The 60948-nt window shown below is 35.5% G+C and overlaps 1 long non-coding RNA gene across 1 annotated transcript; it reads left to right on the forward strand.

Moving 5' to 3' along the window:
- The first annotated feature begins 31022 nt into the window (after positions 1–31022).
- LOC138709082 (uncharacterized) lies at positions 31023–60717 on the forward strand. The gene is made up of 3 exons (XR_011334822.1): positions 31023–31096; positions 51385–51480; positions 59269–60717. It is a non-coding gene; the product is annotated as an uncharacterized lncRNA (long non-coding RNA).
- The last annotated feature ends 231 nt before the right edge of the window (positions 60718–60948 follow it).

The raw sequence follows: 60948 nt of genomic DNA on the forward strand, positions 1-60948 counted from the left end.
GCTTTAGCACAGTTTATTGTTCCTAGCACCCTCACTACTCAAGCTTCGTGACTGTATATATTAGACTGTGACAACACAGTCTCGTCCTTGTGTTCGTAACTTCATGCGTTTCAGTACCCTGGACCGAGGCCTGATAAGATGAACAAAAATACACATACAAAGATGTAAGACACGCGGAGAATCGAATGTTTCATCTAGCAGCGATTTTTTTCCCTTGCTGCCGAACAACGGGACAAGCGCCAACTTGAACAAAGATAGAATTTTCTGTGGAAGATCCAAATTGAGGCCTCTTCTATCGTGACTCATGGTCTGTTTCATAGAAAATCCTCTGGAGCAGAGTTGGGTATCGTGCCTCACTTGAGAATTAGTGTCTCAGTGACCTTCACAGAGCTTATCGCTCTGAGTGACATCATCTTCACAGTCCCCCTTCTTCCCTCACGCAGCTCCTAGGCGTGGGCAGGTTCTATATCAGTTTCATAAGCAATATCAGTGGTGGCATAATGGCATTATCAAAGCAGTGTGTACGCGTTATAAAACGATTATTTCATGAGAAATGGGAGGAAGAGTTTTTTTGCTGTTTAGAAGGGGAGAACATACGATGTATGTAATGCTCGAAAATCCTATTAGGCATTAATAAATTTAATATACAACGACATTACTCCTTATGTCATAAAGAACATGCTGAATTAGAAGGTAAGACCAATTAAATGTTATTTTTCGTACTATTCCGAAGAAAATTTATGATCTTAACATTTGTATAGTATACTAAATACGACATTATACCTTAAACACGCTGCATTAAAAGGTAGCCTACGAGGAATTAAATGTTGTTTGTACGTATTATTTCCAAAAGAAATTTATAAAAAAATATATCAAATGTGCGTAGAAAACGAAATATGATTTTCTGAAATTATTTTAGGTCGAGAACGTGCAAATCTATTAAGTAATATTGAGAAACGCCAGAATATTCAAGAGAAAATAAACGTGGACAACGTGATGGAATATTATTGGCTAGTTACGCAATTTCTCGTCTGTGATTTAAATAAATTCAGCGACGGAGAAACAGTAAAGAGGTTTATTATTAAAGCTGCCGAATTAATTTTCCAAATTGAATAAAAGTTTTAGAGTCTCTCGCGTTAACCAAGCGCTTTCCTAATAATTCGTCACTGACCGCCTTAGCGATTACGATAAGGTGACGCAGGTCACAGCAGTTTATATTTCCCATCCTACTCTGCAGTCTCCTCTCCTTGTAAACAAACTATTTGAAATCGAGTGCCTCACGTAACCGAAAATTGTGCTCATGTATGGTCAACACGAACAGGTCAGTGTTTACGACTTACTTCAGGTAAGGTGCGTGCTGAATCGTTTTTCCTCCAAGCAAGAACGCGCCAGATAGAGGCTAGTTAAGGTACCTTTGGCAATATGTTTGTGGAAATACTTGGTGGCAACATACCTGCTGAGTGTAGATATCAGTATGGAGTGACATTCAGCAATATGTCTGGAATACGGAAAATATTACTTCACACTGCCGATACTGTTTCCGGCTATTCCAAGTGAGATGGGAAACTCTACAAGTATTGGCAAGATATTGTAATATGAAAGCTAGTATTTCGTTCTGACAGGGACAGCATGTCCCATATTAGTTCACTTGCTTCGAATTTTCGGGCTGAAAATGCTACATAACCATTCAAAATTACTTTTTAGCATTCTATTGAAATTATGAAATGGGTAATAGTAAATTACCATAAACTATTCAAGCACAAATTCCATTCCAAAGTCTTCTACCCAAGTACGATCTTATCCATAAACACTTCTTCCTTTACGACGGAGTTAATATTCTGTGGATAGCTTTCTACGCGGCTGCTCCAATTGCAATGTCCATCGTCTGGCATTGTACTGACAACTCCTTGTTTCCCATTTATCTTTTTTGCGACGGTTAGTTATTATTTTTTCTGGGTATAGTTATTATTTTTTGCAAATAGTGAGCAATATATTGCTTAATTTTGTTGCTTGTCAAAAGGACACCTTTAGCTATAGTAAGGGTCACATAAGATCAGTTTCCAAACAGCAAATATTGCCGTCTTGTCAGTGTTGCCAACTGTTACCAGATATCATACGATCCTTCGTACTAAATGATTTATTTACTTACCGTACTTTATGTTGGAAGGTTATTCTAAATAATTCAATAATTTGTAGCGTGTTTTCGTAGGCAAACTATACGAGAAAGGGATCAACATGTCAAGTATTTTGTCTGTCAATACGAAATCCATTGGTTTGACTAAACAATTGACTCATGAGACCTAACCTAAAAATGTATTTTGTTTGACCACATGAAATTATTAGTACTAACTCCGAAAACTTACCTGACTATAGTCTTGAATTATAACCACAATGCAACGCATAAAATAACTATTATGTATTAATGTTAATACTGATATTAATTAATTTAGTATGTTCAGATTTCACTAGCTTCCAGTAAAAGGCTCAGAAATCTAGTACAATTTTAATTTCATGGAACTCCAGTACAGACAAATATTGTCGATATTTGTCTCAGCTGCCAACATACCAGTTACGAAATCACTACTATTTGTAGTATTTGTCAGTATCGAAATTCGAAACGAAGTTGGCAAAATAAAATTCAACCTGCAAACTAGAAAATCACCACAATCCACTAGCATATGTAGTAATGGGGGAAAAATGGTTAGGTTTCACCCTTAGTGTATGAAGTAAGCTGACCCGGACTATATATAAGTACAAAAAATGTAAGAACGAGTGCGATATTCACGTTGTAAAGCAAGATATGTAAAAGTAACGCACACAGATGTTGACTTCTGAACGGAATAAATATTTATAGGAGGTGAGCCAGAGACGGACGAGTTTGAAAGATCAGGAAGCCACGACGTGATTGGTGAGAAGGTTCATTGTATGTATTTAAAATATAGAACCTACACAGGTACCTTATTGGTAGAGTCCTACCTAAACCTTCCAAGCGATCCACAACAGCATAGGTATGTCAGGAGTATAGATCGGCCTTCAGTTCTGCTGTTATCGAACATGTCAAAACAAAACAATGCTGGGCGCTTGGAGATCAGTGCCATAAAAGAAGGATTTGGTAGCCAGCACTTCATTAGGAAAGAAGGACATGTATTTTATCAGAAAGAAGGAGAAAATTTTCATTTTAAACACTTAAAATGTTTACAGTCATTTATCTTAATGTGTAAAAACTCTTAAAACACGAAACCATAATCAGTTTTATTTTAAGTATATTCTGATATTTCTTTTTCATTTGTTAATTCCAACCTTTAATCAAATCTAAAGTATTTTAATGCGTGTTACTTATTGTAAAAATCAGAGATATACAAATTTCGGGCAGCATGCAGCTATGGCGACTAAGAAATATTAAGTCTGCCTGAATTATTTATTAAGCTCAAAATTGTTTAAGACTTCGATTTCCTTTATGTCACTACGACTGATACATAATGTTAACAAATCGGTTGTAGGAAGAAATTCGAATGTGTTTCTTAGATTAATATTTTTACATTTGTTGCGCATCTCAATGTATTGTCACTGCATAGCTTCAGTGGAGAGCATAGAGCGTCTCTGAGGGCGTGTGTTTGCACTGCATAGATATTTAATATTGTTTAATATATTTCAGTAAATGTAACATCTTCACTCAAATAGTTTCCTCATTGCATGTGTGGGCAAAATGTGGTGGTTTCCGAAAATAAAGGGGATGACTTTTGAAAATTGTTAGTTTTTGTCTAACAGTGGTAAAAATGATCTTTTATTGCATATAAGCTGCCTTTAAATACATACTTTGTTATTATTGTTATTAAAGTCAAGTGGCATTTTGTACATGAGTACTATTCCTGTTGTATACCGACTTATAGACAGATACACGAATAGATGTAAACGCACAGTTCCGCAGCTTCAAGCTAGTATGCTCGAGGTGCACCTAACTTGTATTCAAAGTAACCAAACGCAGGACTCTACCTATTACGATCCTTCTTCATAAACCGATCAATTCTGTCACAACTTGTTCACAACAACTACTAGAAGAAACTAGAGAAAGATTTGCATTTATTTCTGAACTATCAATATATTCATTTCATTATGTAAATAAATACATCTCGCAACACAAAAGAAAAAAATAACAGAAACACCCGCAAACAAGATAGGAAAAAACCTATAACATGAAATAAAACTTTCACTTAGAGAAAGAAACTAAAAATAGGCTAAAAGAACACATTGCGCGATTTTCTAAAACCAAGAAGAAAAAGATCCACCGCTGTGGAGTAACGGTTAGCCTGCCTGACCGTGGAACGAGCGGGCCCGAATTCAAATCCTGGTAGGGCTAATTTACCTGGTTGAGGTTTTTCCGAGTTTTTCTCTCAGTCCATTAATAGCAAATGTTGGGTAACTTTCGGCACTGGACTCTGGACTCATTTCGCCGGCATTATCACCTTCATATCATTCAGAAGCTAGATAGGTTAGGTTAAGTTACGTTAGGTTAGGTTAGGTCACGGTGGCTATGGGCGGATTAGGACGACCCTTTGCACGTCGGCCATACTGAGGCCTATTGTGCACTCCGAATTTATGAGATGAATGAAGATAAGGGCGTAGCCTACCAGTCCACCGGGCGCATGTGACCCCTCACCTGCTCACCCTATGGGGGCTTCCTACTCCCTTGGTCCAAGTTCATACCGCCAAGGTGACTAAGCCGCACAGAATCCATTACAAAGGCCCTTCCAAGGCGTCGAAGCGCCCTTGGAAGTACTGTTAAGTAATGAATCCTGGCAGAAATATTGCGGAAGCTCGGAACCCAGGAACGGTTGCGGAGAGCACGCTCCCTCTCGTAAGCGGATGAAGACATGCGCCTTGATCTGAATATATCTATTGAATGAGATGAAGAGATGAATGATATGAAATCTAAATGTCTTTTCTACACGGGAGGGGAAGGGAAATGGACCGTGGCAATGAAAATTCCAACCCGGCATTGGCCTAAGTAACTGTAGAAAACCACGGAAGAACCACAGTCAGATTGGTCGGTCAGGGAATCGAACCACGGACCTCCCGAATGCGAGTCCCATGCGAGCCAACTCGCTCGGTCAAAAGCTGGATAACCACAGCAGTTGATAAAGCGTCGTAAAATAACCCAGTAAAGAAAAAGAAGAAAGAGAGAGAGAGAGAGAGAGAGAGCGCTTGCCAATACAGCCGAACATAGCCAGACTAGCACTACAAGTCTGGTCAGCAACTAGCTCCCTAGAGTAACTTTTCTTCAAATTCGTCCCATATCGCAGGTTCCGTTTAATTTTAAACATTCCTCTAATCAGCTGACTTATTGGTTGAACTGCTGTTCTCATGGTTACCAGAAAACGCGTTATTTTATTGCCTACCCGCTCTTTCGTAGATTATACTGCCTTCTGGACTGGTGGATGTCGATGCAGTCACTGACATCGTGAAGAGCAGCAACGCTCCTGTCGTCTGCACTCCTGGAGCATCAAGAACGCTGTGTGCTTCTGTCCTCCACGCCGCGAATCTGAAGAATGGCAGTGACGATCTTTTAAAATTACAGTAACAAATATTTATAATTAAAGAACTAGAAATACATTGTTCCAAAGTTCTCAACATAAATGTCAAAAGTTTATGAAATTGAAAACATCGTTACAGTTTCGGTTATTTGTTACGTGGGATACACTTTTTCATTTTTATTTTATTTTATAAGTACTATGGGCAATTGTAACTAACTCATAACTTACAGAAAAGTATACCTTAAATAGCAACAAATGTGTGCATAAATTATATTGTTTTTTAATTTATCTTCTGTATTTAATAAATGCATTATGAAACAACGAAACATGTTGAAATGAATTATTTTTTTATAATATTACAGTAACAAATATTTATGACCAAATAATTATTAATACAATGTTCCAAAGTTCTCAACAAAACCAATGTCGAAATTTAAAATTGAAAACATAATTACAGTTGGAGTTATTTTTATGCAAGATAATTAGTAAGTTAACTCTTAAGAGATAAATAAACACTACAACACAAGTTTGATGTATGTGTTTCATGAAACTGCGTAGCTAGTTATTTTCAAATTTACTTTTGTAGAAATTGTAATTGCATATTATATAGTTAATTTAACTTTTTTTCTTTGGACTTCTGACATCTTTATTTTTTATGATATTTTTCTTCAAGGATATTACCAAGAGCCGTATTTAAGATATTTGTCGCCTAAAATGACGCCCCAATACTTAAAGTTTGCTTACCTTAAATATTCTTGGATATAATTACTACTACTGGTATATACTCAGCATCATTTTCAACTTCTAGGCCATAAAAATCTGCCTTGTAATAATAATAGTAATGTATTAACATTTGCATCTTTCATTTTATTAGAGAAGAGAAAGTAGCGCGGCGAGGATTGTAATCTGGGGTGCTGATATAGGAAGTGCTTGAGAGAACATGGCGCGGCTTAGATCACGGAGGCTGTGATCGGACTGATGCATTTGAAATGTTTACTGGATTTCTATTACGACCAGAAATTATTAATACAAATCACAATTTTATTAATTCTTCAATAACTATTTTCAGACATTTTATATGAATTACTTTTAAAAACTAAAAAAAAAGAAAAAACAAAAACAACAAATAAATAGCACCTAGGTACTTTCCACCATAGTAGGCCCATTAGCCCCCCCCCCGACGGTCCCCTGCGATGGCTGATTGGTCAGACTTTCAGCCTGTAACGCAAGCGGTCCTGGTTCGAGTCCCGGGTGGACCCGGGATTTTTCGATACTGGACGGACAAGATCGCAGTTGGAGTTTTTCTCAGGGTCCTCCCGTTTCCACATATTAAAGTGTTTAAAATACCATTGAGAATATGGCCCCGAATTATAAGCAGATTTTGTGCTACGCAGAATCACAACGCAGTTATTTTTCCTTCATCATACGATAATTTTTAATCATTTCGATTATTCGATTGAAACATATTTGATCGATTAATTGGATTTTAAAATTAATCTGTTAATCGCTTCGATTAATTCATTAAATCGACAGCTCTAAATTAATCGCGTTGTTGGAGCTGAGACACAATGCTATGATTGTCATTGCCTTCTAGGTTTCGTTTCCATGGTAACAACAAAATTAAAAACGAACATGAATATTGAAATAAATTATTTTCACACGGCGAGATGAAGGATAGTTCCTTTGTCACTCGTTTATGAGCATTACATATCGTGGAGATGTAGCGGTAAGAAATTCCGAAAACTGTAAAATGGTTACTTGGCTAAAATCAGTGGTTGAAGAAGGGAACGCTTTAAAGAAGACAGGGAAGTATACTGAGAAACATATTGTGGTATATGATTTATCATCGTAATCATCACAATTATATTATTAAACAATAATTAAAATAGAAATTATTTAGTTCTTAAGCTCTGCTCCTTCTAGACCCACATGTTGGTCAGCAGCTGTGTCCAGGCTGTCCACAGACTCAACTACCTCTAAAATAACAATTTTGTAAAATAATTTAGTGTCCGTTTTTGTGAGTGTGTGTCAACGTATCAAGTTCTTTCAGGAATCTTTCTTTAGCTACTTACTTTTTTTTGTATGATGTTTAATTTTTGGCTGAATGCTGAGCCATAACCTTATCTGTTCTGTTTCCTTATTTTCAACTTTCCATTTTTATAATCCAAACTTCCCTCTAATAATTGAGTACTAAGTATGTACACATTTTGTGACCAGACTTTTCAAATTTAATTATTTTTGTTACTATTTCGCTAGTTTTTAGTATATGATTGTCGTAGTTGGTAGAATTCGACATTTCTTATTTTGATAATAATTTTTAGGAACTTTTAAAGGATTCGCCTTAATTCTGGCCTACAAGTCCAGGATTCTGACTTTATAACATAAAATAATGTGTGTGCTATAACACGTTTTGTTAAATTTAACAAACAAAATTGATCACTGCACACTTCCAGCGTTCATAATCGATATGTTGTTATCATTTTCCAACAGGCCGGTGATGGTAAAATGTGTAAGTGTCGCTGCAAAAGAATTAATTTTAAACCGTAGGGGGAGCCTAAGAGGATCCAAAATTTGGCTGGAAAATGATTTTAGCGTGGAAAGAGGAAGAAGAGAAGGCTGCTTATTTCTTATTTGAAAGAAACCAGGAAAAGAGGGCAGTTTGCAGATAAACTGATAATTAATGGAAATAGCTGTGATCTAGATTATTGCCAGAGAAACTGTAAGTGAAATAATAACTGGATATTAAAGACAAGAAGATCAGAAGAGACGCAGGGCAATTACTTAAGTACAGAGCAGAGAAACAACACGGGGGGAAGAATGCGAGGAAATCAGCAGAGTACGAGGAGAGACACCAACGTCAGCAACCCAGAGGATGTGCGAATAGTTCAACAAGTAAACAGCTGTTATCTGAGATCGATGCCCAAGGTACGTTACATACTGATTCTACAGACGGCAGAGGAAAACGGATCTACCAAGAATATTCAAGGAGGGAGTCAATTGCGTCAACAGAGGGAAGCTGCCAGAAGCCGGGACCTCTGACAACAGAACAGGTACCTATTGTTTAGGAAAAACGATTTAATAAGGAAATTAAACAAGACGAAAAAAACGGGAAAGATAGATGATCTTTTTATTAAGATTAAAAAGTAATTTAATTGTGATGAAGGGAATAACAATTATTGGTGAAAGTGTGATAAATTGTAATTGGCTAAAAAGTGTATTGAAATAATTATATTACTAGGAAATAGGGACAAATTAAATACTGGAAAGAGTTGTAGAAGGTGCGAGCACTGGGAAAGGATGTAATCTGGTCGAGAGAATCAAAAGTTTGGAAATGTTATTAGAAATATGTGAAGGAACTGTGATAAAGATTAGGGTGTAATATTATACGATCGACTTGCAAAACGAATAGTGGTTAGGGCTAATGTGTGTCAACAGGATGGCGCAGATGCTGATTGAAGATCGGAGAAAATTCGTCTGTTATTACGCGGTTACCAATGAAGGGACAAAACTGTAATTTTAATGCCAATAGTAACGACGTTCCTGTTCTAATAGCTAAGCTATAATTACGGTGAGTACCTAAAGGGTTAATGCGTCAGGACGTCAATAACATGTATAATATGCTTTGGCAAAAGTATGTAGACCTACGTGTAAGTACAGTCATAGTGAGTATCTGTATGCAGCAATGTGAAGGTACACCATTGCTTGTATGTTTTTTGATCATATCAAATACATTTATACAGGGACATAATTTTATTTTTACTTCAATTTTTATTGTACCTGAGTTTTTTAATGTACTTCACTCTACTAGTGAACTTCCAACTGTTCTCCTCACAGAACCAAGCGTATACAGTCAAAGTCACCTTAAGGTCGTAGTAAACACAAACACTATTGAGTTAGAGAGTATAGTACGTTCCAGAAATATGTTCGCGTTTTCCAGTGACGAAAGAGCTTTCAATATTGAATCATATTTTCGCACAGGCACTGTCGTCCGTTTGCCTACGTCCCATCCCGATTTCCCTCACCCGCATCCATTTAAAATAACAAATAAAAGTAATTAACTGTCACGTGATTTCCCCCCTTTCTACGATCCTGCGACATAACCACTTGGACGGACAGTAGATAGCATGTTTGAGTAATGTTATCTGTGCAGGTCGGGCAGAAGTGAAGATTGAATTTACAGTACATAAGGTACTCTTTTATATAATAGGTATAGAATTATTGCAACATGAGTTACTAGTACGAAGGAAGAAAGTGGTAATTGGAATTAGATGCAATAGTCTATAGTGCGATAATATGCACAAAAGAACTGAAGCCTGTATCTAAATGAACGGCCACCATTTTCAAAAATGTGTTTAAATGTCCATATTATGATTATTTTTCAATTTAATTTAATTCTCTATATTGTACTCTAATGTGCTATAGACATCATAATAGACACTGAATAATGAATACATTCGCATGGATAACTCAATTCGTGAGTAAAAACACTTATTGTTAATACTGTACTGTATTTTGATTAAACAAAAACCTAATGAAAATTATCAAATTCAAAATTACGATATCTCCTATACCTAGTAAAGTGATTTGTTTGTACTTTACGCCAGAATCATCGAACTTCAATCGTGGAAGGGGGTAGCAAACGGTGTTTCCGGCTCTGAACCATTAATCCAAAGGTATAGCCCGGTTAATATTAAAAATGTTAGTAAAAATAAAATGATGACCCTGTATAACATACTTATCATTTTACAAAACATCGCTCATAGGCTGCAACTAAAAATACGAATACTACAGATCCCAATATTGTAAAATAGTTTTCTTTCCGGTAGCAACAGTACCACATTCAATATTAATTCAATATTGGAACAACTGATGGCAGTAATGGCTATTGGATTTTCTGGTTTCTTGTTTATAGTGGCTGCAATATTAACACTTGTTAAGTTCAGCCAGTGTTTCAAAAGTGTTCAATTTAGTTTTTGCTCTCCATCTAAAACTGTAGCATTATGTAAAACGCAAATACTCCCAATTTGTCCGCACAAGCTCCTCTGCCCACTTCAAGTGGAGACAATCATTTTATCACAAGTCAAAATTTGTCTACCTAGAACTTCACACAATGTGACAGGAAAAGTGAACTGAAAGATGTATCCCTATGACATGAAGGCTATGGGATTTATTTATTTACATTTATTTATTTATCTAAAATACTGACATATTACTGTTAATTACTTACTTAGGGTTTTTAAGGAACCCGAAGGTTCATTGCCGCCCTCACATAAGCCCGCCATTGGTCCCTATCCTGTTCAAAAATTAATCCAGTCTCTATCATCGTATCCCACCTCCCTCAAATCCATTTCAATATTATCCTCCCATCTATGTCTCGGCCTCCCCAACGGTCTTTTTCCCTCCTGCCTCCCAACTAACACTCAATCTGCATATTTTCTGGATTCACCCAAACGTGCTACATGCCCTGCCCATCTCAAAATGTATGGATTTAATATTCCTAATTATGTCAGATGAAGAATTAAATGCGTGCAGTTCTGCGTTGTGTAACTTCTTTCATTCTTCTGAAACTTCATCCCTTCTGGTCCCAAATATTTTCGTAAGAACCTTATCCTCAAACACCCTTAATCTCTGTTCCTCTCTCAAAGTGGGAGTCCAAGTTTCACAACCATACAGAACAACGGGTAATATAACTGTTTTATAAATTCAAATTTTCAGATTTTTTGACTGCATACTAGATGACAAAAGCTTTTCAACCGAATAATAACAGATATTTCACATATGTATTCTGCGTTTAATTTCCTCCCGAGTGTCATTTATATTTGTTACTGTTGCTCCAAAATATTTGAACTTTTCCACCTCTTATATTATTATTATTATTATTATTATTATTATTATTATTATTATTATTCGAAAAGACATTGTTATATAACTTTTATGGAGCAGTTTAATAATAACTCTTACTTTAAATTCCATTTTATTATCATACGATTTTTGGATTTGAATGCTAAGGAAACTTTAAACTCATTTATCTCAAAACTTTTTTTTTGTGTTGTGCCACTATTGCAAACCATGAGCGATATATTACAGTTAAGATATATGCTATCGAGTGCAAAGTATAGTGTACTCGTGGGCATTGATGCATTATTTTATACTTCTTCCTTTTCTGCTTTCTTTTAAAAGTTATGACCAGAGAAAGTGTTTTTCTTCATTAACCGCTTTGGAAACTCAATTGTGATTGTTTTGATGTCCCAAAAGACATTATCCTTAGCAGTTTTGAAACCGTATACTCCAATCTTATTGCAAGTACAGTAGCCACGGATTTATTTGAAATCATTACTACTACCCTCGCTTCTTGTTTTATTCAGATTTGTACAGCTTTTAATTTCAGTGGCTCATATTTACCATATAAACGTTATTGACTCACATTATTATACCTGATTTAGTAGATCATCGACTGGAGATGGAGATCCACGTCCAGATTCTGGCGGACTTAAGTGGAAATTGAGGTGAATAAAACAGTGTTCGAGGTATGTGTTATTTTTAGCATGCTTCTTTGGCACTCATTTCTACTGCCGTTATTTCAGTAGACCTATTAATATAATTCATAAATAAATAAACAAACAACTAAATAGATAACAATAATTTGTACGCAATATTTCATGGAGAGCCTATTGATGGTATCACGCCCACATGTCTTAGCAGAGGTGAACGATCATGCAGCCAGTACGGGGTAACGTATGATGGCACGATGATCCCACCAGCCATTTTAATGGCTCTGACACCACTCATATTTTAGCTGCCCAAATTCATAATGGTTCTGGATGGCGACCGATCCAATACGCTGGCCGAAAATCCATGAGAAAATTTCTTCCCACATGAAGACTTCCGCTCTCATCCCATAACTTTAGTCCGCGGTGTGACGCCTCAAACCACGCCGTTACGACGGGGGATGAATAGTGTGATAGGTTATGTAATATCATATCACAGAAGTGTGTTCATGTGTCCATTAGATATTAATTAGCATTTAAAAACGTTTTAAGACTAAGCATTCAAGAATATGATTCCTTATCACACTCAACGTTAAAGAAATGACAAGATCTTTGGGGTAATGCGTACGCATGAACTGTTTTCCTTAACTGCTCAGTATCTATTTTGTACATTAATTTTTTAGATATGTTTCCGTCACATTAACATATCAATGCTTTAATGCTGTTCTTAAAATTTAGACGAACGTTTTTGCTCATATAAGGAGCATCATCAGGTCTTCACTTTAGATATCACTTACATTGGTGACAATTAGGCTACATGAACACATATAAACAATTTAAAATATAAAATGTAAACCACTAATGAAAAGTTAAAAAAAATAGAATAGTATTAAACTTACATATGTCCTGAATTCACACAAGTTACATAGTTGTAACCAATATGGGTGTTTACAACGCTTAGAATTATCACCCGGTAGATGTGTACGTCACAGCTGGGAACCTCTTTTGTACCGTAGAGTGTCTACTATGTAAGGGCAATTCATTGCATGTGTAGAAATAATAACTTCGTTTCAAAAAAGTAGTTTATATTAAAATTATATTGATAAAGGCCCGTAATGTATTTATTATTGAGTTTTACTTCTGAAAGATGTCAAACTTACATGTCAGTATTTATTATTTTATTATATGTGACTTTCAACTTGTAACATTAACCACTATTTTAATAATTCATAATTATATTTCAGATTAGGCCTATATGTGTAATAATTTTATTATTTTAGACAGTTATAGCCTGGCATGACGCAACTAACATCGTCCTTATTATAGATATGTTTTATTACATTTACTTGAATTGAATAATCAAATCTTTCTTCCTAACTTTGAATTCAAGATTCATATAATTTCTCTTCTTTAACTAGAGGCTTGAATTTATGTATTTTTATATATTTTTAAATTTAAATTAATTTCTAGTTCTTTAAGAATCGAAGTAAACAGGGAGTCAAAATTTTGTTTTTATTTTTCTCACCGATTTAAATTAAAGTAAACTTCTGTTTCTGCTCCGTATGTGCAAGAATGTCTTAATCTTACTGATTCACTTCACTTTCGGAACTCAGGGCTGAACATTTTTCAGTTCGTTAATTTTCAATTCAGTGTTCTTCTCAGTAGTAGGCCTACGTTGCACCATGCATTCGCTTCTTTGGAAAAATCGATGCGTCAATAGATTTGTCGTATGTTAAATATTATATTGTCAATCTTGTGCCATTTAAGTTAAAACCTGAAGCCTTGGGCTTACTTCATGCTTCCTTTGTAATGTATTTTTATTTCCTACAGTATTATGCAATTCTCAAAAGTTTCGTTTGAAGTTCAATGCAATAGTTTATTTCAAGCACCAATTATTTCAACGACATCAAGGTGGGTGCCACGGGAAGTGCTTTAACCAAATGAATAAATATACAAGGCATAACATTAAAAAGATTTAAATTAAAATATGACAAAATGTAGAATTAGTAAATATAAATATTACAACAATAATGTTTAACATACAGAAGTGACATTGCTGGCAAACAGACAAGTGTTGTATAAGATAAGATTTAATATTTAATATTAATAAAGTTAGATTTGTGTACTTTCGCAATGAAAATAAATGTGAACATTGTGAAAAGAAGAAACTGATAATTCAAATGATGTATTAATATGTAGCATTATGAAAAAACAGATAGAATAACGTACTATTATGGTGAGAAATTTCTGGAAATGTAAGATATAATTGAATCATAGCCACATTTCTGTGGCAATATTACAAATGGTACAAAGAACCAAACAGAAAATATTACGTAGTCCCAATAATTACAAAATTAATTTCCATGTCTCCTTCTTTTCAGGACCGACAGACGTGACGACAAATTGACAGGGGGACAAGCGACAGGTACGTGCGGGTTGCGTTCTAAAATATTTTCGTAGCTGTTGTGAGTAATCAAAGCTCAAGCACCAGGTAGAGCAGGAGGGTTTCGTATCTTAATGTTAGCCATTGTAGTTCCTCGAGATGATCTTTTCCTGTCTGCGAAAACCTATCCTAGTAATCTGATGGGCAATACTAAACTCATATCTCCTTCTATTAAATTAATTTAATCATTTAACCAACTAGTTATCTCAACTTAATTATAATTCTTTACATAAAGCATGTAGACTGAATTCAATTACATTAGCTCATAAATTAAGTTATTACTTTTTCTTATAAGTTTTATCTAAAATGAAATAAACATGTACTAGTCGTTAAAACGTAAATGAAGAATATTGTTGGAGATACTTTATTCAGTGTATTGTAAATATTCAAATGCACAGGTGAGATATTGCGTGGCAGAGAGCTTTTCTGCAGCCAACATGTCCCAGCCGCGGACACTTGTCCTTACTGTGGCCTCGATCTTCTTGTGTATAAACTTCCGACCAGCGTCCAAAAATGCGTGCAATAATTAATGACACACAATTTCATTTTGAATTAATTTCCATGTTTCATTCTTTTTACAGACGGAGTGGGAAGCATAAAAGTTGTGCACCTGCGACTCATCGATTTAGCAGGGAAATGCAGGCAGTAGTGCTCCTACCACTGAACCTTGCGGCGATGTGGTCGATCCCAGACGTCAGCCCTGGCCGGCTTGCTTCTGGGCCTCAGTAGCTGATCTGCACCACTCAGATGGGAGGTAGGTGTGGCCTCTTAATTATTTTTACCTTATTATCATTTATTGAGATGCTCTTCCATTCTCTGGGAGTACCGTCCTTGATACCCTGGACAGCGATACTACACTCCGAAGCATGTTTTGCACCGGCAAGTCCTGAATAGTCTAATCATGTTGTTCCTTCGTCTTCGCTTCTTCTACTATCCCACTCAGAGTTCAATAGGTTTTCGTAGTGAGAGGAATGTTCTATATTTAATGTAATAATCTACTGTTATCACGGATTTGTATTAAGGAATGAAGTACTTCATAGCGTAACAACTTTATTTCATTATGAGAAATGAAACTCCGCTACAAAGAGTGGATGAAGAAGAAATAATGCTGAAATTGATCAGGAATTTTAAAAGAAAATGCCTGGACCAATGGCTAAGAAACAATTGCCTACCGTAGGATGCACTGGAAGAAATGAAGAATGTGCGAAGAGTTCTGTATCGAAGAGGATATTCGATGTTACACAACATTAAAATAGATATGGACCATATGCCGAGACTAAGAGGAAGGCTAAAGGGCTGCAAGATTGGAGAACACTGAGTTTGCGGTGAAAGACCTGTCCTTTTGACAGATAAATATAAATGGATCAGTGAGTGAGTGAGTGAGTGAACGAACGAAAGAATAAACGAACGGACGAATGAATGAATAAGTTTCCTTCATTATTTATCTCTTCAGCTTTGAATCAGTGAAATGGAGTAGGTTTGTAAACATAACAGAAATTATTTGTAACTTACATCTATGATTATGAAATTAATTTCCATGTGTCCTTCTTTTCAGACCTGACTTCGAACACAATGACGGTTGTAACGAGTAACATACTGACACACGTTACGGACGGAGAAGGGCTAGGTAAGTGTCGTTTTCGTTCCACAATGATTTTTGTATCAGATATGAGCAGTTATAATCTAAGCAGCAAGTAGAACAGGAGGGTTTTGTCTGCTAATATTGCCTTACAATATTTATTCTGCTATAAATGGCCCGATTAAATACCTAAATTATCTAGGTTACAAGCAGGTCTACACTGAGGGAGGATAAAAAAAATGTTCACATGTTGCAGAGAAATTTTCTCAAACGTGTATGCCGTAATGGCGAGAACGTGACTCGCGAGACATTGTGGCTCGCAGTGATATCTGTGCTTGCTTCTAACCTCCGCCAACCCCCACCCTCACACTCACTGGAGTCAAACTCCGTTCCATTTGTATTTGTCTCTGACCTGCGAGTGGCATATGTCTCTCTCGAAACCATGTACGAAAGTTCCAAGTAGGATGGGAGGACGCATTTTTTTGCTGTCAATATGATGAGAATATTAAGTGTATGATTTGTTCACAAGTATTATGAAGAAAACGGTTGTATAACATAAAACGGCATTATACTACATGTTACTCATGAAACATTAAAAGGTTAAGTGTTATTGTTTTGTTATCATAATCATCATCATCATCATCTCTGTACGTCGACCCTTTTTCAGCAGATGTACGAATAATGCGGTTAGCTCTTCAATTTGAACTCACTGATTTACTATGTGATGTCAAATGAAAGCTAGATGTAAGAACTTGAGTGTACCTCGTTTTACCGTGACAACGCTTTTTAGTTTCTTTAGCACTCTGATTGTTATATTATTTATGTCTTTGTTTCATGAAGAATTTTAGATAAGGGCGCAAATAGCCATAGTAGCTGACGCGCCCTTTTTAAACCCTACTACTACTACTACTGTAAGGACTTGACAAATGTTGAACTTTCAAATATTTGCCAAAAAAATAAATATCCGAAGCTTCGTTCTTTCGCTTGCTCTGTTGAAGACATGTTCGCTACAACTTACGTTTGTGAAAAATTATTTTCAACAATTAAAATAGTAAAAACCAAATTTAGATTACGACTGATAGACAAATACCTTCGCGATCAACTACGACTGGCAGTAAGTGACATAATTCCTGATTTTGAAACTTTGTCGCAGAGACATTCTGAAGACAGTTAATTTTAGGTTGTGATATTGTTCATTTATTGTTCATTTCTTTCTTCGTTACACGTACTAAACATAGTTTGTAGCCTTGTACTTTATAAAATTATATTTAAGTGCTTGACGTAAGGAAAATGAAAATCCGTTAATAAGTCAGACAGTTGCTTCACTTTCCCTTCGGGTGTCCGCCTCCCTCCAACGTGCATAGCACCTATGCACGTTGCAGGTTACACAATGGCTCTGCGCACGATTACATTTTCGCCACCGCTGCCGTAATGAGTAGCACACTCCCAATACTTCTGTTTACCGATTCAGAAGGTTGGTCCTAACGTTTAAACTGTTTGGCGGGTAAATTCTACCTGTATAAAAAACAGGTTATAATGTAGTTTTAGCTTGATTTTCGTTACTTATATAGTCAGTCTAAACATAATGAGCACCTGATTTTAATGGGAGGTGTATTCGATACACATTATATTCTATAATTTATATCACAGATGTGTCTTACTCCATTACAGCACAACTTATTTCTTTTAGCAGTAATTCTTTATACAGGGTGTCTTATAAGGAACGTCTCAGGAAGAATAATAATTACGGTTGGGTTAAACTACGTCGAATTAACCTGATATACTTATGTCCGATATGTAATGGTTGGAATTTTATTGATGAAACATTATTGAAAATTCTGCCCTTCTTATGACTTCCATGAATTGTAAATCTATATCAGATACCCGTACTGGTCTTCTTTCCGAACTCATCTTGGTATCTTGCCAGTTTCAGATAACATAAAGTAAACACGAGAAAAAAACACAGCTAGATGGAACCCTTTGATTGGGAAAACTTCGTCTGTATTCTTCAATATGAGCCATTGCAATGTCATCACAGAGTCCATAAAATAAAAAGACTAACCCTATACTCACTATATGAATACACGAATTAAATATCAAGGGAATGTGTATTCAATTGTGTGTGGCACTGGCGTTACGGTGCTCAGATGCTGCCATGTGCAAAAGATCTGGCATAACATGTCAAATATATTACACGGAACCGCAGGACGTGCCAATATTCCTCCACTTAATTTCTTCTCAACCGTTAGACTAGGGACATAGGTATATCAAGTTAATTGGATGTAGGTTAGCCAAAACTACATAATCCTGAAGTGTTTACATTCCTCCTGATACGCCCTGTATACACCTTGACTTTTTTTTCTCCATATATAAATGTTTAACGGGTCGACAAATTTTCATGACTCAAGATTTCCTCACGTGATCTTCTGTCATTCTATCATACTGAAATGAGTAAACCTCCCCCCCCCCCCCAAAAAAAAAACAGTATAACGTTTCCAAATTGTCAACAGAAGTACCTCACAGCGGTGCATCTGTCGCACGCCATTCGCCGTTTATTTAACCTGTGCTCAACCCCTTCAAATGCACAGCCCAGATATTGCACGGCAGTGGCTTTTCTGCAGACATGTCCCAGCCGTGGACACAGGTTGTCTCAATGCGGAGGCTAGCTCCGCTGGTGCTTACTATGGGTTAGTTCTTCTTGTGTATAAGCTTACGACCGGCGTGCAAAAGTGCAATAATTAATGACACACAATTTCATTTTAAATTAATTTCAGTGTTTCATTATTTTTAGGAATGACGACAATGTGGATCCAAAAGATAGAGTACTCATGCTAAATAGCAGTGAGAGACTGTAAGCAGAAAGCTGCTCTGGTTCCCAGAGAACCATCTGGTAATCTGGCGTGCCAGTCTTATGCTTTCGAACGCATAACGATGGCTCCATTCAGCTGATCTGCGACACTCCGACCGACCAACCGAGGGTAAGATTGCTATCTTAATTAATTTCACCTTACTATCACCACTGAGTGTCCTTCCGTTCTCTGGGAATAACGTCCTTAATACCCTGGACAGCGATACTACACTTTTTATGTCTCCGAAGTCCTGAATAGACTAATCATGTTGTTCCTTCGTCTTCGCTTCTTATACTATCCCACTCAGAGTTCAATAGGTTTTCGCAGTCAGAGGAATGTTCGATATGTATTGTAATCTTCTACTGTTATCATGGATTTTTATTAAGGAATGTAATAACCTTATAGTGTAACTTAACTTATTTCATTATTGATATGAGAAATAAAACTCCGCTACAAAGAGTGGCTAAAGAATAAATAATGATGAAATTTACCAGAAAGAGGAAAAGAAAATGCCTGCATCGCTGGCTAAGAAACAATTGCCTAACGTATGATGCACTGGAAGAAATGATGAATGTGCGAAGACTTCTGTGTCGATCAGGATATTAGGTGTTAGACAACATTAAAATAGATATGGACAGTATGCGGAGACTAAGAGGAAGGCTAAAGGGTTGCAAGATTGGAGAACACCGAGTTTGCGGTGAAAGACCTGTCCTTTTGACAGATAACTATGAATGGATCAGTGAGTGAGTGTACGAAAGAAAAAACAAACGAACGAAGGAATGAATCAATGAATGAATAAGTTTCCTTCATTATTTATCTCTGGATGTGTATCAAACGTTAATTGACCTTCTCTAAGACATTCGCTTCTACCAGCTTTCGGTATTACAATATTTCTATTTCTATTATATACAAAGCAAAACAACAAAACGAATGCACAAGACGTGATTTCAAGTTAGAATGACGTATTCAGCAGTACTGTCACTTTTGGAACAATACTGTCATTGTCCCCTGCAAGAACGTTAAATTAATACTCTCATTTTATGGGCGATTTGTATTCACATAAAGGTAAATTCATTTCTCTAAGGAGTATTTGTAAATACACCCTGAAGATTAATTGGCCATATATAACTGTTTTAAGGCGGAACCTTAGTGAAGAAGCGCTTAAATCGACTTCATTTCATTGCAGTTGACCAAACGCCTTCACGTATGTCATTAAGAATTAATAATACGAGTATTATGTGAAAATTCAGAAAGCTCCGAGTCAGTCACATTTTTTGTGTAGCACATTAAGTACTATTCTCTACTTCATTACACTTTCTTACTTAAGACGTTTAAACAACACGAAGATTCATTTCCGCCCTCAAATAAGCCCGGTATCGGTCAATATCCTGATTTAAATGTAGACTTGCCACAGAATCAGTCCTATTCCTAGGGTTATGTTGGAGATTCTCTCACCCCAAGCAATAGGTCCGCGACTGCTTATTAAATATATTCGCAGCTACCCTCCATATCTACTTTATTATGCAGCTTTTAAAAATTCCAATTTTAGTGTATCAAATTACAGATGCTTCGATTTATATTAAAAATGTTAATAATGTGCTCTACACAAGACTAAAATGTTCCATTTTTCATTTAATGGCCATAAATTCGAATGTGATTGATTCTACACAACAAAGCTAACTCAGGTTTCCATACAGTTTTTGAAATATATGTGTTCCAAATTTGCAAACAACCAGATGAAAATTATGTTCTGTGAAGAAGTTTGAATGTCTAAAAATGTAGTTTTACGATATTGACAATTTTGTAAAATCAGATATTTATACAAAATTAGAAAAGCCCAATCGTTTAATAATTAGCCATATTTAATTACATGCATAATTCAATTTTAAACAGTCTCATTTTGTACACAAAGATACAAATCAAGTAATATTACGAAAGAAATTACTATATCATGATAAAATTTGCAACACTTGTACAACTTTCATCCCTGGGTAGTACTATGAGTAGCCTAACATTTACAAAATACGCACAGTCTGCGAATACTGGACTTAGGACAAAATGCGCAGTAGGAACAGACCTCCGTTGTGTGTCTCTGCCATATAGAGTGGCTGTAGCTCGCTCTTGAAGGCACAGCTTCCAATCAGTGAAATGGAGTAGATTTGAAATCCCCAATTGAATGGTAAACATACAGAAAATATTGTGAATATCCAAGATTTTGAAAATAATTTCCATGTGTCCTTCTTTTCAGACCTGACGACGGGTGTAACGAGTGACATACTGACACACGTGACGGACGGGGAAGGGACAGGTAAGTGTCGTTTCCGTTCCACAATGACTTTTGTATCAGATGTGAGCAGTTATAATCTAAGCAGCGAGTAGAACAGGAGGGTTTTGTCTGCTAATATTGCCTTACTATATTTACTCTAGATTATCTTCTGCTATAAATGACCAGATTAAAAATCCTAAATTAATTAGGTTACAAGCAGGTGTAAACTGAAGGAGGATAACAAAGAATGCACACTTGTTGTAGAGAAATTCTGTGAAACATGTATGCCGTAATAAGCAGCACACTTCCAATACTTCTGTTTACCGATTCAGAAGGTTGATCCTAACGTTTATACTGTTAGGCGGGTAACTTCAATCTGTATTAAAAAAAGAACAGAATATAATGAAGTTTTTGCTTGGATTTCGGTATTTATATAGTCACTGCATTGATAATGAGCACCTGCTTGTAATGGAAGGTATATTCAATACACATTACATTTTACAATTTGTATCACAGAGTTCTCTTAATCCATTACAGCACAAGTTGTTTCTTTCAGCAGTAATTCTATATACAGGATGTCTCGGGAAAAATTATGTGATTGGATTAAACTACGTAGATTTAACCTGATATACGTATGTCCGAAATGCAGCGGTTGGGAATTTATTGATGGGCGAACTTTTGAACGTAGAAAAGCATAATAGACGTATTTATACGTTTTAGAATGTTGTGATGTGATATATTGGAGACCTGCGTAACTCCTGTACTGTTATATGTCAGACATGGTCTCTCACTGCCAAACTTCGTAACAGTCTCCAAATATGCCAAAGGAAGATGCTGAGAAAGGTACTAGGCTTATCACTGAGGGACAGAGTTCCAAACGAAGTACTACAAAAGATGTCAGCAATTAAAGATCCAGCACTGCAAGCCACCAGCACCAAATGGAAGTGGGGAGGCCATGTTGCACGACTTAGATACGGAAGATGGACGCAGACAGTCACACTATGGGATCCCCGCATTGGCAACAGATCACGCGGAAGACCAAGAAGAAGATGGGCCGACCTCTTCAGTGAACGTGTAGGAAGCCATTGGTCAAGCAGAGCAAGACATAGGGAAGACTGGAAAAACCTAAGAAGACAAGTGAACAGCGACTAAAACCAGTGCGACAGAAACAAGCGAACAATATCCAACAATGCAAAATGTGAACCAAGTGAACAATTCCAAGGTTGTAAACATCTCTTGCGCGGAGTAGCTCACCGCGTGAGACAAATAGAGCTCTCCCTCTAAGGAGGAGGCCTTTGCCCTTAACGGGGCACTTTTAGGCTAATCATTTCGATATATTATTGAAAATTGTGCTTCGTATCTTGTTCCAATAGGTTTATTTCATAATTAATTAAGAAAATAAAAATATTGACTCAAGACAAATTATTGATACATATCGATATGAGTATAGATATAGATATAGATTTTTATTTGTAACACTTCACCCGGTTACACTCATTGGGATATTTTTCCTACCTAATACACGTCATTATAATCTTATTAAATCTTGACATGAGTATCTAGTTCACTTTAGTTTGATCAATCATTTCTTAACCACAATCAACACTCAGAAAAAACTATAGAAAATTGTAAATACTATCACTAAGTTCATCTTCCATGATTTCACTACATCACTTTCTAAGCTTTACTTCTTTACAATAAACTTCAATCGGTAACTATATGCATTAACTAGCCACTTTTTAATTTCCTAACATTTTTTTTTTCAATTTTATAACTTCCTAACTGATCTCTATATGCTGTCTATTATCCCCTAAACACAACAAGACAAATTACTAAGGTTGCCATTCTTATGGATTCCATGAATTGTAATTGCATATCAGGTGCTCGTACTGGTTTTCTTACCGAACTCAATGAAGCACTTGGTAGCTTGCCAGTTTCAGATAACATCAAGTAAACACGGGAAAACGAATAGCTAGATAGAACCCTTCGATTGGGAAAACTTCGTCTGTATTGCTCAATAGCAACAAATGCATTGCCATCACAGAATCCATAAAATAAAAAGCATGACTTTGTATTCACTATGTGAATATACGAATTAAATGCCATGACAATGTGTATTCAATTGTATGTGTTGCACTAGTGTTGCGGTGCTCAGATGCTGTCATGTGCAAAAGATCTGGCGTAACATGTCAAATATATTACACGGAACCGCAGGACGTTCCAATATTTCTCCCCTTAATTTCTCCTCAACCGTTAGGCTTGGGACATAGATATATCAAGTTAATGAATGTATGTTAACCAAAACTACATTATCCTGAATGCCTTGTCAACATGTAGGCACGCCATATCGCCGCTTATTTAACCTGTGTTCAACCCATTCAAATGCACAGCCGAGATATTGCGAGGCAGTGGCTTTTCTGCAGACATCATGTCCCAGCCGTGGACACAGGTTGTCTCAATGCAGAGACTAGCTCCGCTGGTGCTTACTGTGGCCTCGTTCTTCTTGTGTATAAACTTACGACCGGCGTGCAAAAGTACGTGCAATAATTAATGACACACAATTTCATTTTAAATTAATTTTCATGTTTCATTCTTTTTACAGTTGACGACGGAGTGGAAAGCATAAAAGTTGTGCACCTGCAATTCAGTCGATTCAGCAGGAAAATGCAGGCAGTAGTGCTCCTACCACTGAACCTTGCGGCGATGTGGTCGATCCCAGACGCCAGCCCTGGCCGGCTTGCTTCTGGGCCTCAGTAGCTGATCTGCACCACTCCGACTGGCGGTAGGTTTGGCCTCTTAATTAATTTTACCTTACAATCAATTCGGAATATATATGGTAAGACTTTCCTGTGTTAAATTTCAATGTACCTCGTTTACATGTTTCGACCTATTTATGGGTCATCTTCAGAACTGGTCGTTGTTGGTCTTGGCGCCACTTGTTCTGTTTTCTGTGAGGGTGTGTTCCTGTGGTATAATGTAGAGTCAAAGAGTGTGTGTGTTTTGAAGTTGAGTAGTGTGTTGAGAATTTCGTTGGGGTGTGTTTTTGTGTGTCTATATATTTCATATTGTTCTAGTGTGTTTAGTTTCTGGCTTTTTGGTTGCATGTGTAGTACTCGTATTTCCATGTCTGTGTTGATGTCTCTGTTGGTGTGGTTAGCATTTGTGATGTGTTCTGCATATGTGGAGGTATTTTGCAATTTTGTTATGGCTGTGATGTGTTCTTTGTAACGTGTTTGAAATGATCTGCCTGTCTGTCCTAACCACACCAAAACTACATAATCCTGAAGTGTTTACATTCCTCCTAATACGCCCTGTATGAATCTTGGTTTTTTTCGCCATATATAAATCTTTAACGGGTCGACAAATTTTCGTGACTCAAGATTTTATCACTTGATCTCCTGGTATTCTATCATAATGAAATAAGTAACTCCCCCAACAAAACAGTATTAAGTTTCCGAATTAGCAACAGAAGTACCACACAACGGCGCATCTGCCTGCCTTGTCAACATGGCGTGTAGCCGTTTATGTAACCTGTGCTCAACCCATTCAGAGGGCTTTTCTACAGACAACATGTCCCAGCCGTGGACACAGGTTGTCTCAATGCAGAGACTAGCTCTGCTGGTGCTTACTGTGCCCTTGTTCTTGTGTATAAACTTACGACCGGCGTCCAATAATTAATGACACACAATTTCATTTTAAATTAATTTCCATGTTTCATTCTTTTCAGGACTGACGAGGGAGTGAAATTGAAAATAGGAGTTCCACTGCTATTTAGCTTGAGATACTGTAAGCAGACAGTTCTTCGGGTTCCAGTGAGCCATCCGGCGACCTGGATGACCCAGTCTAAAGCCTTGGTTTTTTCTGAATCGACGCATGCGACGTGCGAAGTGCGAGGCCCGCCTCGCACAAATCCGGACTACACGAGAGATAGTGAGTGTTTTCTATGGCTGCGAGATGCGAGGTCTGCGTACCTCGCAGTTATAGAAACCACTCGCTATCTCTTGCATAGACCGGATTTGTGAGAGGCGGGCCTTGCACCTCGCATACGTCGGTTAAGGTACGGTTTGTTTACGGCGATCATCGCCGGGCGCACATCGCCAGCGATTGTCGCCGGAGTTGCTAGCAATTGAAATGAATGCGCACGGTTTCTTTACAGCGAAAATCGCCAGCGCAGTTCGTTGGACGCTGCTTCTGAAGCAAATTCAGGACGCACATCGCCGCATTCGTGTTCAATAATCGATATTTAGACAAGGTCATGTTGTAATATCGAATATCTAATCTGTACACGTTAACCACGTCTGTACGTTTTGGCTGAAAAACAAATCAAGACGTTTTGTAATTTTTCGCGGTCTGAAGACGAAATTATTGAATATATGTCACAACAAAATGCTCTTTTTAATATGAGCATGTGAATTAATAAACAAATTAAACAATAAACCCTTACATTACATATTACATTTGTATCACGCCCGAGCCCCAGAGAATTTCGTTCAGTGTTGGGTAAGGGGGAAATTCTCTTTTCTGTAAGTTTTCCACCAGCTCCATTGCACTAGATTTCGGCTGCCATAACCTCAATAATAATCTTTTGGCTGCAGTGCGTTATTATACAAAGTTGAAGGGCAGCATTGACCTCGAGTCATATAGCCATCACTCGCTTATCAACATACAATTTGTATATATACGAGTACATAGGTAGATCTTGTTGCATTATATGCACATATACATTTTAAAATTTATTTTACATGTCTTTTAACTATCTATTTTTATGTAGTTATTTATTTAGCTACCTATCTTGTACCAACAATAAAAGCATGTTTATAATTACTTTTAATTTGCACAGTCTTCGTATCTAAGTACTTACGCGGTATTCTGAAATATAGCGGTTTTTTTTTTGTAGAGATGTAGTTGATCGTATATACAAGGCATAATAAAAGCCCAAACGAACCAAACCTAACCTATCACATGTTCGTACATGTAAAGTGTATAAGCGGATTACGAAGGGAACTACCTCACCGCTAGTTTAGCCATTTTTTTGTAATTATTGTTTGGAATACACCATGTAATGTAATACAGTATCATAATAATAATAATAATAATAATAATAATAATAATAATAATAATAATAATAATAATAATAATAATCGGTCCATAACCTGAGTTACTGCCAATCTTTTAACTGGAGTTACGGGGTCTTGACAAAATTTGTCGGTAATTTAACATTGTCATTTTCAATTAAACTCAAAACATAATCAAACTGGTCAGGTGAGAGTCTGAAATATTCCTTAAATTTTGTAGCGTTTTTATAAAGATGTCTCGTTATCAATGTGTTAAAACAGGCTTCTGTAAACCTATTCCTGAATATTTCATTAGTCTTTAGCTTGTTCCTTTTATAATACGCATGCGAGATTTTGATATCGTCATCTCCCTCTTCTAGAATAAATAGCAACTTCATTATCTTGGATTTATCCATATAATGTTTAGGTTATGTCCGTGGCCTACATTAATTTACTTGACCATATGTAGTAGATGAAGGAATAAACAAATGAGAATGTACAGCGATGTGCGTCAATAAAGAAACCACTTCTCGGCGATCATCGCCAGTGTTTATAATCGCCGGCGATGTGCGTCCGACGATGATCGCCATAAACAAACCGTACCTTTACAGTGACGAAATCTCTATTTATTTGTCTATGGACGAAACTACATTCGTGCAACTGGGCATTCTAAAGTTCAAGCCTTATATTTTTTTGTAGATAAATTCCAGTCGTCGGGTTTTTCGCTCTGCAAAGATGTCAATGATGCGTTCTTTGAAGATGTCGTCCCTAGAAAGACTGTTTAACAAACCTTCTCGATAGCCAGAGTACTCAAATTGCTCAGTCTAGAATCTGACATGGAGTTCCTTAAAATTGTCTTAACTCTCTTCAATGCAATCATACTTCGTTCACTCGACGCAGTAGATACAGGGAAGTTGGGAATCAATCTTATGAGCCGCACTGTTTCTTGATAGATAGGCCGTTATTCAAAAAATATTTCGGCAACAAACCTGCAGGCAAATGCTTTGTTTGGTCAGAATAAACGTTCGTTAGTTCATTTTGAAGCTGTTCACTGTCAAAGTATGGATACTTTTTTTTACCAATGCACTCAACTTAATTGACGGAAACACTGATCTATAAGCAGGGAACTGTTTTTCATCGAGTAATTCAATAAAATTAAAGTTTTTAAGATCTTCAAATCTCGATTCCATCTCTATCACTATGGTATCAATTATTTCAAAAGCTAGGACTTGTACTTACTTACTTACTTACAAATGGCTTTTAAGGAACCCGAAGGTTCATTGCCGCCCTCACATAAGCCCGCCAGCGGTCTCTATCCTGTGCAAGATTAATCCAGTCTCCATCATCATACCCCACCTCCCTCAAATCCATTTTAATATTACCCTCCCATCTACGTCTCGGCCTCCCTAAAGGTCTTTTTCCCTCCGGTCTCCAAACTAACACTCTATATGCATTTCTGGATTCGCCCATACGTGCTACATGCCCTGCCCATCTCAAACGTCTGGATTTAATGTTCCTAATTATGTCAGGTGAACAATACAATGCGTGCAGTTCTGTGTTGTGTAACTTTCTCCATTCTCCTGTAACTTCATCCCGCTTAGCCCCAAATATTTTCCTAAACACCTTATTCTCAAACACCCTTAACCTATGTTCCCTTCTCAGAGTGAGAGTCCAAGTTGCACAACCATACAGAAGAACAGGTAATATAACTGTTTTATAAATTCTAACTTTCAGATTTTTGGACAGCAGACTGGATGATAAGAGCTTCTCAACCGAATAATAACACGCATTTCCCATATTTATTCTGCGTTTAATTTCCTCCCGAGTGTCATTTATATTTGTTACTGTTGCTCCAAGATATTTGAATTTTTCCACCTCTTCGAAGGATAAATCTCCAATTTTTATATTTCCATTTCGTACAATATTCTGGTCACGAGACATAATCATATACTTTCTCTTTTCGGGATTTACTTCCAAACCGATCGCTTTACTTGCTTCAAGTAAAATTTCCGTGTTTTTCCTAATCGTTTCTGTATTTTCTCCTAACATATTCACGTCATCCGCATAGACAAGAAGCTGATGTAACCCGTTCAATTCCAAACCCTGCCTGTTATCCTGAACTTTCCTACTGGCATATTCTAGAGCGAAGTTAAAAAGTAAAGGTGATAGTGCATCTCCCTGCTTTAGCCCGCAGTGAATTGGAAAAGCATCAGATAGAACCTGACCTATACGGACTCTGCTGTATGTTTCACTGAGACACATTTTAATTAATCGAACTAGTTTCTTGGGAATACCAAATTCAATAAGAATATCATATAATACTTCCCTCTTAACCGAGTCATATGCCTTTTTGAAATCTATGAATAACTGATGCACTGTACCCTTATACTCCCATTTTTTCTCCATTATCTGTCGAATACAAAAAATCTGATCAATAGTCGATCTATTACGCCGAAAACGGCACTGATGATCCCCAATAATTTCATCTACGTACGGAGTTAATCTCCTCAAAAGAATATTGGACAAAATTTTGTACGACGTCAACAAAAGTGATATTCCCTTAAAGTTACCACAGTTGGGTTTGTCCCCCTTTTTAAAAATAGGTACAATTATGGACTCCTTCCATTGTTCTGGTACAATTTCCTTTTCCCAAACAGCAAGTACAAGTTTTTAAATTTCGCTATATAATGCACTTCCACCCTCTTGTATTAATTCTGCTGGAATTTGATCGATACCTGGAGACTTGTACTTTTTCAGATTTTCTATCGCAATTTCGACTTCTGAAAGCGTGGGTTCGAGTATAAATGACTCAGCAGTTTGTATTTCAATTTCGTCCCGATCATTTCTATTTGGCCTATGTACATTTAGTAGTTGCGCAAAATAGTTTTTCCATCTGTTTAGGATTGATGGAGAGTCTGCAAGCAAGTCACCATTCTCATCCTTAATCACATTTACCCTTGGCTGATATCCGTTCTTAAATTCCTTTATACCCTTATATAAATCTCGAATGTTTTTATTCTTACTATTTGTTTCTACCTCATTCAGTTTTTCCTTCAAGTAACCTCTCTTTTTATTCCTAAGTGTACGACTTGCTTCCCGTCTTTCATTGAAATAATTATCTGTCTTCTCCTCAACTGGATCCTGTAAGAATTTCAATTTTGCCTGTTTCCTTCTTTCTACTACCATGCAATAATCTTCATCAAACCACGGTTTCTTTTTCTTAGTTTCATAATAACCTATGCTCTGCTCAGCTGCAATTTTGATACTATCTCTGATATTTTCCCACACGCTATTAACATCTAATTCTTTCTCAACTTCGTCGGAACTTTCTAAAGTGGCAAACCTATTCGAAACTTCGACCTGATAATTTTGCTTAGCTTCCTGGTCCTTTAATTTCAAAATAATGAATTTAGTAATATTAACTTCTTGCTCTACTCGCTTGGCTACTGATAATCTTTCTCTTAATTCTCCAATCACCAAATAATGGTCAGAATTACAGTCTGCACCCCTGAAAGTTCGAGTATCTACTATACTAGTATGTCTCCGTTTATCTATCAAGATGTGATCTATTTGATTGTGTGTCAATCCATCTGGAGAAGTCCAAGTATATTTAAGTATATCATTATGGGGGAATGTTGTACTTTTGAAAATTAAATTTTTCGATGTGGCAAAGTTGACTAATCTAACTCCATTGTCACTATTAATTGCGTGTAGGCTCTCTTTTCCAATAGTTGGTCTAAAAATATCCTCCCGTCCTACTTTAGCGTTGAAATCCCCCAATAAAATTGTCATGTGATATTTAGGGAACTGATCAAAAGTATGTTCCAATTCCTCATAGAAGCTATCCTTTATATGGTCGTCTTTCTCTTCTGTAGGGGCGTGAGCATTTATAACTATGATGTCGCACCATCTACCCTTAAGTACTAAATATGATAACCTGTCACTGATAAATTCGACCTTTTTTACTGCTGATTTTATTATTTTATGAACAAAGAATCCTGTTCCTAATTGGTGATTAGGGCTTGTAGTGTCATAAATTATCCTGATCCTGCATCTTTGATGCACTCCTCAACAGTTTCCTGATTTCTAAGAGATTTTACATTTGTTACAGCAAGTTTTACTTCATGATTGCAAATGCTGATTTTTTTATGTACACTTTATTTGCAACACAATGCAATGTAAACAAATAATATTTTCCGGAGTTGCGAGCGTCGTTAAATAAACGCTGGTTCCGCGCCGAGGAGCTAGCGTCAATCCTTCCGTAACTAGAGAGCGTAATACTAGAGGGATTTCATTTACCTATACCAATGAAAATAGGAAAATGTAAATGAGCTTATTTCTTGAAAATCCAGCGGGTATTCTAAGGCTCACAGATTACCCTTCAGCTTCGCCCCTGGTCGGTTCAGAAAAACCAAGGCTTTACGCCCTTCAAGGCTGGGCCTCCGTTAGCTGAGCTGCTCCACACCGACTGACGTCAGGTTCGGACTCTTAATTAATTTTACCTTACTGTCATTCATCGAGCGTCCATCCGCTCTTTGCAAATACTGTCCTTAACACTCCTATATTATGGAGTTGTTAATCTTCTTCAATGTAAAAAGTATGGTTCATATCTGATTCAACACTTGTTTGTTTGCCAGCAACTCATTTGTGCACTTCGTAATATAATGCCAACAATTTAACTGTGTTCTCTTCAAATGTTTTTTCCATATTTTACGGTAAAGATTGCTAATGTTATTTATTGTATATTTATTGAATGGAATAGAAAATTTACACCTTATGTCAGTATGTATGTAGATTTTAGACTTCATTTACCTTCACACCATGCCACTGTACTGTGCTGCCGGAACTGTCCATCCTGGCGTCCGTGGGTGGCTTGAAGCAGAAAGGTAACAATTTCTTTCTTCAATTTTCATATTCGTATGTGTACTAGTATATACATTGATATGATCTGATTCTTTCACTGTTTACAACTTGGAGCGATGTTGTCTTCTTTTTGCAAAGTGCTACGGATAATGAAAATGTAATTGTTCCGTTTCTTTACCCGGAAAGCCGGTAGAAGGGAGATCTCTCTATTATATTTAAAAAAAAAAAAGCAATCTTCAGGATTCACTATCTTACTGTTTGTTTCAGTGTGATTATTCTGTGTACACCAGCGGCATCAATGTCAACAACAGAGATGGGCATCGTGCCTCACTTGAGAATTAGTGTCTCAGTGACCTTCACAGAGCTTATCGCTCTGAGTGACATCATCTTCACAGTCCCCCTTCCTCCCTCACGCAGCTCATGGGCGTGGGCAGGTTCCATATCAGTTTCATAAGCAATATCAGTGGTGGCATAATGGCATTATCAAAGCAGTGTGTACGCGTTAGAACACGATTATTTCATGAGAAATGGGAGGAAGAGTTTTTTTGCTGTTTAGAAGGGGAGAACATACGATGTATGTAATGCTCGAAAATCCTATTAGGCATTAATAAATTTAATATACAACGACATTACTCCTTATGTCATAAAGAACATGCTGAATTAGAAGGTAAGAAAAATTAAATGTTATTTTTCGTACTATTCCGAAGAAAATTTATGATTTTAACATTTGCATAGTATACTAAATACGACATTATGCCTTAAACACGCTGCATTAAAAGGTAGCCTACGAGGAATTAAATGTTGTTTGTATGTATTATTTTCAAAAGAAAATTATAAAAAAATATCAAATGTGCGTAGAAAACGAAATATGATTTTCTGAAATTATTTTAGGTCGAGAACGTGCAAATCTACTAAGTAATCTTGAGAAACGCCAGAATATTCAAGAAAATAAACGTAGACAACGTGATGGAATATTATTGGCTAGTTACGCAATTTCTCGCGTGTGATTTAAATCAATTCAGCGACGGAGAAGCAGTAAAGAGGTTTATGATTAAAGCTGCCGAATTAATTTGCCAAATTGAATAAAAGTTTTAGTGTCTCTCGCGTTAACCAAGCGCTTTCCTAATAATTCGCCACTGACCGCCTTAGCGATTACGATAAGGTGACGCAGGTCACAGCAGTTTATATTTCCCATCCTACTCTGCAGTCTCCTCTCATAGTAAACAAACTATTTCAAATCGAGTGCCTCACGTAACCGAAAATTGTGCCCATGTATGCTCTGGAGGCTCGTTTCCTTTTGTGCAATGGATGTACTGTCCGTTACTCAGGAGAAGACGAGCGGAAAGAATGTGACCTTCTTGACTATCGCTGTTGATTATTATAAACATCGCTCAGATAAGCATCCCAGTAGCCAGGTTATTACTCGTACAGGAAACATGAGTAACAATGAGTATGGAAATTAAAGCTAAGTTGAACAGAAGGAGGCCTAATGTTTCCGCTTACTGCAGTACAAATCTTGCACGTGTTGTCGTACATTATCTGTTCACATCCCTTCCTCCTCAGTCCGCTCTCGTCTTCTCCGGAGTCACCGACAGTAGCATGAGCTGAAGTCTTTTCGAACTGCCTCTCCTGCACTATTTGCTCAGTGGCGCTTGTCCCGTCGTTCGGCCGCACGCTTCAATTAGCTTTGTTGAAAATTGTTGCTATGAAAAATGTTTCTGCAAAACACGTCACAACAGAGAGAAAGTTAAAAGAATTAAGCCTACTAGGCCTACAATACTGAAGACAAATCTATGCAAAATAGTTAATTAACGAGGTGATGCGAAGGTGTGAGGTTACAAATAAACGTAAGACGACGGAGAATCCTTAACTGAAGCGATTACACAGGCATACCTGGAAATATTTATTATTAAGTTACATTACAGTATGCGTATTCATGTAGGTATGTAATGAGATTAATTTGCAGGTTTGTGAAGTTTCAGCAAAAGTAATACGGTACGCGTTATTCGAAATAAACTCCTAGATCATGACTCATTTGCCGAGAAAAGAGGTTCACACAATCTAGAAGTGCATGAAAACTATTAGGCCTACTGTATATGAATGTCCGACAACCTTTCTACAAACCAAAAATTATTCCTCTGTGTCGTCGGGTAAAATCTATTTTGGGAATCCTCAATTGAACGATAAGATTCTTCATTCTATTTTTGTGAGATAGTATAAGAAGGCCAGAAAAGACCTGAAAAGGAAGTATTCCATTTATTTTAGCTATTTTGCCAATAACTACCTTTACAGCTATCTTAATCAGAAAAAAAATTTTGCACATCCTGTATCAAAATTTGGCTGAGAATCCTAAGGATCCTTGCAAAGACAACTATCAACAGCATAAGAAGTGAGCAGAAAAGTATTGCGATTGTAAAATTCTTTTGCAGAACGTGAAGTTACAGTTGTTCGGATAAAATTTCTGCACATTTAAAGGACAAAACTGATTTTTTTTTCCCATCATTTGTTATCATAATACACTACTCTCTTAAACTGGCTGAACATATTGGGAATTAATTCGGTAGCTTTCCCAAAACGCTATGAAATGTTTCATATATAACAATTTTTAACTCGAAAAGAAAGTAAAAACTAGCAAAATTGAATTAAACTTTGTTTGAAATATCTCAAATAATAACCACCTGAAATTAATGACATTACTTACAATTCACTCTGTAATATCGTGCAATAAAACTGAAATTTGGGCCTTCGTGAGGATGTTGACATGCCGCGCAGAAATGAAACCTTCCGTCTCGTCTCAGTAGCTCAGAGACTAAAGGCTGGTTCACAATAAACCGGGAACGAAACGACGAGAACATTCACAAATAACTATTGTGAATGCTCACATTTAAATACATTTATTTTTAACATTATTTCCGTTCTCGTTCTCGTTTCCGTTCCCGGTTTATTGTGAACCAGCTTTAAGACGTGTAACATGCAAAAGGGAGCAGCATCGAGCGTCATGCCGGTGATTTTTTTATTTCCTAAATAACGTTAAAATGAAGTTTTAAAAATAAAAAGGAAACTATTAAGATAGTTCATAGTCCTCAAACAAAATAAAAAATGTTCTCTAAAACTTCATTTTAACGTTATTTCGATTGTAAACTAATCTGAACTGCTAAGGTAGTTTTTAAAGTCTAATCGTACTTGCTAATAATTATGTCTACTTCTCGTCCCAAAGAGACAAATAAAGTGCAAAGAAAAATGTAAGGATGGTCGTGAAAACTGTGACGATAATGGTACGGAGTCTCTGAAATAGTCCCTTGTAAAATAAAGTGGAACCTTTCATTTCAGTAGTGTGAAAAATAATCTTTGTCTAATTTGTACAACGCTATCCATTTTGTATTGTCCCTGTTCGCAATGACTCCACCGAAAGTTTATTTCATATCATGGAATATATCTGGAATAAGTCGCAATCGTTTTGACCTAGCGTATATGCTGTGAAAGAGAAATTCAATGTATAGTCAACTGTTTTCAGGGTTGTTCTAGTTTTATGACTATTTTTTTTTTCGGAAAGAGTAACATTTTAAAAAATAAGACGATAATGAAATGTGCAGTGTGCATAAAGACAACAAATTTATGTTTCTCTGCATGATACCATAAAACTTTTGATACATATGTGTGCAAAAACATAAATTTAACATTTTTAAAGGAATTAGAAGAATCGGTTGGAATTTGTAATTTTTATTCAAGTTTTCATGTCTGAAAATCTCGCGAAATCTAAATTCTCGCAATCTTGTTAAAAAGTTGTAGTTATGTTCAGATGCGTATCTACCTATTTGTATGTAGCCAATGTGTAACCTATGTGTTTATTATTAGGCAAGAGAACCAGCAGGTATTTTATTTAGCCTACATTTGCTAATAAAAAAGATAAATTTACTGCACGTTCTTATTTAAGGCACTGCATATGGAATATTCGAATTCTGTAAATGATTTCCGTCAATATTTTTGTTTCTGGTGCTACAGAAAGTCAAATCCGAAACCCATTTCTTGACTTGTCTATTCAGAAAATGTTCGGAAATCGAAAATTACAAAGGCGGCAACCCTAGTTGGCGTTGGATGGGCTATACTCGTTGTGTAGGTACTCTTGGCAACATTCGATTGTCTGTCACTCTTATACAAAACCAAAGGGATGATTGATGAAGAATTCAAGGAGGCGCAATCGATAACGTCACGAGTAGGTCATTTATGAGAGCTTTCTTCATACAACAAAATGACTCTATAACAGCCGAAATTTTCGGCACCAATTCTGCAAGGTAAGCACCGGCACTGGATCCTCCTGAATCATTAATTCTGACTGTAGCTGTTATTGTCCCAGCAAGTTACGTACCTTGGCAGCTGAAAGAGGGACGCGTGGGGAGGAGAGGTCGTTTCTATTCGAAACACTCGCACTCTTCGTACAAATCGGGTAAAATGCATCAGGCCTATTTATTTTTTGTGGCCTCAAGCTTAATAAATTATGCCTAGTATTGCTTTATGTGAATATGTAAGCAATAACTGGTAGCAATGCAAGATTCACTAAGGTTTTTCACAGTAAGAAGAATGAATTTATGAATTAGTCATTTATTTATTTCTTCAAGTATCCTTGCGAACAGGTTACACGTGACCTGTCATTTTGCTGCCCCGTTTCAATGACGCGCTCTTTAGAACACGCTTCCGCTGCTCATGGAGGATATACCCTTCACGATGTGTGGGACCAGTGATCTCAACATTATAAACTGGATACCATACAACTCCTGTAGCCAGTAACGAATGCTCTCATTGGTTGGGACATGTGATTCCAACATGACGCAGGGTTGCCAGATAAAAGAAACGCAACTCTCGTACCAACTTATGAAAAATGTCGTACTTTAGCAAAAAATTGTCGTACATTAATCTTCGTTTTATTTTTTTTTAGTAGGTTATTTTAAGACGCTTTCTCAACAGCTTAGGTTATTTAGCGTCTGAATGAGATGAAGGTGATAATGCGGTGAAATGAGTCCGGGATCCAACACCGAAAGTTACCCAGCATTTACTCATATTTTGTTGAGGGAAAACCCCGGCAAAAACCTCAACCAGGTAACTTGCCCCAACCGGGAATCGAACCCGGGCCACCTGGTTTCGCGGCCAGACGCTCAAACCGTTACTCCACAGGTGTGGACCATACATTAATCATTTTACTGCTTTTATAGATAGTGCGCGCAAATATGTTTCACATAATACCCCAAAAAAAAGTGCCTCATAGGCCTATATATAAAACATTCTACCACAAAATTTTAGTTCCAATTAGGAATATTACTAGAAATACAGTATAGTTCACATCCACAATGACTTTCAACATTCAAACAAACCAGCGTCCATTTCTTCATCCAATCAAGAATATTACTAATTATAGTTGATATCCACAATTACATTTAGCATTCACTTTACCGTTTCTTAATCGATACTGTCAGCACCGTAAAGCATACGCGATGACGCTTGGTCGGAAACAACATTATTATATTGAAAGCCAGGAGAAACTTTATCTTTGGTCGGCGTGTCGGCAGATATTTTATATCAAAGTGCCAGCTGATGATTACATCAAATTAATCCACCAGCAGTCGACTCAAACCCGACACCGCTAAAATTTCGGTGCGTTTAGACTTCTTAATCCTACTCCGGTACTATTTCATTGACAAAATAGTGTACTTCCATTTCTTAACATACAATGAAGTTAGCACATTTATGAACCACCATTACTTTGATATAACCGCACCGTACATGAAATCTGGAGCTCAAGATGAAGAATTATGACAAGTGTAGTCACCATATTGATTTTCAAAGCATATTTTATCCCTTTAAAGCAGGTTTCTTTCATATTAATCAATGACATACTGAATGAAGGAAAGTTGTATAGAAAAGGGACGAATTTATTAACCGTTAATTTAATTTTAATTATAGACCAACATTATAAGTTCGAAAATAATTTTGTCTATTCAGTAAAAGAGTCGTACAAAATTGCGTACGACCTCGTACAATTAGTCAAAATAGTCGTATGCGTACGACTATAGTCGTACATGTGGCAACCCTGCATGACGTGCCAACGCATTTCAGCCTGGTTGTACGAGCACATCTGAACAACATCTACGGGGAGTAGTGGATAAGTAGAGCGGGACCTCCGCTCTCTATGTACTGTACATTGACGGGACCTGTTGGTGGCCAGCGTGATCAACCGATGTCACGCCTTTCATCATTCTTTATCTTTGGGGATATGTTAAGTGCACACCACTCGAATTGACACCAGAAAGGAACTGAGTGTACGAATATTCGCTGCTTTTGATCGAATTCGACACAGACTAATAATGTTCGACAAAGTTCGATAATCATTGCTACGACAGTGTAGGCTAATGAATGTAATTAGGTTCAGAGTAGACAATTTGAACACCAGTAACCTGTCAGCAAACAACCAGTACTTCAAAAATAATTAATTTTATAATTTGTTAATGTCACTAAAACCTGTCTTTTTTCGATGTCGCGTAACTCCTAAACGAGACATAGAACATGGATTTTTTTCACGAAAAATGATCCTCATTGCGAGATCTATCGATCGCCAGAGTTTGTTGCGGAGGTCCTGAATCACTCTGTGTATACAGGGTACAGGAGCACTCTGCAGTAAAGTGTGTTGACTATGCGCGATATTTACTTTGACAGCCTACTGGTAACTGATAGGTCTCGCTCATCAGCTACGCTTTGATTACGTGCCACATTTCACATGAGTTCCTTCTTTTCCCGTCTAGATGAGTTAGATACTGGTAATTGAAGATAATGCATGTTTAACATTCATTACATGCCTCGCACACTTATCTGTAAGTGGTTTTTATCTCTTTATACTCTGAAATCTACCACGTAAACGTTATTTTAGAATATACCGATAAGGTAAATACAAGATAAGATACATTTTATTTATAATGGGATTGCGTCATTATTTACAGTGGGTATTACGCTTTAAAATAGCGAGTAGTGAAATGTTCTCTGATGTCATCAATTGTGTAACAATTCACAGAAGTACATTCACTTCATATTACCTAGTAGGTAATACCTACACTTTCTACATTGAATAACTTAGAAGACAATGATGTTGATTTTCCTTTCACATTATGAAAATAATATATCGTGATGCTACAAACGTAGAAAGATATTACAAGTTTAGATGAAAATATTGTATACAGCACATTCAAACTGAAACAACTTTTGAAATAAAACGGTAGCTTTTGATATGCATTGCAAGAGATCAGGATTATTCTGTCCTGAGTTTTAATAATCATCTTTTATTTAAGTACAGTAAACAGATTAAAACAAGAAAGAAGCTATTCAATGGGAATACCAAAGTCAATAAGAATAATATATAAAACTTCGCGCTTAACCGAGTCACATGCCTTATTGAAATCTATGAATAACTGATGTACTGTGCCCTTATATTCCCATTTTTTCTCCAATATCTGTCGAATACAAACAATCTTATCAATAGTCGATCTATTACGCCTGAAACCACATTGATGATCCCCAATAATTTCAACTAAATATGGAGTTAATCTTCTCAAAAAGAATATTAGACAAAATTTTGTAGACGTCAACAAAAGTGATATTTCTCGAAAGTTACTGCAATTAGTCTTGTCCCCTTTCTTAAAGATACAGTAGGTCAATTATGCACTCCTTTCATTGTTCTTGTACAATTTTCTTTTCCCAAATAGCAAATAGGCCTACAAGCTTATATATTTCGCCAGATAATGCGCTTCCACCCTGTTGTATTAATTCTGCTGGAATTTAAACGATACCTAGAGACTTGTACTTTTTTCAGTTTTTCTATTGCAATTTCGACTTCAGAAAGTGTAGGTTTTGGTATAAATGGTTAAGCACTTTGTATTTGAATTTCGTCCCGATCATTTCTATTTGACCTATGTATGTATTACATTTAATACGTAGTTTCGTGATCATATTGTGGTCGGAAATTCTAGAAATTGTAAAAAGATGCAATGACATAATCAACTTTAATTCACAGCATGTTTCCGAAGCGATAAGTAAAGGCTGGTTCACAATAAACTGGGAACGGAAACGACAACGAGAACGAGAACGGAAATAATATTTAAATACATTTATTTTAACAATATTTCCGTTCTTGTTCTCGTTGTCGTTTCCGTCCCCGGCTTATTGTGGACCAACCTTAAGAGTTTAGGCCTAATTATAATCAGTGATTTTGAAGTTAGTAAGATCCTGTATTAAGGGGTTAGGTACAGCTTACAGCAGTAAATTTTTTTTAGAAATATTCAACATTTTTTCCTCCATTACTGTATCTTATAATAATCCGTGGCGCTACAGCCAACGAAGAGCCAAGACCGACCAGCCAGCTGCTGGCCTCACGGCCACATGCCGAAGCAGAGGTGGACGATCATCCAACCAGAATGGAGGTATCGTGTGGTTAGCACGAAGGGCCCCCCCCAGCCGTTATAGCTACCTATCGTAGCTTCCCAAGTGCATCACGATGCTGGGTGGGCACCGGTCCCATACACTGGGTGAAATTTCTTGAGAAAATTTCTTCCCCCACGAGGACTCGAACCAGCGCGCATTCCGTAACGCGAGTCCTAGGAAGGATCCCTTAGACTACGACGCCACGGCGGGGGACACTGTATCTTGTACAATAATGAAAATTGGTATGCGTAAAACACTTTCTGCTATATGAAAATAATATTTTTACGATTTAAAATAAAATTATTTATATATATATTTTTTTTTTCAAAATTCATAATGGTGGTAGTTCACTGTGCAGTGATGAAGCGTTTCCCTCATAACTCAAAAACTTATTAACTTTTTCATGTTCTCTCTCTTTTATTTTATTGCTGAAACTCATGTTTACAATATCATGCTCTTTCAATTACATTCCTTAATAAATAATATTTTTTTTAAATTTTGTGTTAGAAGAAAATACTGATATCTGATCCTTGTTTTAATGAATTTATTTTTTTTATCAGACAATCTAACAAAAGGTAGAGAAGTGATCTTGCATCTTATTGTAGATATGACATGCATAAATACACACAAAAAATTTCATGACAAAATGTTGGATAGTTTTTTAGCTATGTGGGAAACGCTTCATTACTGCACAGTGAGCTGAATTTTGGGGGGGAAAAAAAGTAAATAATTTTTTTAAATCGTAATTTTTTTTTTTTTTTTTCATATAGCAGAAGGACAATGTTTTACACATACTAATTTTCATTATTGTACAAGATACAGTAATGAAGGAAAAAAAATGTTGATTGTTTCCAAAATTTTACTGCTGTAAGCTGTACCTAACCCCTTAAATATCAAAGTTGAAGACGACACATATCATAAGCAGAAAGACCTTTGCATAGCACGTATGACTAACTCGGTTTCATTTCCACAGAACTTGAAAATAAGGACTGTGCAGAAAATATAGGCTACATTATGGCTCAATAATTAGAAACACAGCAATAGATCGCCTTTAAGCACAATGAAGAATATACAACATTAATTGAAGGGTTTGCCGGAAAAAGGGCGTATACGTCAATATGGCGAATTGAAATACATGCAATCTAAGATTTTAAAACGCACCTGAATAAAATGTTATACACGCACGCAGCCCTATCATGCAGGTATGTACAGTACGATCAAAACAAAATTTCGCTACTATAATATAATTATTCACTACATTTTAAACCGTTTTCCCGAAGAAGGGCGTATAGGTCTATCCGCCTTTCTTCTGGCAAAGCCCTCAATTTACTTCAATGAAAATAATGTATTACGCCGAGTAGAAAATCGTGAAAGAATTAGGCCTAGTTTTTTTACACGACGTAAATTACGTGCAATTTACATAAAATATGTATCGTGTAATTTACGCTGCCAACCTTGCTTGTGCAGCAGCAACAATACTGGAGTAGAACTTTATTTTATCGAAGACATCATAAATAACATGAGATAATTTTATGTCATGTTTTTTCCCCATTGCAATATGAACAATATTATTATATACGCAAACAACATTACTCTGCAATATTTTTCTTGGGTTATTGGCAGCTTTTGACTACTCCACTTTCTTTTATCATCAAGGATTTTAACCGCTATCTCATATGTTCCCCCTCCCATTTTTTTCAGGAATGTACAGATCACGCGACATTCGATGGAAAGGAATTCACTACATCCTGAAATGTTTCCGTCCCTGAACATTAGCACTAACTTTACAACTAATTTTCCATTCAAAATTACTAGCCAGTAGCCACACACTTCTATTTTAATTACAATGCCTGCTTGATCGACCTGCAATTAGTGACTCAACTTCAATTTCCAATCTTAACGTCATAAGGATGATAAAATCATTACAATCAATTTTCTGGTTCATTGGTCCACAGCAGGCCTATACTTTCGGCCAATTAAGTGGCTGGCCTAATTATGAGAAATGTTGTCCAACAAATAAAAACTTAACAGCCTATACTGCATGTTCAGAGTTCTTCAGTGATAAAAGTCACAAGAGGGTTAAGTCAGAGGATTAAAAAAATGCACAAAAATAATATCCACATACGGTAATCTGAAAGTACCTGAAAAATACCATCCGCCAAACATAAACTTCATTTACCAAGAGCAACTTCTGCGAGTGATGCATCATTTCTTAAACAAATGCTACAGATGTTTAGAACGAAAAGACAGGAAGCATTTCCTTTCTTACTTTGGCGAATAAATGCTTGTATATGGTAATAACTAATAACAATAGATCTGCATTAATAGTTTGTGACGTGTTGAATTACAGACATTCATAAAGAAACAAATACATACATATAAATACACAATGAAAAAATAAACATTCATTATGTCCTCTGAGACCTGTACTGTGCTTGGCTGACATTTTCCGTAGTTAGCCAAGCACAGTACAGGTCTCATATCTAATAAATATTGTCGATTTTTGTTAACAATATCCTATTCTATTAGTCTCCCTTGAGGGGAGGGGCACGGGCTAGAGACTGCTCTCTCACGCAGGCAGCTTGAGTGGGCCCATTGTGTTACCCGGGATAAAATGGTGTACATGTTCTAAGGCCCCTCAACCCCGGGACCGCGAGCTCTGGAGAGAACCCTCTGTACATATCACAGCAACTATATAATGACCACATATCATGGGTCCAAGTTCAGTGACGGCCCTCAGCCAACTCTACATTGGAGCAAATCCGAAATAGAGAACATAAAAGGAGATGATGATGATGATGATGATGATGATGATGATGATGATGAAAGTGTAATTATGACGGCTAAATGAGTCCGAGGTCCAACGCCGAAAGTTACCTAGCAATTCTGCTTCAATTGGTTGAGGGAAATCTCGGAAAAACCTCAACCAGGATTTGAACCTGGACCCGATCGTTTCACAGCCAAACATGTTAACCATTACTCCACAGCGATGGACCGATGAAGATCCTGTGTCATTAATTCTGTAGCATGCTTCATATTTGTCAACATCGCCATTTGCTATCACTTATATGGTCACATAGTTGTAGGTTGAATGATGTCATCACCCGCAATAATAACAGATATACAACACATCAGCAGCTTATTCATTATTACCAGGGAAAGGATTTATATGTAAATACATATTTACTTATAAAGCTAATATAATTTATATTTTGCATTATCTTTATGTTTCACAATGTGTAGGGTTGAAAAATCCTACTTTTATTTTCCATATTTTTCCATATTTTAGAGTTTAGTACATATTTTCGTTAATTTCCATATATTTTCCATATTTCATATAAAACAGTCCATATTATATTAGGTTTAACAATAAAACAAAACAAAATTCCATTAACTTTTAAAAATACATTTCAACAATAGACATTTAAACACATGTTCAGTAATCCCTTTAACATCAGAGTTATTTGAAAATTAGCAGTCCTATCAACAATGGGAAAGTAAGTTACAAAACTGTATTAATTTAATTTAAAATTTTTAACAGACTTCAGTTGTGCAGCTCAACAGTTAAATGCCAGTCAGAGTACACATAGGTTCAGTTTTGTAAACCATACTATAAAGACGGTAAATATGCCAAAAGTACGTCATTCAGTCAATTTAAAATCAAAACTAACAAGTTACATTTCAGAATTTAAAGAAGATGGTTTATCAACTGACAATAAAATATTATTTTGTAATTTGTGTCAGTGTGCAGTATCATCTACACAAAAGTTCCTGGTGCAACAACACATTACAACTAGTAAACATCAGGCCAACAAACAACTAAATTCCAAGCAGAGACAATTGTTTTTAACACAACCAACAACATCGAATGTAAGATCTGAGTTTAACATCGACCTGTGCCGTTCTCTCATCTCTGCTGATATTCCTCTCTACAAACTAAAGAATAAGGTCTTCAGGGAATTCCTTGAAAAATATACTCAACATACAATCCCGGATGAGTCAACACTTAGGAAGACGTATGCTCCATCCATCTACGATGAGACAATACAGAAGATAAGAGATGAAATTAAAGATAGTTCAATTTGGGTTTCCATTGATGAGACTCCCGACAAAGAAGGTAGACTTGTTGGTAATGTAGTTATCGGTTTGTTAAGTGAACAATATTCTGAACGAATTCTTTTACATTGTGATGTTCTAGAAAAGTGCAATAACAAAACTATAGTTAAACTGTTCAACGAAGCTATGGGTATCCTGTGGCCAAAGGGTATTATGTACGATAATGTGTTATTCTTTATTAGCGATGCTGCCCCTTATATGGTCAAAGCTGGACAAGCATTATCTGTTGTATATCCTAAATTGACTCATTTTACTTGTGTGGCGCATGCATTTCATCGTGTGGCAGAAGTGGTCAGAGACAATTTCCCTAAAGTAGATTTGTTGATTTCATCAGTGAAAAAAGTATTTCTCAAAGCTCCCAGTAGAGTTAACGTGTTGAAAGAAATGTACCCTGAAATTCCATTGCCACCAAAGCCAATTTTAACTAGATGGGGTACATGGCTAGAAGCAGTTGAATATTATGCCGAACATATAGACTCTATTAACAATGTTCTCCTTGCATTGGACTCTGAAGATGCAGTCTCAATTGATACTGCGAAAACAGTTACCTGTGACATAAGTGTGAAGAATGACTTAGCTCACATTCAGCATACATTTTCATGCATCATAAAAACGCTCAAAAGTCTCCAAAATAGGCACCTTTCACTATCTGAAAGTTTTGAAATTATAAATAGTACTGTGGAACAACTGAATCGTGGTAGAGGTAAAGTTGCAGATGCAGTAAGAGCTAAGGTGGACACTGTACTTTCAAAAAACCCTGGATATGAAGAACTACAAAAGGTTGTTGCTGTGATGAGTGGTGAATCAACAGTGAAGATTAACTTGGACTTATCCCCAGCAGACATTGTGAAATTGAATTATGTACCAGTTACTTCTTGTGACGTCGAACGCTCTTTTAGTCAGTATAAATCTATCCTCAGAGACAATAGAAGAAGATTCACTTTTCAGCACTTGAAAGAAATGTTTGTAACCTATTGTTATGGTAACAGACAATAAAAATTGTGTTTTGTTGAAACTACATTGGAAGATAAGGTACGTCCATTATATTTTTTGTTTAGTTTGATTAAAATGTACCAATATTTAACGTACATAGTCATTTTTTTATAATTTTAAGTCCATATTTAATTTCATATTTTGGTAAAAATCCATATTTAATTCCATATTTTGGTAAAAATAACTACATATATATTTACATATTTCATATATTTTTAGTCCATATAAATCCGTTCCCTGATTATTACTAATACATTTACTTACATTTTGTTCTGTACTCTTAAAAAGAAACCGATAACTCGCGAATTCACTGTCACATGAAGTGTACTGAATGAACTTCGCTAGAATGTGTTCCAGGTTTGTCCCAATTATTTCTTTCTTTTACCCATGCTATAAGAAGTTAAATCGCATGGTGTCTATATTTAGAAACATAACATTTACGTAAACGTTTGATTTGTATGTTACTTTGCAAATAACTCCTCAGAATTATGGTTCCTTTTACCTAATGCTAGAGATAGACAGTAGCCTAAATCAATTTCATCTAGGGGGCATTGCCCCCTACACTCTCTCGTATCTTCGCCTATGACTGATTAGACATATTAAAATAATTAATTTTTGTACAAATATTAAAAAAAATATAAAAACAATCTGAATGCTGTAATGTATATAAATACAATAAGCCCATAAATTAATAAGCACGCATTCCTTAATGGCTATCCTGAAGAATGTGTGGAGTGTACAAATGGACTGCGACTGAACAAAACATGGCAGATAACCCAGCACAGGTGCCTTCCTTCATGATGCATGAAGCAGCACTGCAGTTGAGTAATAATGTAATTACTCGTGATTAGTCACACACTTGTGGTCAGGAACGTCATCATTTTTCTCGTCTTCTTTTCCTGCGTTTTCCTGAACAATTTTTTCATCCAACTTTTCACTTTCATTGTGGCAATGAAGACAGGTTATCAATGTACAAACAAGAACTCGTCAATGTTAATTCAAGCAATTATCACTTGAACTCGGCGCAGTAGATACTATTACAGGCAAAAAGGCACTAAAATGCAGTGCTGTTTTAACACACAGGCGAACTCTTCGATCACTAGGGGTTATAAGGGGGTCTCAAAATGGTAACAATGACAATATTAGCGTAACATTAATATCTGAAAAAATAACTAAGGAAGAAACCAGTGAAATGCTTTGTGTGGAGCGTGGCATTGTATGCGGTAGAAACATGGACATTATGACGAAGTGAAGATAAGCGAATAGAAGCACCTGACATGTCGATATGAAGAAGAATGGAGAATGTGAAATGGGCAGAATAATAACTGAAGCTGTGGTGGAAAGAGTAGGTGAAGAAAGAATGATGCTGAAACTGATCAGGATGAAGAAATGGAATTGGTTGGGCCACTGGCTGAGAATAAACTGCCTATTGAAGGATGCACTGGAAGGAATAGTGAACGGGAGAAGAGTTTGGGGCAGAAGAAGATATCAAATGATAGACGACATTAATATATATGGATCATATGCGGCAGTGGCGGCTCATAAACACATAAGGCCTAGTACCAGAGATAAGGAATAAACAGTAACATTATTATTATTATTATTATTATTATTATTATCATCATCATCATCATCTTTATGAAACTCACAAAGTCCAGACAAATTATACAAAAAATACGGGCTTGTTGGTTAATAGACTGGCTTTCCATCTATAGGCATAATGTAACGGAACAGTAGGACGAGGTTGAAACATCAGTCGTATGGACGACAATGATAGAAACATAGTCTACAATGAATCATTAGGTTCTTTTACTTCTACACGGTATTATTGCCGCGCTCTCATGGTTAACATTCGGCAGGTCTTTGAGCGGCCTCGTGCATAACATTCGGCAGGTCTTGGATTATTGTTTTCAATTCCTTATGTCGCCGCTCCAATCACTCGCCTCAATTTCAATATTGCAACCAATAAGCTGCTTCCATTATTAAATGACACCTACTTGTCTAATCCACGTGGACTAAAACCGAGGTTGCAATGTCTTGTGCTGAGGACGAACATTAAGGTATGTGATTAAAATTATTATTAAAGAGTTATTATTAAGAGTTAAGAATGTCAACGTACTCATATATGAAATAATAATAATAATAATAATAATAATAATAATAATAATAATAATAATAATAATAATAATAGCCATTTAACAAGATAACAAACTAGTGCTTATTCTTATCGAGGAAGTAGACGTGACAACGTGACGCTTAGAGTGAAACCTACAGAGCAACAATTGGTCGGAAAAATTTTGTTTTAAAAGCATACCGCACGTTATTGTATGATGCCGACATGTTAACCATGAGAGCGCGGCGATAATACACTTAACATGCAATCAAGGAACTCATTTTGAATTATTTTAGAAGTACTCTTAAATGCTGTTGACTTGTTTAACTTTTGAAGTGTTTATGTAACTCAGAACCGAAGCATAGGCGGTGAGAGAAGCATTTCCTTGGGGGGGGGGGGGGGGACAAAGCAAAACCATAGAATTCTCATATAACGGGGTTATGGGGGACATCATTTACCTCCTACCCCTGTTGTAGCTTGACCGTGGTACAGTATATCGAAATATCATTTAATAAAAGTATTTTCGGGGGGCATGTTTCTTACAGTGTTACATCCATATCCGCTATGTTTCGAATCGAGTTGTATAGGGCTTGAACTGTAGGTCTACTACAAATTATAATAAGGCGTAACTTAAAACAATCTCCCTCTTTTTCTCTCTCATACAGAAACACATGCATACATCAATAAAATTACGTAAGAGTGCTAACAGAAACTCTTTTATATGAAGTTTACCTTCCTGAAGATATCATATGAAATGTAAACTCTAATTATTTTATTTAATCTCGTTTTTAAGTTTACACATTATACCGGGATTACTTTTCTATTTTCTGCATTGTTGTGCAGTATGTGGCGGCCTGAACACCTGCAAACTTCTAACACATGAGTACAGGCTGTTACAAAAGAAAGATTACAGTGCTTCTATTCCTCAAATGAGGTATAGAAATTCTTACAAATTCAGAAATTTAAAATAAATATTATAGTCCAGACACAATGATCTGAAAACATTAATTCATCAATTTAAGCACAGAAATTTAACCATAAACAAAAGCAAAAGAGATCTTTTGAATTCAATATTTTCTGACGTTAATAGAAAAAAAGAGTTGAGACAAGTTTGGGGGGGGGGGCCGTGCCTCCCATGCACTCCTCCCATAACTCCGCCTATGAACTGAAGTGAATTAATTCACGAAATTACACTCCTGTATTCTGAGTCGTCGGATTAATCGTGCCATTTTAATGCTAAATTTACTGCTGCATACAATTTTATACAATTTATTATTCAATTTAGGACATATATTTGTTTTCCTTCAATTGCTCGTTGTGTTTTGCAATCACGAATCTGTAATTTTTTAATTGAATCTCAGTTTCGCTTTAACCAGAAAAGACAAACTGAAGACGTTATTCATATGAATATTTGATTTGTTATGTGTTCTATTTTATCATTTCGGCCTAAGTGTAGTTAATCTGTAATACCCACTTTTGACTAGTTATGTTCATCCTGGAACAGAACACGGGATACAGAAGAATGCATTCTCCATCTTATCCACACAACCAGGTTTTATAAATAAACATCCAAGTTGAATTTGATAGATATGTTCGCTTTAGCACTTTGCTGTTTTTGGTGAATATTTAAATGCCGTGTAAGTTAATTATTTAACATGAAGTTAGTTTTCATTATGTTAATATTGAAAGTGGACATTTAATAAAGTGATAACTGAATTAATTTCTTCACAACATTACATAACATGAAAAGGAGTCAATGTTTGTCTTTCATAAATTGCAATAGATAGGCCTATTCATGCATCAATAAAAAAATATAGATTAATATTTAAATAGTTATTTCAAAATGAATTATCTGCCAGAAGGAATAACCAAAATCATCCACAGAAGTCACTCAGTTGTTCAGTATGAAAGTTCATTGAAAGACTAGATGGGGAGGACATAAATTCCATGCATGAGGGACTAAAAAGAAGCCTACATACGTAAAAAAAAAAAAAAAAAAAAAAAAAAAAAAAAAAAAAAAAAAAAAAAAAAAAAAAAAACATAACGCGAATGGGACGTACTGGGGGGAGGGGGGAGTTAATATTCATGTAAGTGAGAGGCTAGAAAGAAGCTCTTCATAAGTAGAAAACATAACGCAGTTGTAATGGAAATACGAGTATTAGTAGTAAGTAATTTTTGAAAGGATTCCAATTAACAGTTTTATTATAATTAAAGCAAAGAATTAAAGGACCGTGATTTTTAAGTGGCAGTCTGGTGACTGATAATACTTTCGAAGGGAGGAACTTTCCACAGTACCGGTATTAATAATAATAATAATAATAATAATAATAATAATAATAATAATAATAATAATAATAATAATAATAATAATAATAATTCCGGGTTCCTTAAAAGCCAGTAAGTAAGTAAGTAAGTAAGTAAGTAATAATTACCTGTAAAAATAATATCAAATTTGCATTTTTTTTACAACTGTAAAGCATTAACATAATAAAATATACAATTAATTAAATATATGCATGGTTCTTTTTACTGGAATGTTTTGAAGAACTACATCAACAACATAGTCTAGGATCTTTTACCTATTCCTTAAAGAAAAATTTTTTCTTAATCGTTACCATTAATATTAAATTTTCTAAAATTTTTTATTAAGAAAAATATATTTTCTGAAGGAATAAGTAAAAAATCCTAGACTCTGTTGCTGATGCAGGTCCAGTGAAAGAATTATGCAGATATTTAATTAATTGTAGATTTTATTACGTAAATGCTTTATGATTGTAAAAAATAATACGCAAATTTGATATTATTTTTACTGGTAATTATTAGCCACTTTAATACTCTGAAAAGTGTTTTATAGTGTGTACTGTATGTATATTAAGCACCGGCATGAAAAGTTTTGTTCATTTAGATTTTATAGTAGTTGAGCTATAAAAAAATGAATTGCACTCAATTTTTGCAGGCCAATGGTGTATCTCCCCCTTATGATACTGTATAGGCTAGGCCAACATGGCTAATTGTTGGAGTATTGAAAGACAATGATATTATACTCTGTTGAAAACAATGAAATTACATTGCCAAGTAATGGCTATTTAAAGAGAAGAACTGAAATGCAAATACCAGTACATAGAAATTACAGTTTATTACAAGTACAAATTAATTTCAAGTTCCAGGTTTAAATTAATGTTTTATTTACTCAATTTTTAAGTTGTATATTGGTAATTAATGTGATACTTATGAATTGCTTGAGTTTTCGTGTGTAAACAAAAAAGTTGAAAAGACCAATGTCAAATATGAAAACATCAGCTGTAAACACTTAAAATAATAGCAATGTTAATACTAGTAATTGTGACTTTTCCTGACGTACCAGTACTAGGCATGGTTAACATTTCAACATGTTGGCAAACAGATACTGATGAAGGTACAGTAATAAAAGAATTATACAGAGTAAGTTAAATTCAGAAAGTAATGTTGTTAATGCTTTAGATTACTACGGTATCCAGAAAACTAAGAAAATAGTCTAGTAATAACAAGTCTTAGCCTCATCTACCGAAGTGTAAGCCATCCTTGTATCAAATCAAGGAGATCAACTTAACCGGACCTACTAATTCAAACCACCTAAAAGAATTTGAAGACCTAGATATCCATTACATTTCTTCATTGTTTGGTAGATTCTTTTTAACATTTGTATAATTACTGATTATTTGATTAACAATAACTTTTTTACTGTGCTAATATTATAAAAATACCTGGCTGACTAGTTTCGAGGTGGTGCCCCTCATTGTCCAAAGTCTAGTGAGATCTAGCACTATCTTCCGGTTTCCTGTTCAGATCTGCCAAGTGTCAGCTTTTACGACTGACATCAGCGTTTTTTATGCTTGTCAGCATGTCAGCGCATCATATACATATGTCAGCCATTTTTAAAAATTCAAATAAGCATAGACGGAGAGAGGACAGTTTCCTTGGGGGGGGCAAAGCAAAAGCATAGAATCCCCATATAACGGGATTATATGAAACATCATTTAGCTCCTCCCCCCGTTATAGCTTGACCATGGTACAATATATCAGAATATGATCATTTAATAAAGATATTTTTGGGGGGCATTTTCTTACAGCGTTACATCCATATCCGCGATGTTTCAGACCGAGTTGTATAGGGCTTGAACTGTAGATCTACTACAAATTATAATAGGGCATAATTTAAAAGTAAAGAATCAAGTCAAAAACAGAATATAAGTTGAAATGAATAAATAGTGTATTGAATTTAAGAAAAAGGAAAAGGGGACATGAATACTAAATAATTTCTTTAAATTTTTTCTTAAATTTATTAAACTCAAAATAACATACTAGATCGGAATTTATTATCAAAATAGAGTTGTATAACCTTGGCTCGTAACTCTGGCTATGATTTATTGCAGTGGTTGTGTAACATTTATGTTCAGCCAAAGGCAGGGTTACCAGATATCCTGGATTTCCCAGGTTTGTTCTAGATTTTAGTGGTGTGTTCTTTGTCCTGGATTGAGTTATATTTGTCCCGGAATGTCAAAAATAAAAAAAAAAATAAATAAAAAAAGTAAATACAATTTTCCCTCATTTGTATAAATTGTTTTAAAATTTCTTCTTCATTTTTTCAAGACCCTGTCCAACCTGAGTTCAATGTCATCGTCAATGCCACCTGGAGCCTTCTATGCAGTTGTACTGAAATAAAAACGATAATTGTACTATACTGTAGTAAGTATTAGGTATTATACAGTATCTTTATTTTTTAGTCTCTTTGAAAGTTGATTTATTATAAATAGGATTTAAACACTGTATCATGCATTTCTTCTGCATATAATAGGGCGTATTATGACATTATTTTTCCAGATTTTATCAATAATTCAAAGGAAATTTCATAATCTGGGAAAAATGTAACAAAATTAAAAGTTCGGGCCCTGTTATTTATTTGAAATGCATAAAACGAATAAAATCAGTTGTATTGCAAACTGAATTAATTCAATGTGTAGTCAAATCAAGGTAGGAATGCAGTATCATCATCTGTCCTGGGTTCCTAATAAGAGAATCTGGCAACCCTGGCTAAAGAACATGTCAAATTTCTTCTGGTAGGATAAACTATTGTTCTTTATATTTTAGACGATTTTTATGACAATATTTTAATAATGTATATTTCATTTTGAACCTTGCGTACACTACTTTTAACACTTGAATATTAGTAATTGATTAACTACCAGACTTACTCGTTTTAATTATGTAAGCCCCACAGGCTTACATAATTAACACGAGTAAGTCCGCTAGTTCAGCGTTTCTCAAAGTGTGTTCCCCGGAACCCCGAGGTTCCGTAAGCAACTCTTAGGGGTTCCGCGCAAATCCTGATGTGAAATTATTTACTTTCTAATCTCTAAAATATAATGTAATAAAAACATGAAAAAGAATAAGAACAGAACTATAACTGTTTTTTCAGCCATTCTATTGGCAATTATCATGACAAAAATGGGTACCGTTGACGGCAATCCAATCACTAATGCACATTGTTGAAGTAATAATAATAATAATAATAATAATAATAATAATAATAATAATAGGTGCGCTCGAAATAACTTAAGTGTCTGCAGCTAACACATTTTCCAATTTCACTTCCATAACTCCATTTTCTTTTAAAAAATTCCGTAATTTTTCAGCACAACAACGCACAGGTGTAAATTGTATACGAAATTAATTGAAAGTTCTGTGAAGGATATTTCGCAGAATTGCTTTGACGTTCCTTCAAGAAAGCACATGAAACTTCTTTTGGAGAAGAAAGAACATTATTTTGAAGTTTAAGGTAAGTTATGTGTTAATTGTGTCTCAACGTTTATTTAATAATATTCGAAAAAGCTCAAATATTTTAAAGAAAAATTGTGCGAGTTTTGTCATCCCTTCTGCAAAATTGTGTAAATAGAGAGCAAGACCGATCATTGCGAGCTACGTCATTGTATTTTTAATACAGAGTGATACCGATCATAACTCTACTATTTTAATACAGAGTGACACCAAATCATGGATCGGAGGCTTAAAACAGGATCATTAAAACAATCAACATCCAACTGTGCCACTAAACTTCAACTATCCCTAAACAAGTATGTGGGTCTGATGAAACCAGGTGTACAAAATAGCTTCTCGTCACCTGAAAATGTGATGGAGCCAATATCAAAAACATAACATGAACCTGTAATTAAAAAACGTAAATATAATGAGAGTTACTTAGCCTTGGATTTCATGGATGCTAAAAATTGCCCTCAGTGTGTAGTATGTGGCAGAATTTTACCTAATAATTGGATGGCACCTTCAAAATTACGTCGCCATTTTGAAACAAACCATGCTCAGTTTTATAACAAGAATATTGATTTCTTTGATAGAAAACGTCGTGAGTTACTAAATTCACAAAATTTCTTAGCTCAGTCATCTTAATATAGTACAAATGAAAAAGCAAAAGAGGCATCTTTCATTGTAAGCTACAGAGTGGCTCAGGCAGGTGAGTCCCACACAGTAGCCGAAAAATTAATAAAACCCTGCGCGATTGACATGGTTAAGTGCATGCTCAATGAGAAGGAGGCTAAACAATTATCTTCCGTGCCGCTTTCAAATGAAACAGTGGCTCGTTGCATTCAAGATATGGCAGCTTACATCAAGGAAGAATTAAACCGTTGGCTGAGATCATGTCAATTTGCACTACAGATAGACGAGTCAAGTGATGTAGCAGATCTGGCAGTTGTACTAGTGTTTCTCTGTTAACATTATGAAGATGCTATTGAAGAAGATATGCTAATACGTAAACCGCTGTCAGCTAATGCAACAGGATCTGAAATTTTCAGACTTGTTAGTGAGTACTTTTGAAGACAATCATATACCCTGGGACAATTGTGTTCATGTCTGCACGGATGGTGCAAAGGCAATGGTTGGGAAAACAGCTGGTGCAGTATCGCGCAAAAAGTCAGTTGCAAAAAATTGCAAAATCAGTCCTTGTATTTTATACCGTCAAGCTTTGGCCATATAAAAATCCCACTGTCCCCCAAAATTTTCTTAATGAAGCAGTAGAAATAGTTAATTTTATCAAGTCCAGAAAATTAAATTCAAGACTCTTCAAAATCATTTGTGATGACATGGGAAGCCTTCCAAAATCTTTGCTTCTCTATACAGAAGTGAGATGACTTTCTCGCGGAAAAACTTTAAGTCGATTCTTCAAACTTAAGGCTGAGGTGATGGCTTTCTTCATTGATCACCATTTCGATTTGGACGATAGTTTGAGTGACAAACAATGGCTCTTGATATTTGCATATTAGCTCAATTTTTGTGTTAATATATTCAATGCAGCAAATAAAATCAGGGCTTTCAAGAGAAAACTGCAGTTCTGGATGAGAAGTCTAGCCGGCCGTGAATTTGAGAGCTTCCCTGCTTTGAAAGATTTCCTTGAGGAGAACGAAGAAACTCTCCGAGAACGTGATGAAATCAATGAAGAATTTGTAAAGAATTTGGAGGATATGCGCTACACTGTAGAGCAGTATTTTCCAGAACAGGAAAGTGAAAACAATTCTCAAAACTTGTGGGTCAAAAATCTATTTGATATCTGAAGGATATGGAGCATTACTGGAAGTGACGTCTGATTCATCCCTGTAACCTCAGTTTAAGAATCTCCCTGTGGTGGATTTTTGGCACAGCCTGAGAAAAGACTACCCAGTGTTATCAAAGAAAGCTATTACAATTCTACTTCCTTTTGTAAGTACTTACCTATGTGAAACTGGGTTTTCTATGTATACATCTATCAAAACTAAATACCGGAACAGACTGGATGCAGAACCAGACATGAGACTTTAGCTTTCTAACATTAAACCCGATATTAAAGAAATATGCAGGCGTAAACAACAAAAACACTCGTCCCTCTGATCTATTTCAAACAGGTGTTTTTTTCTGAAAAAATTAAGTACCTGAATTTTAGTGTGAATTACAAGACAGTGTTAACAATGCAAGTGGACTTAATTTCATTTATCCTTGTTATATATTTACTAATCTTTGTAACAATAGCAAATATATTTCAGAAACATTAAATAATTTTTAAATACGAAAATGTATAACGAGTTAAAAAAATATGTTTAATTTTATTGGTAAAAATAAACCAGGATTACTAATCTATGTAATACCAGCAAATATAGTTCAACAATATTATTTATAATTTTTAAATATGTATAATATGTGACATCAATAAAAATGTGCAATGTTAGTGGTAAAAGTACACTTGGTATATATATATATATATATATATATATATATATATATATATATATATATATATATATATATCACTAATATTCCGCTGGGTTCCACAATTCTATTTTAGGTTTAAAAGGGTTCCGTGGATAGAAAAGTTTGAGAAACGCTGTGCTAGTTAATCAATTACCGTACTTAAAAGTATATTTGTATATCTGTTCAATTCGAAAAACATTAAAATCGGAATAAATCAAATTTGTTAGATAATCAATTGACTTGTTTAAGCAAATTTTAATTATCCGTTTTTGAAGCAATGTGAGCCAAGAAAGTGTAAATTTTGTTGCTCCTCCCCATCCGATTATACCATACTGGATGATAATTAGAAATAGACTGTCTTAGTTTCAAATATTTTAAAATAAGTCTTCTTCTCATATCGTTTGTGTGAATGAACACTGACTAGTTTATTCTGAGAAAGACATTATATTCCCAGTAATTATAGTCTACGCTCCATATTTTGTAGAAGTCAGGAGTCACAATATTCTATTTACAGTATTTCTTGCAAGTAGAACTCGTATGGAAAAAAGTGTTTTAAGCTGTTGCTGTTTTATTTCCTAATATTAAAATAATTAATACTGGTACCGCGTAACTCTGTCCATCGAACACCAGTTCAATATTCATTCATTCATATTGTTCTGCCCAAGGTCAGGTCTTTCACTGCATATCAAACATTCTCCAATCTTCCCTATTTTCCGCCTTCCTCTTAGTCTCAGCATATGATCCATATTATCTTAATGTCGTCTATAATCTGATAACTTCTTCTACCATGAACTCTTCTTCCATTCACCATTCCTTCCAGTCAGTGGTGATATTTGGCCGGTTTGGACGAACCAGTTGTTAAATTATTTCCAGGTAATATTTGCAATTACCGTTGACATATACCATATATGTTTAACATAGGTACACATGAGAGAACTGGTTGTTAAACTTCTTGACTATCACCACTGCTTCCAGTGCATCCTTCAGTAGGTAGTTTCTTTTTAGTCAGTAGCCCAGCTAATTTTTTTTCTTTGCCTATCAGTTTCAGCATTATTCTTTCTTCACCTACCCTTTCAAGCACAGCTTCATTTCTTATTCTGTTTGCCCATTTTACACGTATCCACATTTCAAATGAGTCTAGTTGTTTCTCTTCATTTCGTCGTAATGTCCATGTTTCTGCACTATACAATGCCACACTCCACACACAGCACTTCACTAATCTCTTCCTTAGTTCTCTTTCCAGATGTTACAGATGCTCCTTTTTCTATTAAAAGCTTCCTTTACCATTGTTATCCCTCATTTAACTTCCTGGCAGCAGCTCATGTTACTGCTTATAGTACACCCCAAGTACCATATTAGAAGCTGCCCACTTGTTCCACTGCCTCATTTCGAATTCGCCAAGTTTACCTTCTTCAGTTTCTTTTTGGATAACCATGGTCTTTGTCTTGTTTGCATTGTCTTGTTGTCTTCATTCCATACTGCTTACAGCTGTCATTTAGCTCCAGTAGCATGTCTCTTAGTATTGCTTCCTCTTCTGTTAACATTGCCATATCAATATTACGCACTTTATTCTTCTTCTTCCTCCTGTTATCACTCCTCCCATGTTTTGAAAACAGTTCTTCACTAAATCCTCAAAGATAATTAGGCAGGCATTGAAGATTGTAATACATGAACAGTGAACTCCTTTTTATAACCACTGAATATATATTTATATTTTCTTTCAATGATTGATAGCCCAACATTATGCAAATCTGGCTTTCAGGTAGTAGCTCCCTGTAAAGCAGGTTTGAATAATTTCAAGATTACCCGACCTGGAACAATTTTTCCTTGAAATTATTCAAGCCTCAACATTTCCCAAGATAATGTTACTAACAGTTTAGACTCTTTAACACAATATTTTCCAACAAAATTTCCAAATATTCAAATATTTCCAACAAACAAACAAGAAATAATTGGAATTATTAAAAATTTAAGTCAAAACTCCTCAAAGTATGATGAAATAACAAGCAAAATATTAAATGCGAGTTCACATATCATAACTAGGCCACTAAGTTATTTATGTAACTATTGATTGTTCAATGGTATATTCCCCGATCGATTAAAATATTCAGTGGTTATTCCAATCTTCAAAAAAGGAAAAAAGATGACTCCAGAAAATTACAGACCCTTATCACTTCTACTAGTTTTCTCCAAAGTCTTTGAAAAAGTACCTAATGTATAAAAGATTATATCACCATCTTGAAAGATACAACATTTTAGTCCCAGAACAGTTTTGATTTAGGAAAAATAAATCCAAGAAAAATGCAACATTTAGTTTAACTGACAAAATTCAGGACGCAATTAATAAAAAATTCCAAGTTTGAGGGATATTCTATGATTTATCCAAAGCATATGACTGTATAAATCATAAAATCCTGCTAGATAAATTAGATTATTATGGAATTAAAGTGCTACACACCAATGGTGTGTATATATCTCATAGATAGGAAATAAAAAGTCGAAATCAGTACCACTATGAAATCTGCCTCGACATTGGGAACTATTAATAATGGAATTCTACAAGGATCAATATTAGGCCCCTACCTTTTCTAGTGTTCATAAATGATCTTGCTCCACTAATAAAAGATGTAGGACATCCCATATTATTTGCAGATGACTCAAGTATAGTACTTACCGCCAGTAACTCCAACACATTCCAATCTTCAACAGAGACAATTCTCCTCGAAATATGTGACTGATTCTCAGCCAATAAATTAGTATTAAATCGTAAAAAAAAACTAGCATAATCCAATTTAAATCCTGTTCAAATTCAACCTCGCAAATTTCAAGCACAATAATTCATAATAGGTCCCCAATAGAAACAACGACGACAACAATAACAACCAAATTTCTCGTTTCATTGGTAAGGTTTAAAACAAATTCCTTGGCTCACAAATCGATAATGTGTTAAACTGGAAAAATCGTATTAAAGAAATTACCCCCAAACTAAATTCAGTATGTTTTGCTATTAGATCTATGCAAGAAATATTAAATATCAATACCTTAAATCAATATACTTTGCATACTTCCAGCAATAAGTTTTGGAATAATATGAAATTCTACAGATAGTAACAATATATTCCTACCACAAAAAAGAGTACCGGTAGTTAGAATAATACCGATGCCAAATCTAGGGAATAGTGTACGACCATTTTAAAAAAATTACAAAATAATGCCCACGGCCTGTCAATATATGTTTTCATTAATAAACTTCCTCGTACATATAATTGTGAAAACTTTGTAACTAATTCAATAGTTCATAGCATAAATACTCGTCAAGAAATGACTTTCATACTTCATCGGGAAGTCTATAGTGCTATCAAAAAGGAGTGCATTATATGGCAGTAAAAATTTTTAATAGCCTCCATATGAATATAAAAAATCAAACCCAAAACATTAAATTATTAAAGGCCAAACTAAAGAAGTACCTAATTTTTCACGCATTCTATTCTGTAGATGAATTTATGACATTTAGCAACACTTCATGAATATTTCTGTCTTGTATTAAGTATCGATACTAAATCTTTGTGTTGTTCTAGTATATTGTAAAATTCTTCTGTATAAATTTAAACTAGACTGTGAGTATAATTAAAACTTTGTAGTAAGCCTACTATTAAATTTCTTTTGACATGCTCCATATTAGCTGTGAAGCGATGTACGAATACCATGGAATGCAAATAAATACAATACAATACAGTAACAACTGAGATGAACAGAGGATAGATGGAGTTCCGATTTTATCTTGGATTAAAATGATAAATGTTCTGATTAGTATTAAAAGTATCTTCATTTCCAACATCGAGGGGTGTATTTTGCGGGCTACCGGGCTACCGGCGGTAGCCCAAGGAAATTACAAAAGAAAAAGTTTATAATATAACATAATGTAATAATTTTGTATTATTAGTTTTACCATAGTAATTAAAATTAAAGTAATTGTTAGATATATTTTGTGTAATAATAGGGTCAGCGGTAGCCCAAACCCTTTAACCAGTATACGCCACTGCCAACATCAGATCTCATTGGGGAAAGAATATAGGCTACTTACAAGATAAGGTCAAAATTTGAACATCTTGGAAAATATTTTTATAGAATGCCCTCTTTTTCATAGCTGTCATTATTCTTAAGACTTTCTTTTATGAAACAAAATATGTTTAGCTTCAGATAAATTTGCCCAGAATATTAATTCGTATTTTATTATTACAGACTGAAAATATGAATTAATGCTAAAAGAAATCGAGGAATGGTATCAATGGAAGTGGAATTCCAAAATATGGTATGGTTCGGTACCGGTATTCTCACGGATTAGTGCTGCACCTAGATGAACTCCAGATGAATGAAAAGAAGAAGCACATGGAGATTGACAGCAATGAATGGTGTGATCATAGTAGAGTAGGAGGACAAATTGAAAACTCTTCCCAGTACTTATGTTATATTATTGTTTTACTTTTACCGTATTTAAGTTTTAACAATTTGTTGTGACAATTATTGTAAAACTAAACTATACGGTACATGTTTTAACTATTTCAATCTTCCAAAAAGCTGCAACAGGATTTTTGTAATAACTGTTGGTGCTACTGTATGTAAAATCTATGGGCACATTTAAATGCAATGAATCAAAATACCTACCAGTAAATAAAAATGGTATATTTTATGCAAGAAATTGAAGTACGAATCCAAATCTGTATTACAATGCAATTAAAACCTCTACCAACCGAATCACATTTCATTATGTAAGTAGGCCTACCTATGATTATGAACCAAGAAAATGTTAGAATGAGAATCATCAATAACTACAAGACATAGGTCCTAAGTTTGACCTGTTCTGTGTCTAACATTTTATGTGAGAAGCTGCGTTTTGCAGTCGTCCAATAGAGATTCTATCATCAGGACTATAATAATTAGTGTAGGCCTTTTTTTTTTTCTTTTTTGGGTTATGGTACAGTAGTGTTGGAACTCTCATTACCGGTACCGATATGTGAGTAACAGTTTTCTTGATATATTACCGGTACCAATTTTTGAAATTATATTTTCTACTTTCAGCTCTTGTTTTGCTTCCCAATTTATTTTTATAATCGAATAGAGTAGTCTACCATGCTACAAGAGGTCTTAGAAATTAAAAAAAAAATCTGACCACAATGTATGTATATCCACTTTCTTTCTTCAGTATTCTTCCATAATAATTTACTTTATTCTGAAGTGAAATTCCTTACAGTTGGCAACAATCCTTAATGTAATTAATTAAGAATAAACGCTGTAATAATAACATTAGCATAATTTGTTGGTCCTCTCCAATTGACGCTGATGATCAGTTGATTGATACATCAATACTACTACAATATGAGGACCAATACTGTATATGAACTGCCTACATTACAAATTATAAACAGCAGACTACGCTTCTTCTTCCCGACCATTTTTATTTTCTCATGGAGGAAAATATCTGAATTCGATATATGGCTAATTGCTTATGAATCTTGCACAACCGAAAAATTACAGAATCTGAGCCTAAAAAATTATTCTGTTTTATATCCATAATGAGATACCTGTACTTTACCACAAGTTAAAATAGGTGAAAAGTAATTCATTTATTGTACACATTAACTATAACTTTTTTATAATTTGTCAGAGTCTGCCGACTTAGCCCTAAGGTAGTGCATCTGTCTCCAGACTAACTGGCCCGGGCTTGATTTCAGGTGAGGTCAGAGATTTTCATTAAAATTTCTACCTCGAGACTAGGAAAGATGGTGATGCACAACTTCTAATCAGTAGATTGTGGACCAATACGCCTGGATTAAATCCCAAATCTCTCCGCAGTGCATATGAAGAGAAGGTATAAGTCACTGTTGATAGTGATTTGTCTGTCGGATGGGGACATAAAGTCTG

Source organism: Periplaneta americana, chromosome 1 (genome assembly GCF_040183065.1).
Source record: "Periplaneta americana isolate PAMFEO1 chromosome 1, P.americana_PAMFEO1_priV1, whole genome shotgun sequence".
NCBI classification, from domain to species: Eukaryota; Metazoa; Arthropoda; class Insecta; order Blattodea; family Blattidae; genus Periplaneta; species Periplaneta americana.